Genomic DNA, 72,089 nt, shown 5'->3' with positions numbered 1-72,089 from the left:
TATCAAATTGCATCCCATTTCCACTATTTCCTAAATGCTAGGATGGAGAGAAAATAGATGACTACGCATTTTATGACTCCAAAATGAGTAGTCCTCTCGTTGGGGACTTGTTCTCAAATGCTATGAATTAAGAACAAGGCAACATAAAATGTTAAATATCAATGCCTTCGTCCGCCGAAGCATTATCTCCACAAGGATTTAATGAACTTCGGACGAAGGTCACGAACATAATATTACGAAGGTTTCACCTTCGTAATTAAACTTATAAGGATAATACAAAGTAAAATAAAACATGGAACATTAATGATAAATACATTGAAAATAAATGGCATCATTCACATATCTTATTATATGAATTTAAGATATTTGAATACAACGTTTAGGTACATTATACCTTTGCCTTGACAAACAATAATTCTCGAGTGATGCGTTAGCAATTACAGGAATGCGTGAACAGTAAAGGAATACTGTTCACTATTTATAGGCACAGGACACAGCTCATGAGGAATTACGATTATGCCCCTCATAAAAGTTTACAACAATGACTCAGACCCTTAAAGACTAAAAAGGTCATTTTATCTTTAAGTCGGTTTGACCCTTCGTCTTCGGATATGCTGTAGTTCCGAAGCTTCGTGAACGGTGTCTTCGGCAGCATGTTCAAGCAGCTTCAGCCGAAGCTGTTTCTTTTTGCAGGACCTTCGGCGACGAAGCATGGTCCCAACAGTAGCCCCTTCGCGGTGCTAGATCGTTTTTCGTAACGAGCTTGATCCGTGAAAAAAGTATCTTAGGCTTCAGGAAGCCGAAGGTCCGAAAAACACCTTCCCTGAGCTCGTTGTCGAGAAACGATACATCTTTCGAGCGTGTAGCGGTCCCACCATGCAGGTTCACTGTTCTGGTTTTTGCGGCCCACCGTTCAGCGGTGCAAGCAACTGTTTGCCTGGGGTAAAAATTCTGGCAATTTACCTTCTACCTGCAGCACTATATAAATAGACGGGTAGGTGTGAAGTTATCACAGCATTCATTGCTATTGCACTGTTTTGCTGCCAAAATTTTTAACCATAGCCGAAGCTTGACTTTCGCATTCAAACGAAGCTCCAATTTGGTGTTTGCTTCGTCAGAAGAAGAGCTTCGGAAGAGAAGGTTATTATTTTCCAAGACATTTTTCACAAAATTCAAAATTAAATGGCCAGAGTGCGCTCTACTGCTAGAGTTGAGCGCGAGGGAGACGAAGCCGAAGGTGCGGAAACTGTTCCTATCTCTGAAGCAATGAAGCGATCTGGATTGATGACATCAGAAGACATCCCTGCTGCTGAAGCAGAACAAGCAGATATTGAGGAGGCTGGTACTGACGATGATTACAATATCGCAGTACCGAGCAAGCCTAGTCATCTGGACTTCGGGAAGTCGACTATCTCGAAGGCTGATTTCCCAAAGATGGTGAAGTCGGGCTACTTCAGCGAAGATGAGAAAAAGATGATTCGCTTTGGTGGGGAAGAGATTACCCCGAAGCCACAAAAAGATGAAATAGTGATTTTTAAGAGTTTCCTCAAAGCTGGTTTGAGATTTCCTTTGAATAGGATGATTGCCGATGTGCTGAAAAAATTTGGGATCTATTTTCACCAACTAACTCCTAACGCTATTGTTAGGCTTAGTGTTTATATTTGGGCTCTCCGAAGCCAAGCAGTGGAGCCATTTGCCGAAGGTTTCTGCCGAGTACACGAGCTACACTACCAAACTAAGGCCAGAAAGGATGGGCTACATGAAAATTTTGGTTGTTACAACTTTGCATATCGGAAAAATACAAAATTTCCTGTGATCAGCTATCGAAGCAAGTGGCCGGCAGGCTGGAAATCGGAATGGTTCTACGTCAAAGTTGATGACGACAAGGAGAAGCTTGTACATAGTCCACTTGAACTAATCTTCGGAGAAACCCGACCCCAATGCAATATAACACCAGAAGGTCCAACCCAAACGGCGTTGGCTGAATTCAGAATTATTGCAGAGCACATTGGCACTAGGGATTTGGTGCAGGAATTTCTGGCTTTCAAAGTATTTCCATCTATGAAGGAATGGGCTATGCCGAAGCTTAAAGGTGAGAAGAAAGAGGGGGAGCTTGTCCGACTACATTATCATTATAAATTCAAGAAATATTTTAAGGCACCCTGCCAAGAATGGCTCGATACAATCGAAATAACGAGTACTGAAATTCTTGGAAACTACTCTAAAAAAGAAGACCAATTGATGACAGCAGCCTTCGGCACCCGGCCGAAACGAAGGCTAAACAGAGTACTTGATGCTATAGGCTTTGAATATCCTGACTATGGGCGATTGGGCGGAGATGCTGGCGGCTCGAAGAGAAAAAGAATTGCCAGTGCCGTTGACGAAGAGAGCACCAAAGTGACCAAAAAGAAAAAGGAGATTTCTGACCTGAAAAGTTGAGCCCTAAGCCGAAGGTGGCCGCTGCAAGAAAAAGGAAAACTGTATCTCCAGAACCAAAAACGTTGGTTCGAGAAGAAGACACTCCTGCAACGCCTTCTGCTGCCGAAGTAGAAGAGATTATGAAGGTAATGACTGAACCCTTGCCTGTCAAGCTAAGTCCGCTGGCGCCGGAACTGACAAAGTTTTTTCAGAAGGACAAAACAGGTTCGGCAGAAGAAAGTCCTGCACTGCTGAAAAAACGAAAAATTATTCAAATAGCGGATGTGATTCATCAGACGCCGCCACCGGCGACAGTGTCAAAAATTGCTTTTGCCGAGACCGCTGAAGCCGAAGGCGCCGCAGCCGAAGCTTCCAGAGTGGAAACCACCGAAGCTAAAACCGGCGATGCCGAAGCTGCTGGGGCCGAAGCTGGGACCACGGAAGGTTCGAATCTGGAAACCACCCTTGAAGTTATTGACAATATTCTCCTGAAAATGGCTGAGGAAGAAGCTGCTGTGGCTGCGGTAACCACGGCAACTGGAAAGGGAAAGGAGCAGATCGATGACACTTTAGAAGAAGAAAGTTTTAACTTTCAAGATTTGCTTGGACAAGAGCTAACAGGCGCCGAAAAAGAAGAGTTGAAAAAATATGCCATATCTTGCGGGTATAAGCCAGGGGCTACGCTATTTGGTGGGGTCAACGAAGGGAAGCTAAGATGCCTTCGGAACCGCACCGAGGCCAAAGTTGTTAGAACCCTCTCCAAAAGCGTTGGGCTGCCAAAACTAGAAGCGGACCTCTGCAGGTATCAACGACACCATATCGCCGGAAGCCTGCTCTATGCTAATTTTAAGGTAACAAATTTTATTATTATTATTTTATTTATTTTTTAGGTCATTTACTGACGAAGATTGTTTTGGCAGAGTATACTATTGAGTAAGGTTCTAAAAATGCAACAAGATCTCGAAGAAGAGAAGAACAAAACTATCATCAAAGATTTGGAAGAAAGAGTTGAAAATTACGAAGCTATTCTGAAAAAGAAGGACTTCACCATCCAGGACCTTGAAATCATGACTAAAGAACACGAAGGTGCATTAGAAAAGAAAGACTTTGTTATTCAGTCTATGGAAGGCTCCTTGGCTGAGGTCCAAGCCAAGAATAACAGTTTAAAGAATGAATTGCTCAAACAACTAGAAAATCTGAGCAGGAGAAGAAACACCTTGAAGCAAGTCTTAAAACTGAGAGGGAAAAGAATTCAAATTTGCAAAAATCCTTGAAGGAGCTTCAAGAGAAATGCCTAAGCTTCGGCAGCCGATGCGTGCAGCGGCTGAAGGATGTGTTTCATTCTATTGGAGCCAGCTCTGTAAAATTTACACCTTCAGCTGAAAACTTGCCCAGCACATTAGAATATATTGAAGGCGAGGTTGATGCTCTTGATGAAGTTATGGGTGGCCATGCTGACTTCTGCGCCCTGGTAGCTTCTCGGGGCACATCTACCGCTTTTCTGAAGGCTGGCTGCACGCATGGAAAAATTGTTAATAGGCCCAACTTCAGCTTATCATCATCAGATCTGATAGATATTCCAAGCCTAGCCCGAAGTATCGGGAATAGATTTATGACCCAAATTTGGGTAAATGGTGGGCGGAAAATGGCGGGTGACGAAGCTCGAAGTCATCTTAAGCCGGTAAGAAGCTTATATTTATTACTTTTACCTTCTCCTTGAAATTTGCACCTTTCTTATTCTGTTCTTTAATATTCATAGGATGACGAAGCTGAAGTATAACAAAGCTGAAGTATGACAAAGCTGAAGTATGACGAAGCTGAAGCTTGACAGTTGCTACAATATTCTTTCCTGCAAAAATTCTGGAGAGACTTTTGTAATATTATTATGGAAAAACTCATGTAAATTTGTACATACCTTGTAATATATTTTGTTTCCGCTATCTATGTACAATCCGCTTTGTTGTGGACGAAACTTCTTTTTTGAGCCAAAGGCGAAAAACACCTTCCCTTCTTTTCGTACATAACGAAGCATAAAAAATTTTCCTTTTTCGAAGTCTTTCCTCATTGCCGAAGTGCCTATCTTTTTTGTGCGATATGATGATGATTCTATATATGTCTAAATGAATGTTTATGAATGCAAATGATATGATGAAATGTATTGTGGAGATGAATATTGGGAATGATTCAAATCTTTTCACTTTTCAGCTTCATCGTTTACTTTTCAGTGTATCAGCGTTGACTTTTCGCTGTAAGCCTCCCTTAGGAGCTTCTTCGCCTTTTACTTTCAGCGGAATCAGCGTTGACTTTTTGCTGTAAGCCTTCCTTAGGAGCTTCTTCGCCTTTTACTTTCAGCGGAATCAGCGTTGACTTTTCGCTGTAAGCCTCCCTTAGGAGCTTCTTCGCCTTTTACTTTCAGCGGAATCAACGTTGACTTTTCGCTGTAAGCTCTGCATTCCCTTAGGAACGACTTTTGAGCTTCTCCCTGTTTTCTTTTCTTTTCCCTTGGCATTTACATTTTTTGGGGGATACCACTTTTATAGAATCGAAATAAAGAAAGAAAAATTACATGTTGTGGCCCCATTGAAAACCTTTCTCCCCCTTTGGAAAGGAAAAGGGTGCCACAAAAAAGAATAGAAAAAATTACATCAAATTAAACATAATATCGCTGAAGCTCATCCGCATTCCATGACCTAGGGATGTCGTTGCCGTCCATATCCTTCAATCTATAGGAACCGGGTCTTGACGAAGATACTACCAAAAAAGGTCCTTCCCACTTCAGCTGTAATTTGCCCACTGTCTCAGGGTTAGCTACTCTTCGAAGCACCAGATGTCCTGGTTCAATGTTCTTCAGCTTAACCTTTCTGTCACGCCATTTTATTGTTTTGGCTTGATATTTATTGATGTTTTCCACAGCCTGAAGTCTGATCCCTTCTATAGCATCTTTTTCCACAGAGCAATCAGTTTCGTCTTCACCTTCTGCCGAAGCTACCGTTCTTATTGATCCTGCTTTGGCCTCTTCTGGGGTTATTGCTTCATCCCCAAACAATAGTTTGAAAGGCGTAAAGCCTGTTGATCTTGACATGGTTGTGTTATGGCTCCACACCACTTTGATTAACTCGTCTGGCCACTTTCCCCTGGGCTGATTGAAGATTGACTTCATTATTCCTGTCATTATGATCCCGTTAGCTCGTTCGACAAGTCCGTTTGACTCCGGATGTCGAACTGATGCAAAATGGATCTTTGTGCCAATTTGATCACAAAATTCTCTGAAAGCTTCATAATCAAACTGTGTCCCATTATCCACAGTAATGGCTTCGGCACTCCGAAGCGACAAACAATATTTTGCTAGAAAAACTTTTGAATAGTAACCAAAGTTATTGTGGCTAGCGGCTTTGCCTCAATCCACTTGGAAAAATATTCCACTGCCACTACAACATATCTTAAGTTTCCCTGTGCTGGTGGTAATGGACCTAGTAAATCAAGGCCCCACCTTTGCAACGGCCAAGTGGGTTGTATTAATTGAGTTAAAGACAAAGGTTGTTTTTGATCTCTTGCACATTTCTGACAACCTTCGCACTTTTGGACTAAATCCGCTGCATCCGAAGCTGCCTTTGGCCAATAAAATCCTTGACGAAAAACTTTCCCAAGCAAAGGCCTAGATCCAATGTGAGATCCACATAGGCCTGCGTGTATTTCCTTCATTAATTCTATACATTCGTATCTGGATAAACACTTGAGCAACGGGGAGCAGACCCCACGCTTGTACAACTCCCCTTCTATTATGACATATGGTCGAGCTCTTGCTTCTATTCTTTTGTTGTAAGCTTCGTCGTCTGAAAGAAAATTACCCTGAAGGAAAGAGATGATTTCAGTTCTCCAATCTTCACTATAGACAGGGGATATATTGAGGACCGCTCTTTCAAGAAGCTCGACCGAAGGTGCTTTTATTGTTTCGAAAAATACTTCCGAAGGTAAAGGCAGCCCCTGTGCTGCTGACTTGGCCAATAGATCAGCATATTCATTTTCTCCACGAGGAATATTTTTAACAGAGAATCCTTCAAAGGAAGCCTCGATCCTTCGGACTGTATCTAGATATTTTTCAAGCTTCAGATCTCTTGCTTTATAGCTCTTGTCAACATGACCAGAAATAACTTGGGAATCAGTTTTAAGAATGGCCCTTCTGATCCCCATTGCTTTTAACTTCCGAAGACCCAAGAGCAGAGCTTCGTATTCAGCGATATTGTTTGTACAACTGAAATCAAGTCTTGCCGCATAACAAGTTTTAACCTTGGAAGGTGAAACCAACACAGCAGCTGCTCCTGCTCCGAAGGTTCCCCAAGACCCATCGCAAAACACTATCCATGCTTCGACATCTTTATTCATTTCTTCCTCCTGAGCCCCTAGCGTCCAGTCAGCAATGAAGTCTGCCAACGCTTGGGACTGAATCGAAGATCTGTGGACATAATCGATACAAAATTCATTGAGCTCTGCAGCCCATTTTCCAATCCTTCCAGTAGCTTCTCGGTTTCTCATAATATCCTTCAAAGGTTGTGAAGAAGGAACAATTATGTTGTAAGCTTGAAAATAATGCTGAAGCTTCCTAGAGGCCATCAAAACAACATACAGTACTTTCTCCAATTCTGTATAATTTTTCTTTGATAAACTAAAAACTTCGGATACAAAATATATTGGGGCCTGCTTCTTGACTTGGCCTTCAAGTTTCTCCTGGACAAGTGCTGCACTTACCGCTGAGTGCGAAGCTGCCACATATAATAACAAAGGAGCCCCTGGCGTTGGTGGAGTTAGTGTTGTTAGATCTATCAAATATTGCTTTAGTTCTTCAAAGGCTCTCTGCTGGACTGGTCCCCATTAAAAAACTTCGGCTGACTTTAGCACTTCGAAAAATGGTAAATTTCTCTCTGCTGATCTAGATATGAATCTGTTGAGAGATGCCAGCCTTCCTGTCAATCTTTGAGCCCCCTTCTTTGTACTTGGTGGTTCCATTCGAAGTATAGCTTCGATTTTGCTTGGATTAGCCTCAATTCCCTTTGTTGAAACTAGACAACCAAGAAATTTCCCCTTCTTCACTCCGAAGACACATTTTTCTGGATTCAGCTTTAAACCAGCCTGTCTGAAATTAGCGAAGGTCTCCTGCAGATCAGCAATGTGATTATCTTGCTTCGTGCTTTTTACAATGATATCATCAACATAAGTTAGCACATTCCTACCTATCTGAGAATGGAGGACCTTCGCTGTCATTCTGCTGAAACTTCCTCCAGCATTCTTAAGCCCCTCGGGCATTCGAAGGTAACAATATGTTCCACTGGGGGTTATGAAGCTAGTTTTCGGTTCATCCTCCTTCTTCATCCAGATTTGGTGATAGCCTGAATAGCAATCCAGCAGACTCATAAGCTCTGATGAAGCTGCTGCATCGACTAAGGAATCTATCCTTGGCAATGGAAACTCGTCCTTCGGACAGGCCTTATTGAGATCAGTAAAATCGATACACATTCTCCATTTACCATTGGCCTTCTTTACCATAACAGTGTTAGCCAACCATTCTGGGTATTTTACCTCTCTGATAACTCCGGCACTGAGGAGTCTTTTCACTTCATTCCGAGCACCTTCGGCCTTGTCATCAGACATCTTCCGAAGCCTCTGTTTTCTGGGTCTGAAGGATGGATCAACATTGAGCGAGTGTTCAATAACATCCCTGTTGACTCCGCATAGATCATTAGCTGACCAAGCAAAAACATCTTTGTTGTTGAACAAAAACCTTATCAAGGTTTTCTCCTGCTCTTCGGACAGTTGAGATCCCAAGAGCACCTTCTGCTCTGCTATATCCTCACACAAGAGCATGGGCTTCGGCTGATCAGCCGAAGCAGCTTTTTCCCTTCTGAACTTGTATTGCTCACAAGCTTCAACTCCATCTATATTATGGATTGCTTTTGAATCTGTCCAATTTCCTTCGGCCCTTCTGGCAGCTTCCTGACTTCCATGAATAGCAATGGGCCCTTGGTCCGAAGGTATCTTCATGCAAAGATAAGCTGGATGAAGAATTGTTTCGAAGGCATTGAGAGTACCACGACCAATGATTGCATTGTAAGGGTATTCCATGTCAACAATATCAAATACAATTTGTTCAGTCCTTGTGTTGTTAATGAATCTGAAGGTTACTGGCATTGTGATTTTTCCAAGTGCTACGATCTGTCTTCCTCCGAAGCCACAAAGGGGATGTGTGGCATCATGGATTTTGTCCTCGGGCTCTTGCATCTGTCTGAAGGCCTTAGCAAATATGATATCAGTTGCGCTGCCTGTATCAACCAAAACATTATGGACCAGGAATCCTTTGATCACACAAGAGATAACCATAGCATCGTTGTGTGGGTAATCCTTGAGTTGAAGATCCTCTTGAGAAAAGGTAATTGGAATGTGAGACCATCTTGACTTGATGAAGGGTCCTTGCACCCCGACATGTTGTACCCTTCTCTGTGCCTCCTTCTTCTGCTTCTTGTTGGCTGGCTCTGAGCAAGAACCGCCTGTTACCGGGAGTACCAGCTTCGGAGCCGAAGCAGCTCCAGCTTGATTGTTGAACGAAGCCATCAGCTCAAAAAAGTGGAAGTGAGTTCACCGGAGGTGGGCGCCAATGTTGGGGACTTGTTCTCAAATGCTATGAATTAAGAACAAGGCAACATAAAATGTTAAATATCAATGCCCTTCGTCCGCCGAAGCATTATCTCCACAAGGATTTAATGAACTTCGGACGAAGGTCACGAACATAATATTACAAAGGTTTCACCTTCGTAATTAAACTTATAAGGATAATACAAAGTAAAATAAAACATGGAACATTAATGATAAATACATTGAAAATAAATGGCATCATTCACATATCTTATTATATGAATTTAAGATATTTGAATACAACGTTTAGGTACATTATACCTTTGCCTTGACAAACAATAATTCCCGAGTGATGCGTTAGCAATTACAGGAATGCGTGAACAGTAAAGGAATACTGTTCACTATTTATAGGCACAGGACACAGCTCATGAGGAATTACGATTATGCCCCTCATAAAAGTTTACAACAATGACTCAGACCCTTAAAGACTAAAAAGGTCATTTTATCTTTAAGTCGGTTCGACCCTTCGTCTTCGGATATGCTGTAGTTCCGAAGCTTCGTGAACGGTGTCTTCGGCAGCATGTTCAAGCAGCTTCAGCCGAAGCTGTTTCTTTTTGCAGGACCTTCGGCGACGAAGCATGGTCCCAACACCATCAAAGTGTGGAGGTTTTCCTAGTGGAATAGAAAGTAAATGTACATTCGAATTGTATGGCATGCGAGAATAGTCAATAGAGTAATTTTGATTAACCGTCTTTTTCTTTGAAGAAGGATCGTCATTGTCATCGTCTCTTGGTGAAGAAGAAGATTCATCACTGTCGTAGTAGACGATCTTCTTGATGCGCCTCTTCTTCTTCCCGTCCTTCTTCTTGTGACTTGAGCCAAAGTCCGTGGGATTGTCGTCTTTAGGCTTGTTGAGGAAGGACTCCTTTTCCTTGTCGTTGACCACCATCCCCTTTCCCTTAGGATCCATCTCTTTGGGCGATTAGTCCCTTACGTGAAGAGAACGGCTCTGATACCAGTTGAGAGCACCTAGAGGGGGGGTGAATAGGTGATTCTGTAAAATTCAACAACTAATAGCCACAAATCTTGGTTATACAAAAGTTAGTGCGACTAAGTAAGTGCGAAGCGAGCTCTTGTGGCCAAAACAATCACAAAGAGATCAACACAAGAGACACGTGATTTTATCCCGTGGTTCGGCCAAGTAACACTTGCCTACTTCCACATTGTGGCGTCCCAATGGACGAGGGTTGCACTCAACCCCTTTCAAGTGATCCAATGATCAACTTGAATACCACGGTATTCTTCCTTATTGTTTCTTTCCTGTTTGCGAGGAATCTCCACAAGTTGGAGCCTCTCGCCCTTACAAGATTGATCACAAAGAAAGCACGGAGTAAGGTTGGGAAGATCAACACACACTAGAATTAAATCCACATAGCAAACACGCACACAAGTGAGAAGATGAGCACACAAAACATGCGCGGGGAGTTTACAACTCGAAAAGTGCTCCAATCTCAAGAACGATGAACGATTGTGTGAAAGTGAGGACTAGAAGTCTTGGAATGCTTAGAGTGTGCTTGGGTGACTCCTCCATGCACCTAGGGGTCTCTTTTATAGCCCCCAGGCAGCTAGGAGCCGTGGAGGCAAACAACGAAGGCTATCCTTGCCTTCTGTTGGGTGGCGCACCAGAGAGTCCGGTGCACCACTGGACAGCCACTGTTCATGTCCGGTGCGCGATCTCCTTCCTTTTCTGGCGAAGTTGACCGTTGCAGAGATGTGGCAGTTGGCGCACCAGACACTGTCCGGTGCCTCCTGCCGACCGTTGGCGCGGGCCACGCGTCGCCCGCGGATTGCGCGGCCGACCGTTGCGCTGGCGACCCTTGGCTCACCGGACAGTCCGGTGCACCACCGGACAGTCCGGGGAATTATAGTCGTACGTCGCCAAACATTCCCGAGAGCGGCCTGTTCACCGGAGCCCAGCTTGGCGCATTGGACACTGTCCGGTGCACCACCGGACAGTCCGGTGTGCCCAACTGAGCTGGTCTTCGGCTGTAGGCAGCCAGACTTTTGCAATCCAATTCATTTCCTCTTTTCTCTGTTTCTAGCACTTAGATAACTTCGTTAGTATACAAAAACCAACTACTAAGTCTAGAAACATACCTTCTCTTTGATTTGCATTTCTTTCTTCATTTAGCACTTAAGAACTCAATTAAATGTGTTGGACACTTAATCACCAAAACATAATAGAAATTGCCCAAAGGCATATTTCCCTTTCAAAATGATACCGACAGAGTTGAGTGGAAGCCTTGCCTTCGCCTAATACTCCATTTCCCTTTCAATTGAAGACTAATCATAGAAATATACTTGAAAACACATTAGTCCTAGCCTTGGCACAAGAAGAATAAGAAATATGTATTTGTACCATATGAAAGAAACATGATCAAAGGTATACAAATGAACAATATGTGCAATGCTTCAATCAAAGTTCCGAGAATCAAGAATATTTAGCTCATTCCTAAGTTTGCTAAAAGTTTGTTCATCTAGTGGCTTGGTAAAGATATCGGCTAATTGGTTGTGGGTGCTAACATAAGCAATTTTGATATCTCCCTTTTGTTGGTGATCTCTCAAAAAGTGATACCGGATGTCTATGTGCTTAGTGCGGCTGTGTTCAACGGGATTATCTGCCATGTGGATTGCACTCTCATTATCACATAGGAGAGGGACTTTGCTCAACTTGTAGCCGTAGTCCCTGAGGTTTTGCCTCATCCAAAGTAAATGTGCACAACAGTGTCCTGCGGCAATATGCCCGGCTTCGGCGATAGAAAGAGCTACTGAGTTTTGTTTCTTTGAAGCCCAAGACACTAGGGATCTCCCTAGAAACTGACAAGTCCCTAATGTGCTCTTCCTATCAATTTTACATCTAACATAATCGGCATTGGAATACCCAATTAAATCAAAGGTAGATTCCTTGGGGTACCAAAGCTCAAACTTAGGAGTGTAAACTAAATATCTCATGATTCATTTCACGGCCCTAAGGTGAACTTCCTTAGGATTTACCTGGAACATTGCACACATGCATATAGAAAGCATAATGTCCGGTTGTGAAGCACATAAATAGAGTAAAGATCCTATCATCGATCGGTATACCTTTTGATCTACGGATTTACCTCCCGTGTCAAGGTCGAGATGCCCATTAGTTCCCATGGGAGTCTTGATGGGTTTGGCATTCTTCATTCCAAACTTCTTGAGTATATCTTGAATGTACTTAGTTTGGCTGATGAAGGTGCCCTCTTGGAGTTGCTTGATTTGAAATCTAAGGAAATAGTTCAACTCCCCCATCATATACATCTCGATTTTCTGTATCATTATCCTACTAAACTCTTCACAAGATGACTTGTTAGTAAACCCAAATATAATATCATCAACATAAATTTGGCATATAAACAAGTCTTTAGCAATAGTTTTGGTGAAGAGAGTAGGATCAGCTTTACCAACTCTGAAGCTATTAGTGATAAGGAAGTCTCTCAGGCATTCATACCATGCTCTTGTGGCTTGCTTGAGCCTATAAAGCTCCTTTGAGAGCTTATAAACATGGTTAGGGTACTCACTATCTTCAGAGCCGGGAGGTTGCTCAACATATACCTCTTCCTTGATAGGGCCATTGAGGAAGGCACTCTTCACATCCATTTGATATAGCTTAAAGCCATGGTAAGTAGCATAGGCAAGTAATATGCGAATTGACTCAAGCCTAGCTACAGGTGCATAGGTTTCATCAAAATCCAAACCTTTGACTTGTGAATAACCTTTAGCAACAAGTCGGGCTTTGTTCCTGGTCACCACACCTCATCACATTTGTTGCGGAATACCCACTTGGTACCAACAACATTTTGGTTAGGACGTGGAACTAAATGACATACCTCATTCCTTGTGAAATTGTTGAGCTCCTCTTGCATTGCCACCACCCAATCCGGATCTCTTAGGTCATGTTTGGTTGAAGAGCCAAGTAGAACGGAGTCGTTCTGTCCCAGTTTTGTTGCTGTTTGGTTACAAAGGAACTAGAACGGAATGACTCCAATTAGGGAATATTCTCCTCAGATCCGGAACCATTCCGCTCCAAAACATCAACCGGACGGAGCCGCTCCGTTCCCATCCCGCTCTCACAGTCACGCTCTGTTCCGTTCACTCTGCAACCAAACAAAAAACAGAGCCACTCCGTTCCAGATTACCAAACACAGAACATAGCGGCTCTGTTCCTAGAATCAGGAATGGAACGGCTCCGTTCTACTTGGCTCCTCAACCAAACACTACCTTAGTGCATCCTCTACCCTGTATGGCTCAATAGAAGACATAAAAGAGTAATGTTCACAAAAGTGAGCAACTCGAGATCTAGTGGTTAAACCTTGTGAATGTCACCAAGTATGGAGTTGAAGGGGTGATCTCTTTGAATTGCTTGGTGGACTCTTGGGTGTGTGAAAGGGAAATGTGCCCTTGGGCCATTTCTAAGTATTTTGGTGATTGAGTGCCAACACAAGTGCTTTTGTGTTAATCTATGCAAAGTGGTGGACAAAGTGCAAATCATGTCAAAAGGTATGTTTCTAGACTTAGTACATTGTTTTATGGACTAACGTATTGTGTCTAAGTGCTGGAAACAGGAAAAATCGAGTTGGAGAAGAGATGGCTCTGTTCAGCCAAAGTCAGCTCGGTCTGGGTGCACCGGAATGTCCGGTGGTGCACCGGACAGTGTCCGGTGCGCCAGGCTGGCTCAGGCGAACTTGCTGCTCTCGGGAAGAAACTAACGGCGTACGACTATAATTCACCGGACTGTTCGGTGTGCACCGGACAGTGTCCGGTGAGCCAACGGTCGACCGGGCCAACGGTCGGCCGCGCGATCTGCGCAGGACACGTTGCCAAGCCAACGGCTAGAAGGAGGCACCGGACTGTCCGGTGTGCACCGGACAGTGTTCGGTGCGCCAACGGCTCCAAGGCTGCCAACGGTCGGCTTCGCCAATTAAGGAAGGAAATCCGCACCGGACAGTGTCCGGTGGTGCACCGGACTGTCCGGTGGTGCACCGGACTGTCCGGTGCGCCAGGCGACAGAAGGCAAGAATTGCTTTCCCGTATTGCTCTCAATGGCTCCTAGCTGCCTTAGGGCTATAAAAGGGACCCCTAGGCGCATGGAGGAGTACACCAAGCATTCCTTGAGCACTCTTGATCACTCACACTCCATTCTTGCGCACTTGTTCAACATTCTAGTGATTCAAGCTCCGTTCTAGTGTGCTAGTCTTTTGAGCTTAAGTCTGGGTCTTGTGTGTGCGTACTTGTTGTGATCTTTGTGTCTTGTGTGAGTTGCTAATCCCTCCCTTACTCCGTGCTTCTTTGTGAACATCTTTGTAAGGGCAAGAGACTCCAAGTTGTGGAGATTCCTCGCGAACGGGATTAAGAAAAGCAAAGGAAAACACCGTGGTATTCAAGCGGGTCTTTGGACCGCTTGAGAGGGGTTGATTGCAACCCTCGTCCATTGGGACGCTACAACGTGGAGTAGGCAAGCGTTGGTCTTGGCCGAACCACGAGATAACCAATGTGCCATCTCTGTGATTGATATCTTCGTGGTTATTGTGTTTTGTTGAGACTCCTCTCTAGACACTTGGCGATTATTGTGCTAACGCCTAACCAAGTTTTTGTGGCTTAAGTTTAAAGTTTTACAGGATCACCTATTCACCCCCCCTCTAGGTGCTCTCAATTGGTATCAGAGCCGTTCTCTTCACAAAGGGACTAATCGCCCGAAGAGATGGATCCTAAGGGCAAGGGGATTGTGATCAATGACAAGGAGAAGGAGTCATTCGTCAATGAGCCCAAGGATGACAAGCCTACTGACTCGGGCTTGGGCCACAAACGCAAGGATGGGAAGAAGAAGAAGACAAGGCGCATCAAGGAGATCGTCTACTACGACGACAGCGACGAGTCCACTTCTTCCCAAAAGGACAACGACGACAACGACTACGAAAGAAGGAAACCAGTTAATTCGAACTTTTCTTTTGACTACTCTCGTATTCCGCAAAATACAAATGCTCATTTGCTCTCCATTCCACTTGGCAAACCTCCTCACTTTGATGGAGAGGACTACGGATTTTGGAGTCACAAAATGTGTAGTCACCTATTCTAACTCCATCCAAGCATATGGGAGATTGTGGAAAGTGGAATGAAATTTGATAGCTCGGATAGTCCTATGTTTATAAATGAACAGATTCATAGAAATGCACAAGCTACTACTGTGTTGTTAGCCTCTTTGTGCAGGGACGAGTACCATAAGGTGAGCGGCTTGGACAATGCCAAGCAGATCTGGGACACCCTCAAGATCTCTCATGAGGGGAACGACGTCACCTTACTCACCAAGATGGAGTTGGTGGAGGGTGAGCTTGGAAGATTCACGATGATAAGGGGCGAGGAGCCAACCCAAACATACAACCGGCTTAAGACCCTTATCAACAAAATAAGGAGCTACGGAAGCACGCGATGGACGGACCACGACGTCGTCCGCCTAATGCTAAGGTCCTTTACTGTACTTGATCCACATTTGGTGAACAATATCCGTGAAAATTCTAGGTACACCAAGATGTCGCCCGAAGAGGTCCTTGGAAAATTCGTAAGCGGGCGAATGATGATCAAGGAGGCGAGGTACGTGGACGACGCGTTGAACGGTCCAATCCATGAGCCTCAACCCATTGCTCTCAAGGCAACGAGGAGCAAGGAGGCGCTACCTAGCAAGGTGGCGCAAGTTGAGGCGGCCGGGCTCAATGATGAAGAGATGGCCCTCATCATCAAGCGCTTCAAGACGGCGCTAAAAGGTCGCAAGGGACAGCCAAGCAAGACTAAAACAAAGGGGAAGCGCTCATGCTTCAAATGTGGTAAGATTGGTCATTTTATTGCTAACTGTCCCGATAATGATAGTGACCAGGAACAAGGGAGCAAGAGGGAGAAGAAGAAGGCATACAAGAAGGCTAAGGGCGAGGCACACCTTGGAAAGGAATGGGACTCGGATTGTTCGTCATCTGACTCCGAAAATGAAGGACTCGCAGCCACCGCCTTCAACAAGTCATCCCTCTTCCCCAACGAGCGTCACACATGCCTCATGGCAAGGGAGAAGAAGGTATGTACTCGAGACAGTACTACTTATGATTCTTCTAGTGATGATGAGTCTAGTGATGAAGAAATAGATTACTCTAGTTTGTTCAAGGGATTGGATAGAACTAAAATAGATAAGATTAATGAATTGATTGATGCCTTGAATGAAAAGGATAGACTCTTAGAGAAACAAGAAGACCTTTTATATGAAGAGCATGATAAATTTATTAGTGCACAAAATTCACTCGCTCTAGAAGTAAAAAGGAATGAAATGCTTTCTTGTGAACTATCCACTTGTCATGAAACCATTTCTACTTTAAAAGGTGTAAATGATGATTTAATTGCTAAACTAGAAGTAGCAAGTAAATCTAACTCTTGTGTAGAACATGTTAGGATTTGCAATAAGTGTAAAGATTTTGACATTGATGCTTGTAGTGAACACCTAGTTTGAATTTCTAAATTAAATGATGAAGTAGCTAGTCTTAATGCCCAACTTAAGACTAGCAAAAGTGAATTTGATAAGTTAAAATTTGCAAGGGATGCCTACACGATTGGTAGACACCCCTCAATTAAGGATGGACTTAGCTTCAAGAGGGAAGCCAAGAACTTGACAAGCCATAAGGCTCCCATCTCCGCCAAGGAGAAAGGAAAGGCCCCTATGGCTAGTAGTGCTAAAAGGAACCATGCTTTTATGTACCATGATAGGAGACAATCTAGAAATGCTTATAGGAGTTGTAATGCTTATGATGCTTTTGATTCTCATGCCATGTTTGCTTCTAGTTCTTCCTATATGCATGGTAGAAATATGCCTAGGAGAAAAGTTATTCATCATGTGCCTAGAAAGAATATTGTTCATGCTCCTAGGAAAGTAATGAATGAACCTTCTACAATTTATTATGCTTGCAATGCTTCTTTTGCTATTTGTAGAAAGGATAAGAAGGTAATTGCTAGGAAGTTAGGGGCAAGATGCAAGGGAGATAAAACTTGCATTTGGGTCCCTAAGACCATTGTGACTAACCTTGTAGGACCCAACAAGAGTTGGGTACCTAAGACCCAAGCCTAAATTTGCCTTGCAGGTTTATGCATCCGGAGGTACAAGCTGGATTATCGACAGCGGATGCACAAACCACATGACGGGGGAAAAGAGGATGTTCTCTTCCTACGTCAAGAACAAGGATCCCCAAGATTCAATAATATTCGGTGATGGGAACCAAGGCAAGGTAAAAGGGTTAGGTAAAATTGCTATTTCATCCGAGCACTCTATTTCTAATGTGTTTTTAGTTGAGTCGCTTGGATATAATTTGTTACCTGTTAGCCAATTATGCAATATGGGATATAATTGTCTATTCACAAATGTAGATGTGTCTGTCTTTAGAAGGTGTGATGGTTCACTAGCTTTTAAGGGTGTACTAGACGGCAAACTTTATTTGGTTGATTTTGCAAAAGAAGAGGTCGGTCTAGATGCATGCTTAATTGCTAAGACTTGCATGGGCTGACTGTGGCATCGCCGCTTAGCACATGTGGGGATGAAGAACCTCCACAAGCTTCTAAAGGGAGAACACGTGATAGGTCTAACTAACGTACATTTCGAAAAAGATAGACCTTGTGCAGCTTGTCAAGCAGGGAAACAGGTGGGAGGCTCTCATCACACCAAAAATGTGATGACCACATCAAGACCCTTGGAGATGCTTCATATGGACCTCTTCGGACCCGTCACCTATCTAAGTATAGGAGGAAGTAAGTATGGTCTTGTTATAGTTGATGATTTTTCCCGCTTCACTTGGGTATTCTTTTTGCAGGATAAATCTGAAACCCAAGGGACCCTCAAGCGCTTCCTCAGGAGAGCTCAAAATGAGTTTGAGCTCAAGGTGAAGAAGATAAGGAGCGACAACGGGTTCGAGTTCAAGAACCTTCAAGTGGAGGAGTTCCTTGAGGAGGATGGGATCAAGCACGAGTTCTCCGCTCCCTACACACCACAACAAAATGGTGTGGTAGAGAGGAAGAACAGGACGCTCATCGACATGGCGAGGATGATGCTTGGAGAGTTCAAGACCCCCGAGCGGTTTTGGTCGGAAGCCGTGAACACGGCTTGCCACGCCATCAACTGGGTCTACCTTCACCGCCTCCTCAAGAAGACTTCGTATGAGCTGCTAACTGGTAACAAACCCAATGTGTCTTATTTTCGTGTATTTGGGAGCAAGTGTTATATTCTTGCAAAGAAAGGTAGAACCTCTAAATTTGCTCCCAAAGCTGTAGAAGGGTTTTTATTAGGTTATGACTCAAATACAAAGGCGTATAGGGTCTTCAACAAATCATCGAGTTTGGTTGAAGTCTCTAGCGACGTTGTATTTGATGAGACTAATAGCTCTCCAAGAGAGCAAGTTGTTGATCTTGATGATGTAGATGAAGAAGACGTTCCAACGGCCGCTATGCGCACCATGGCGATTGGCGATGTGCGACCACAGGAACATTTGGAGCAAGACCAACCTTCTTCCTCAACAATGGTGCATCCCCCAACCCAAGATAACGAAGAGGTACCTCAAGTGGAGGCGCATGATCAAGGGGGAGCACAGGATATTCAAGTTGAAGAGGAAGAAGCACCTCAGGCACCTCCAACCCAAGTTCGAGCGACGATTCAAAGGAATCATCCCGTCGACCAAATTTTGGGTGATATTAGCAAGGGAGTAACTACTCGCTCTAGATTGGTGAATTTTTGTGAGCATTACTCTTTTGTCTCTTCTATTGAGCCTTTCAGGGTAGAAGAGGCCTTACTAGATCCGGACTGGGTGTTGGCCATGCAGGAAGAGCTCAACAACTTCAAGCGCAATGAAGTTTGGACACTGGTGCCTCGTCCCAAGCAAAACGTTGTGGGAACCAAGTGGGTGTTCCGCAACAAACAGGACGAGCACGGGGTGGTGACGAGGAACAAGGCTCGACTTGTGGCAAAAGGTTATGCCCAAGTCACAGGTTTGGACTTTGAGGAGACTTTTGCTCCTGTGGCTAGGCTAGAATCTATTCGTATTTTGCTAGCATATGCCGCTCACCATTCTTTCAGGTTGTACCAAATGGATGTTAAGAGCGCTTTCCTCAACGGGCCGATCAAGGAGGAGGTGTACGTGGAGCAACCCCCTGGCTTCGAGGAAGAACGGTACCCCGACCACGTGTTTAAGCTCTCTAAGGCGCTCTATGGACTTAAGCAAGCCCCAAGAGCATGGTATGAATGCCTTAGAAACTTTTTAATTGCTAATGCTTTCAAGGTTGGGAAAGCCGATCCAACTCTCTTCACTAAGACTTGCGATGGTGGTCTTTTTGTGTGCCAAATTTATGTCGATGACATAATATTTGGTTCTACTAACCAAAAGTCTTGTGAAGAATTTAGCAGGGTGATGACGCAGAAATTCGAGATGTCGATGATGGGCGAGTTGAACTACTTCCTTGGGTTCCAAGTGAAGCAACTCAAGGATGGCACCTTCATCTCCCAAACGAAGTACACGCAAGACTTGCTAAAGCGGTTTGGGATGAAGGATGCCAAGCCCGCAAAGACGCCGATGGGAACCGACGGACACACCGACCTCAACAAAGGAGGTAAGTCCGTTGATCAAAAAGCATACCGATCAATGATAGGGTCTTTACTTTATTTATGTGCTAGTAGACCGGATATTATGCTTAGCGTATGCATGTGTGCTACATTTCAATCTGATCCAAGGGAGTGTCACTTGGTGGCCGTGAAGCGAATTCTTAGATATTTAGTCGCTACGCCTTGCTTCGGGATCTGGTATCCAAAGGGGTCTCACTTTGACTTGATTGGATATTCAGATTCCGACTATGCTGGATGTAAGGTCGATAAGAAGAGTACATCGGGGACGTGCCAATTCTTAGGAAGGTCCCTGGTGTCATGGAACTCTAAGAAACAAACTTCCGTTGCCCTATCCACCGCCGAGGCCGAGTACATTGCCGCAGGACAGTGTTGCGCGCAACTACTTTGGATGAGGCAAACCCTCTGGGACTTTGGCTACAATCTGAGCAAAGTCCCACTCCTATGTGATAATGAGAGTGCTATCCGAATAGCGGAAAATCCTGTTGAGCACAGCCGCACAAAGCACATTGATATCCAGCATCACTTTTTGAGAGACCACCAGCAAAAGGGAGATATCGAAGTGTTTCATGTTAGCACCGAGAACCAGCTAGCCGATATCTTTACCAAGCCTTTAGATGAGAAGACCTTTTGCAGGCTGCGTAGTGAGCTAAATGTCCTAGATTCGCGGAACTTGGATTGATTTATAACATACATGTATTTATGCCTTTGATCATGTTCCTTATGCATTTTGTTGCTTACTTATGGTGCTCAAGTTGTACAAACACTCCCCGGACCTCACAAGTCCTTTTTGCAAGTGATGCACAAATTTAGGGGGAGCTGTGCTACAACTTGACCCTTTGAGACTAACCATGTGCTTGAGTTTGCTTGTTTTAGTCTCAAAGGAGGTTTGAAAGGGAAAAGGTGGACTTGGACCATGAAAGACTTCCACTGCACTCCGATGAGAGGGTAACTTATTCCAAGTTCATCTCACGTACTCTTATTGCCTTTGTATTCTTATTGAAGATTTTGGTGAGGCAATGGGGTTCTTGGGCCAAGATTGATCCCGTTTTGGTGCTTGATACCAAAGGGGGAGAAAATAAAGGCCAAAGCAATAAATGGATCAGCTACCACTTGAGAGTTTTTGAAAATAGTAGAATAGAGCTTTTGGTTTGTCAAAACTCTTTTATTGTCTCTCTTGTCAAAAGATGGCTTCTTGTGGGGAGAAGTGTTGATTATGGGAAAAAGGGGGGAGTTGTTGAAATCTTGAATCAATTTCTCTTGGAATGACTCTCTTTATGTTTTAACAAGTGTGCTTGACTTAGAGATAGAAATATGAGTTTGATGTGCAAAAATAAACCAAGTGGTGGCAAAGAGTGATCCATATATGCCAAATATGATTCAAAACAACCTTGAGTCTTCATTTGCATTGATATTGCACTTGTTCTAGTTGCTTTATGTTGTGTTGGCATAAATCCCCAAAAAGGGGGAGATTGAAAGGGAAATGTGCCCTTGGGCCATTTCTAAGTAATTTGGTGATTGAGTGCCAACACATGTGCTTTTGTGTTAATCTATGCAAAGTGGTGGACAAAGTGCAAATCATGTCAAAAGGTATGTTTCTAGACTTAGTACATTGTTTTATGGACTAATGTATTGTGTCTAAGTGCTGGAAACAGGAAAAATCGAGTTGGAGAAGAGATGGCTCTGTTCAGCCAAAGTCAGCTCGGTCTGGGTGCACCGGACTGTCCGGTGGTGCACCGGACAGTGTCCGGTGCGCCAGGCTGGCTCAGGCGAACTTGCTGCTCTCGGGAAGAAACTAACGGCGTACGACTATAATTCACCGGACTGTCCGGTGTGCACCGGACAGTGTCCGGTGAGCCAATGGTCGACCGAGCCAACGGTCGACCGCTCGATCTGCGCAGGACACGTGGCCGAGCCAACGGCTAGAAGGAGGCACCGGACTGTCCGGTGTGCACCGGACAGTGTCCGGTGCGCCAACGGCTCCAAGGCTGCCAACGGTCGGCTTCGCCAATTAAGGAAGGAAATCCGCACCGGACAGTGTCTGGTGGTGCACCGGACTGTCCGGTGCGCCAGGCGACAGAAGGCAAGAATTGCTTTCCCGGATTGCTCTCAACGGCTCCTAGCTGCCTTGGGGCTATAAAAGGGACCCCTAGGCGCATGGAGGAGTACACCAAGCATTCCTTGAGCACTCTTGATCACTCACACTCCATTCTTGCGCACTTGTTCAACATTCTAGTGATTCAAGCTCCGTTCTAGTGTGCTAGTCTTTTGAGCTTAAGTCTGGGTCTTGTGTGTGCGTACTTGCTGTGATCTTTGTGTCTTGTGTGAGTTGCTAATCCCTCCCTTACTCCGTGCTTCTTTGTGAACATCTTTGTAAGGGCGAGAGACTCCAAGTTGTGGAGATTCCTCGCGAACGGGATTAAGAAAAGCAAAGGAAAACACTATGGTATTCAAGCGGGTCTTTGGACCGCTTGAGAGGGGTTGATTGCAACCCTCGTCCATTGGGACGCCACAACGTGGAGTAGGCAAGCGTTGGTCTTGGTCGAACCACGGGATAACCACTGTGCCATCTCTGTGATTGATATCTTCGTGGTTATTGTGTTTTGTTGAGACTCCTCTCTAGACACTTGGCGATTATTGTGCTAACGCCTAACCAAGTTTTTGTGGCTTAAGTTTAAAGTTTTACAGGATCACCTATTCACCCCCCCCTCTAGGTGCTCTCAGTGTGGCGGTCTTTGATTTTGAATCTCTTGATCATCTTCCTTGTCTTGATCATTTTTATCTCCCCCTTGATCAATGTCTTCCTCCTGAGGTGGCTCATCATCTTGGTCTTCATCCTCTTCTTCTTGAGCTATTTCCTCTTCTTGAGTAGGTGGAGATGATGGTTGATCTTGTGCTTGTGTAGGCTCCTCAAATTCTTTTGGACGCACATCCCTAATGGACATGTTCCTTAGCATGCCACATGGAGCCTCTTCATCATCTAGTTCATCAAGATCAACTTGCTCCACTTGGGAGCCATTAGTCTCATCAAACACAATGTCACAAGAAACTTCAACTAATCCAGTGGACTTGTTGAAGACTCTATATGCCCTTATGTTTGAGTCATAACCAAGTAAAAAGCCTTCTACTGCTTTAGGAGAAAATTTAGAATTTCTATCTCTCTTAATAAGAATAAAGAATTTGCTCCCAAAAACTATAAAATAATAAACATTGGGCTTTTTACCAGTGAGTAGTTCATATGATGTTTTCTTAAGGATTCGATAAAGGTAGAGTCAGTTGATAGAGTAGTAGGCGGTGTTAATCACCTCCACCCAAAACCGATCTGGTGTCTTGTATTCATCAAGCATGGTTCTTGCCATATCCAAAAGAGTTCTATTCTTCCTCTCCACTACACCATTTTGTTGAGGTGTGTAGGGAAAAGAGAACTCATGCTTGATGCCCTCCTCCTCAACAAATCCTTTAATTTGAGAGTTCTTGAACTATGTTCCATTGTCGCTTCTAATCTTTTTGATTCTTAGTTCGAACTCGTTTTGAGCCCATATGAAGAATTTCTTTAAGGTCTCTTGGGTTTGAGATTTTTCTTGCAAAAAGAATACCCAAGTGAAGCGAGAATAGTCATCCACAACAACAAGACATTACTTACTCCCGCCGATGCTTATGTAAGCGATTGGGTCGAATAGATCCATGTGGAGTAACTCAAGCGGCATGTTGGTCGTCATGATGTTCTTGTGTGGATGATAAACTCCAACTTGCTTTCCTGCATGACATGCGCGGCAAATCTTGTCTTTCTCAAAATGAACATTTGTTAGTCCTAAAATGTGTTCTCCCTTTAGAAGCTTGTGAAGATTCTTCATTCCAACATGGGCAAGTCGCGATGCTAGAGCCAACCCATATTAGTCTTAGCAATTAAACAAGTGTCTAATTCAGCATTGTTATCATTAAAATCAACTAAATATAGCTGACCATCTAACACTCCTTTAAATTCTATTGAATCATCACTTCTTCTAAAGATAGTAACACTAATATCAGTGAAGAGACAGTTGTAGCCCATTTTGCATAATTGAGAAACAGAAAGCAAATTGTAGTCTAAGGAATCTACAATAAAAACATTAGAAATGGAATGGTCAGGGATATAGCAATTTTACCCAAACCTTGATTTCCATCCCCGAATGTGATTGCTCTTTGGGGATCTTCATTTTTCTCATATGAGGAGAACATCCTTTTCTCCCCTGTCATGTGGTTTGTGCACCCGCTATCGATTATTCAATTTGATCCACCGGATGCATAAACCTACAAAACAAATTTAGGTCTTGTTCTTAGGTATCCAAACGATCTTGGGTCCTTTGACATTAGAAACAAGCACCTTGGGTACCCAAACACAGGTCTTGGGACTCTTGTGTTTGCTCCCAACATATTTGGCAACCACTTTGACTAATTTGTTAGTAAGCACATAAGATGCATCAAAGGTCTTAAATGAAATATTATGCTCATTTGATGCATTCACAATTTTCTTTTCAGGCATTTTGATATTAGTTGAATGCCTAGAACTAGAAGCCTCATTTCTATACATAAAAGCATGATGAGAAACATTATGAGGTTTTCTAGCATGAATCTTTCTAATTTTATGCTCAGGATAGTTTTCAGGATATAAAATGTAACCCTCTCTATCCTGAACCATGGGAGCCTTACCCTTAACAAAATTAGACAGTCTGTTCTTGGGGGCATTAAGCTTGATGTTGCTTAGGTTTCCTTGTTGGAAGCCAATGCCATCCTTAATGCTAGGGCGTCTCCCATTATAAAGCATGCTATGAGCAAATTTAATTTTTTCATTCTCAAGCTCATGCTCGGCAACTTTAGCATTTAATTTTGCTATGTGATCATTTTGTTCTTTAATTATGGCAAGGTGATCATCTATAGCATCAATATTAACATCTCTACATCTAGTGCAAATGGTGACATGCTCAACAGTAGATGTAGAAATATTGCAAACATTCAATTCTTCTATCTTAGCAGTTAAACTAGCATTTTCATCTCTAAGACAGGAAATTGAATCATTGCAAATGTTAAGCTCTTTAGATAAATTCTCAATTTTTCTATCTCTAGAGCATAAGCATTCTTCAATTTAACAAATTTCTTATTTTCCTTAACGAGTAAGTCTTCTTGGCTTTCCAAGATATCATCCTTCTCGTTAATGGTTTCTATTAATTCATTTATTTTCTTCTTTTGATCCTTAGTAAGGTTAGCAAAAAGAAAAGTTAAATCATCATTATCATCACTAGAGCTACCTCATCATCGGATGTAGTATATTTGGGGGTATCTCTAGCCTGTACCTTCTTCTTCTTACCATCCTTAGCCATGAGGCATTTGTGGCCGACGTTTGGGAAGAGGAGACCTTTGTTGATGGCGATGTTGGTGGCGTCCTCGTCGGAGGAAGAGTCGGTGGAGCTCTCGTCGGTGTCGCAGAACCTCCCAAGTTATCGGGCCCACATGCACCTGTCCTTGTCTCAAAAACCTCAGACGGCTATGCATGTGCACCAAACAACTTAACAGGATCAGTTCGAGTGCCTCGAGGACCCTAGATAAACGACTTACCACCAAGATCGCAGGATTAAGTAAACACAATCCACATACAAACATTTGCAGCGGAAATAAATTCTTTATTGCAAAATGATTACATGTTATAATAAGTTACAAGTTATAATTGGGTTACAATATATATCACCGGAGTTGATTGCAAAAGAAAGTGTTTCAAAAGAATTACACTTTAAAATGTTATAGAACATTTGTAAGTTTTAAACTACATGCTAGCTTAAATGACAATCCTCAATAAAGAAGTTATAGATGGGATGTACTTATATGAGAAGGCCGAGCCCACTGGCACTTAACATCAATCACAAATCAAGCGACTCGTAACCTGCAGCAACAATGGGAATAAAACCCTGAGTACGCAATTACTCAATAAGACTTACCCGACTAAAGAAAAGACTCTTAAGGGTATGCTGGTTGGCTGGGAATCAAGGTAAAGCTTATCAAATTTCAAAGACTCATTTTGCAGAAGAGCTTACTAGTAAGTGAGTCCTTATGCCAAAGTTTTACTTCACAAGTTAAGTACTTTTCTTGGATCTAGATTTGCCTAATCTAGAGCATTCACTTGTCCTACACTAGCTTCATTTTATCAACTTTAATTTCACTTGTTATCTACGCTGAAGGTCGAAGATCCAGTCTTCATATCCGAGAAGTTCCGCGATCCGAATCAATACCCAGCTGGGGATATCCAACCACACGACATATGTAGCACTTAACCCTTGCATATGTAAACTCGCCACCAGGTTTCTCAAGACCAGAACGGGTTCACACGACCCGAGAGCACAGCACCCCACCATCCAATCACTTGCTAGGTGGGCACACGTTACTCTCGCCATGTCTCCACTCCCAGTGCGTGCGAGCTGTTCTGGTATTGGTCCGACCGAGGCTAAGCTTACCCATGATGAGGCATGTGGCCAGTTAAAGGGTCCTAGATCAGTAGGCCAACAATCGGAACGGTCCTTAATCGACACAGACGAGCGACCTTTCCTGCTCAACATCTTGTCTCATTTTATTTAAACCATTTCCTAATCTTTGGTACATGACAAAGGTACTTTTTTCTGGATGTTGAATCAATCATGGCCATATGGATTCACCATCCAATTTCTTTTTTTACAAAAATTTCCCATATCCCGTGAAACACATCATCTTTTTTTAAAAGAATAACTTTTAATTATCTAAGCAGGGATAAGAATCTTTAGTTCTCTTTTATAAACAGGAATCAAGGAATAGTAATCAAATTCCAAGGAATGGTAATGCATCAACTGTTTATTCACACAACTCCTATCACCTAATGCAACATATAAGTGATAAAAGCTTTTAAAATAGAAGGAGGTGGCAAATGCACCAGGGCTTGCCTGGGATAACACTAGATTAGTGTTGTTAGATGACGATCACTTAGTGACCATCCTTTGTCTTGGCACTCGTTCAGATTATCCATCTTCAGGTTCATTATCAGTATCTCCTTGCGAAGAAGCCCACGCTTAACAGCATCTCGTGGTCGACTCAGCTCGACTTCCGCATCACGTGATCAACTAGCGTACCTAATTGAAATGCATGATGCACATGTATAAACATAATGAAAAATAACACACCATATTACACACAATAAAGAATTAAGCACAATGACGAGGCGCTGCAACACTTGTGAGAAAATACTAGACGCCAACAAATGACTAAGTACAACAAGGACGACCACGGGTTCTAACCCAAACATCGAGAAATAGCAAACTATACATGCCCAGTTTAACACTCGAGTTCCTCCTGTTCAACTTAATTTACTTAAACCAGAAATCACAACAATGCATATGCTCTATATTCCCTAATCTAGAACATACCTCAAAAATTATCAAACTTGGGCTCAGTCTTTAGGGACACCTGAACACAGGCCTGAATAGTCACTAATTCAAATACGCTCACCAAAATATTTGCTTCCTTCTCCAAAATGCTACAGCATAAAGCAAGCATTAAGAAAAAAAGAAACAACCATTTGCAACTACAAGACTTCACCAATCAAGAACTAACTAAATTTACTTAGTCAAACAAGAATAACCTCAATCAATTAATTTCACACTTGCAGAATTTCTGGACAGCAGCATAGCAGTCAACGGTTTTGCTCACCTTAACCACCCGATAGTTGCATAACCCCTATGTTTTAACCTAACAGAGATTCTGATTTACCTACACCATATAATCAATCCTATCTCAAAAGATTCTAACATATCCTCATAATATATATCCTACCCTGGTGGATCCATCTAACCTAAACTAGTATAATCTACTTATATCCAATCTAACTTAGACCCTACCTAATCTGACATGATCTAATCTAAAGGAAGTTACTTAAACAAGTTATTTAATACTGGTAACATGGATTAGACCATATTCCGATAAATGGGATTTTAAAACCTAAAATTGGTATCTTAAACCAACTCGTTCGTGGAACCACGACCTAGCCTATGTTATAGGTTGCCCAACCCATTTATCTCAAAGGCAAAGTAAAACTCTGTTCAATCTACCTACCCTGTGTATCCGCAAATGTTAGTCTTAGCAATTAAGCAAGTGTCTAGTTCAGCTTGATTATCATTAAAATCAACTAAGTATAGCGCACCATGTAGCACTCCCTTAAAAGCTATTGAATCATCACTTCTTCTAAAAACAGTAACACCTATATCAGTGAATAGACAGTTGTAGCCCATTTTACACAATTGAGAAACAGAAAGCAAATTGTAATCTAAAGAACCTACAAGAAAAACATTGTAAATGGAATAGTCAAGAGATATAGCAATTTTACCCAAACCTTTGACCAAACCTTGATTTCCATCCCCGAATGTGATAGCTCGTTGGGGATCTTCATTTTTCTCATAGGAGGAGGACATCCTTTTCTCCCCTGTCATGTGGTTTGTGCACCCGCTATCAATTATCCAACTTGAACCGTCGGATGCATAAACCTACAAAACAATTTTAGGCCTTGTTGTTAGGTACCGAAACAGTCTTGGATCCTTTGACGTTAGAAACAAGCACCTTGGGTACCCAAACACAAGTTTTGGAGCTCTTGTGTTTGCCCCCAACATATTTGGCAACTACTTTGCCTGATTTGTTAGTTAAAACATAAGATGCATCAAAAGTCTTAAATGACACATTATGTTCATTTGATGCAGCAGGATTTTTCTTTCTAGGCATTTTAACATGTGTGGTATGCCTAGAGCTAGAAGCCTCATTTTTATACATAAATGCATGGTGAGAAACATTATGAGGTTTCCTAGCATGAATCTTCCTAATCTTATGTTCGGGATAGTTCGCAGGATATAAAATGTAACCCTCACTATCTTGAACCATGAAAGCCTTGCCCTTAACAAAATTAGACAATCTTTTAGGGGCATTAAGCTTGACATTGCTCCCCTATTGGAAACCAATGCCATCCTTAATGCTAGGGCGTCTCCCATTATAGAGCATGCTACGAGCAAATTTAAATTTTTCATTTTCGTGCTCATGCTCAGCAATTTTAGCAGTTAATTTAGCTATGTGATCATTTTATTGTTTAATCATGGCAAGGTGATCATCCATAGCTTCTACATTAACATCTCTACATCTAGTGCAAATGGAAACATGTTCAATAGTGGATGTAGAGGGTTTGCAAGCACTCAATTTCTCAATCTTAGCATTTAAATTATCATTCTCAATTCTAAGACTAGAAATTGTATCATTGCAAACATTCAATTCATTAATCTTAGCATTTAGACTAGCATTTTCATTTCTAAGACAGATAATTGAATCATTACAAATTCTAAGCTCTTTAGACAGATTATCACATTTTTCTACTTCTAGAGTATAAGCATTTTTCAACTTAACAAATTTCTTGTTCTCTTTAATGAGGAAGTCCTCTTAGCTAACCAAGAGTTCATCCTTCTCATTAATGGCTTCAATTAATTCATTTAATTTTTCCTTTTGATTCATGCTAAGGTTGGCAAAGAGAGACATTAAGTTATCTTCCTCACCACTAGAGTTACCCTCATCACTAGATGTTGTATATTTGGGGGTGGCTCTAGAGTGTACCTTATTCTTTTTGCCATCCTTAGCCATGAGACACTTGTGGTCGACGTTGGGGAAGAGGAGGCCCTTGTTGACGGCGATGTTGGCGGCGTCCTCGTCGGAGGAGTCAGTGGAGCTCTCGTCGGAGTCCCATTCCCGACATATGTGGGCATCATCGCCTTTCTTCTTGTAGTATCTCTTTTTCTCCTTCTTCTTCCCTTTCTTGTCGTCGTCCCTGTCACTTCCACTAGAAATTGGACATTTTGCTATGAAATGATCGGACTTACCACACTGGTAGCACACCTTCTTAGAGCGGGACTTGTAGTCTTTCCCTCTCCTTTGCTTGAGGATTTGGCGGAAGCTCTTGATGATGAGCTACATTTCCTCGTTGTCGAGCTTAGAGGCTTCGATTGGAAGCCTACTTGATGTAGACTCCTCCTTCTTCTCTTTCGTCGCTTTGAATGCGACGGGTTACACCTCGGGTGTAGAGGTGGCACCTTGCTCTAAGTTGACAATGTGTTTGGAGTCTTTGATCATTAGCTTAAAGCTCACAAACTTTCTAATAACTTGCACGGGAGACATTAGCTTGTATCTAGGATCCCCACGTATTAATTGTACTTGAGTAGGATTACGAAAAACAAGGGATCTTAGAATAACCTTGACCATTTCATGGTCATCCCATTTGGTGCTCCCGAGGTTGCGCACTTGATTGACCATCGTCTTGAGCCGGTTGTACATAGCTTGCGGCTCCTCCCCTTTGTTGAGGACGAATCGACCGAGCTCCCCCTCGATCGTCTCCCGCTTGGTGATCTTGGTCACCTCGTCCCCTTCGTGCGCGGTTTTGAGGATGCCCCAAATTTTTATGGCGCTTTTTAACCCTTGCACCTTGTTATACTCCTCTCGACACAAGGAGGCGAGGAGTATAGACGTGGCTTGGGAGTTAAAGTGCCAAATTTGGGCGGCCTCGTCCGAGTCATAGTCTTTGTTCCCCACCTTAGGTACCTGCACACCATACTCAACAATATCCCAAATACTTTCATGGAGTGAGGTTAGATGGTGCCTCATTTTATCGCTCCACATACAATGATCGTCACCATCAAAATATGGTGGTTTGCCTAGGGGTACGAAAAGTAATGGAGCGCGCTTTGAAATACGAGGATAGCGTAGGGGCATCTTACTATACTTCTTGTGCTCATGGCGCTTAGAAGCGATGGATGACTCAGAGCTTGATGTGGAGGGTGACGAAGAGTCGGTCTCGTAGTAGACGACCTTCTTCATCATCTTCTTCTTGTCACCTCTCCGATGCAACTTGATGGAGGAAGAGGATTCCTCCATGTTTTTGTTGCCGGACTCCCTTGAGAGAGTCTTCCCCGAGCTTGCGGCCTTATCGCCGGTCATGATCTCTCTCTTGGTGTGATCTCCAGACATCACTTCGAGTTGGTTAGACTCTTAATGAAGCACTGGCTTTGATACCAATTGAAAGTCGCCTAGAGGGGGGTGAATAGGCGAAACCTGAAATTTATAACTTTAAACACACAATACAAGTCGGGGGTTAGCGTTAGAATTAAATTCAAGTCAGAAAGAGAGGGGAAAACAAATCAACCAAGAATCAAGCGAGTAGACACGGGGATTTGTTTTGCCGAGGTTCGGTTCCAAAGAACCTAGTCCCCGTTGAGGAGGTCACAAAGACTGGGTCTATTTCAACCCTTTCCCTCTCTCAAACGGTCACTTAGACCGAGTGAGCCTTCTCCTTAATCTCATGGGTCACTTAGACCCCGCAAGGACCACCACACACTTGGTGTCTCTTGCTTCGATTACAAGTCACTTGAGAACAAGAATGAGAAAGAAGAAAGGCAATCCAAGAAACAAGAGCGCAAAAGAACACGAACACTCTCTTTGACAAGTCACTAAATGTTTGAGTTGAATCCTAGGCTTGGAGAGGGTTTGATCTTTGGAAATGTGTCTTGGAGTGAATGCACTAGCTCTTGTATTGAATGTGATCTCTGAAAAACTTGGATGCCAATGGTTGTGGTGGTTGGGGGGTATTTATAGCCCCCAACCACTTTGGTAGCCGTTGGGGAGGCTGCTGGCGATGGGCGCACCGGACAGTCCGGTGCACCACCGGACAGGCACTGTTCATTGTCCGGTGCGCTACCACGTCACCCAAATGTTAGGGTTCGGAGCTGGGTCGACCTTGGAGCTTTGTCCTCTTGCGGCACCGGATAGCCTGGTGCCACACCGGACAGTCCGGTGCCCCTCTGACTTTGCTGCTCTGACTTCTGCACGATACTGTGATGCACTGTTGCTGCTGTCAGAGTCGACCGTTGACGCTGGATAGTCGTTGCCCGCTGACTCACCGGACAGTCCGGTTGCACACCGGACAGTCCGGTGAATTATAGCGGAGCGCGCTCTGGAATTCATGAGAGTGGTTGGTTGGCATCTGTACGGTCATGGTGCACCGAACACTGTCTGGTGCGCCAAATTTCAGCACACTCAAGTTCTTTGCTCCGTTTTAAATTGAGTCCCTAACTTGAATCTTTTATTGTTTTGTGTTGAACTTTATGCACCTGTAATACATGAATTCTAGACAAACTAGTTAGTCCATGTGTTTGTGTTGTCTATCAACCACCAAAATTAATTATAGAAAATGGTTAACGTGATTTCCCATTCAAGATGCACCCGACTTTGTCCCTTAAACTCGAGTGTGACAACATGTTCATGCAGGGAATGGGAAGTGTCAGGCATACCATGCAAGCATGCCATAACATTCATCACATCAATAAGAAATGAGAATCTTGAAGACCATGTTAATCTATATTACTCAGTAGAAAAATTTAGAACTGCATATGAAGGCATAATCCCTGCTATACCGGATAAATCTATGTGGCCTAAGAGCGATGATGGATTTTTCATTCATCCACCCTTACTAAAATCAACTGCCGGCAGGAGGAAACAGTCTATGTATAAGGGTTGTTTTGAGGGTGGTAGGGGTAACAAGGGCAGACACCAATGGCCTATTTGTCATGGATATGGCCATCACTGGTACACTTGCAAGAATGGTGACCCAAGTGATATAGCTGTTATGCTTGCTGATAGGTACAAACTATTTTGAGCAGGTTTTTACTATGGACTTGAAACTAACTTTGTTCTTACTATTGACGTCTAATGTGCCATGCTTGTAGGGGTCCACCAAAGAAGAAGAAGAAGTAGGCAATTGAAACTACAACTGAAATGGCATTGTTCCTGCACCAAGAATGGTTTTCCCTAACATTAGAGTTGAGCCTTCTGTTGGGCAAAATAGGATGAAGAATAGGAAGGGCAAATCAACTTCTAGTTCAGGAGCTCCTAGTTCTATGCCTTATATTGTTTCCATAAGGTTTCTCATTTGTAAAATCTTTTGTTTGTCTTGTTATCAGTACTATACCATCCAGTGCTGACTCATAAGCTCTCTCTTGTCCTAGCAGATCTGAACAAGGTTCTAACCACCTAGAACCGGTCCCTTTGACTATTTTGAGGCCATTTGATGAAGTGCCAGTGGAGGGAGGAGTCGTATATCAATCATGGCCTGAACCGGAGGAGGGAGCACAGACGCCAAAATCAGCATATGTCTCTAGCAGTCCAGCTATGTGCATAAGAAGCAAGACCAATTACACCTCTAGTCCTTCCATGGGAACTGGGAGCAAAAGGAAGTTCAATGTCTGATGTGCTACAGATTGAAGCTCTAGAAACTGGAGATGTGCTAGCTCTTTTGTTTAAAACTGTGATGTGCTAGCTCTTTTGTAAGGCCCTTTTGTAATAGCCAAACTGGTGTGACCTAGATAGCTTAAAACTGAATGTTCTAATGTGGCCTAGATAACTCTTTTGCATGCCATATCAATGTGTAACTGATGTGTTATGGCAAGTAGTGTCACGTAAGTAAACTGAACTTTTATATCTCATCGAACATTCTGAGGGCAAAATCGTACTGTTGCCGTCCAGTTTGCATCCGTTACAAAGGAAATAGACGGCAGTTGTATTTAAGAATAAGAATAAAAAATTATTTTCTAATGACACCGAAGCCGTGACAACTTTTTGAGTAGTTCGTCTGCAATTCAGATCTTTTATAATGGCTTCCAAGGAATTGTCTGAAAAAATCGCAAATCCCTTCCCTCCACCATCGATCGGGCTTCCATGGCCGCCAAGCGCCGCGCCCGGCAGCCAAGAACCGAAGATTCCAAGGAGTTGGGCCTCAATGGGGGCAACGAAGGTTCCGACGAGGAGGAGGAGGAGAGCAGCAAGTCCGACGCGCTGAAGCGAGCCGAGCAACCCTCGCCGCCGTCGCCGGAGGATGCTGAGGCCGAGAGATCCGGCGAGGCCTCTCCGCAGAGGAGCAAGCCGCGCGGTTGGGTTGCTATGAAGACCAAGACGACGACCTCCAAGCGGGTCAAGAAACCCTCTCCGGCGTCGGAGAAGGAATATGAGGCGGGGGACTCGGGTGATTTGTCACCGGCGAGCGACCCGCTACCCGACAACATCGTTGACGCCGGCGACAACAAGATGCCCGCGACGCTGAAGCCGGGCAAGAAGAGCTCCCCGACGCCGCAGCAGGAGGAAGAGCGCCCGGAGAAGCGTGCTGCGGGATCTGATGGCGAGACCGTGGCCACGTCGTCCCCGCAGCGCAAGAAGAAAAGTAAGAGGTCCGTCGATAAGGACAGGCGCAAAAAGAACAGGAATCAGATTAGAAAGGCGTTGACCCAAGAAGACGAGGACCATGACACGGTGATGGCAGAGCAAGAGCAGAGCAACACCTCACTGCCACAGGACGAGCACGCCGCCCGTGAAGAGGAGCAAGAGGAGAAGATGGCACAGCAAGAGCATGCCGGTGACACTTCACACCCGCATGACAAGGACATGCGCAGCGCCCATGGAGAGGAGCAGCAGGATGCAAATCAAGAGCATGCGGATGACACCTCACCCGCAGAAGACAATCACAGTGTGGATGAAGAGGAGCAGCAAGTGGAGCCGATCCCACAGCAAGAGCAACCTAATGACACCTCACCCCCACAAGAGAAGAACCGAGCCCAGGAGGATGAGGAGACAGGAGCTCAAGTGAATGGCAAAGCCTTGGAGGGGAGGAATGCTCCATCAACCAAGTTGCGCAGTTTTGAGTCAGAGAAAAAGCCAGCGGTCGAGCGATCATGGTCCTACGATGACGAGCTCAAGATCCTCAATGCCTTGGTTGAGCACGCCCAGTCCCATAACGGTTCTTTGCCAGACTCGTCGCATGTTTTGGCCAATCTCACCTTTGACAAAATTGATGCCAATGAGGACAAGCTCACTGACAAGATCCGCAAGCTTAGGACACGGTACCGCAGGTGGCTTTTACAAGGCTACACATCTTCTGTTTCTGGTAGTCAGTTGTTTAAGCTGTCTGAAATTCTCTGGGGCCAAGCTGATGAAGATGAACAGGTTGAGCCAACATCTAGGGACTTCAGTGTAGTATCAAAACTGTATCCTCACCTGGCCAAAGAAGTCAAAGCATATGCCGAAACGCACAGCTCGGGTGACTTAATCATGGGAATGGTCATGACCATATGTGATAAGAAGGCCCGCGATCTTGACGCTAAGTGCAAGAAGCAACAGATTGAAACATTCAAGCTGGAGTTGGGCCAAGCAAACCTAACCAACGAATTGCTCTCTGCACTTTCAAGTCAGACCCATGTGAAATTCTAGTAAAGGTCTCTGCTATCTTTTGTTTTAGTGTAATGAGTAGACGTGCTGTCATTAGGTTAATGTGGGACCAAGAACCTTCTTTTGGGGTACTGGAAAACTCTTATCTGTTAACTAGTTAGTTGCTTAGCTTTGATGTCTGTTTCTGCATATGGAAGTAGCTGTTACAGCTCGATGGTGGAAAACAGTACTTTAACATTTAAGTATCATGAGCTTAGTGATCTAATCAGACTGCTTGTGTGATTTATTGGTTTTATGATCTGTTGTTGTGTTAGCTTGTGTATGGGATGAGAGTTTATACTCCATCAAAAGAACCAAAATTACTTGTTATTTACTATTACTTGGCAAGGACTTGGGAAAAAAATTCCAAAAGGTCTAATGGCCCTCAGCATATAAGAATTTATGGCTGCATTTCTGTTCGTATGGCATTCACTAGTGTTGTGAATTATCGTGGTTAATGTTGGGCTTGGACCTTTATGTTAATCCTTGTACTGCTAGACCAGAGCACACCTTTTATCTTGTTTGTTTTTACCTCACATTGAATTGATTTCTGTGTATGATGTATTTTGCTGAACTAAATTTGCACTTGGAAGTTCCATAGAGCCATAGATTAGTGATTAAACTGCTCTAGGGCCTTATTGTTGGTTCGGTTGCTGCTCACCTTCGTAAACATAACCTTTGCATTTGCTGATGTAGCTTACCTATTGCTTTTGTTGTGCCAATGACATCCTGGTCACAGCAGCATTTGCTGAAACCTCCATTTTTTTCCAGTTCCTCCATGGTGGTGGTTGTTAGTTATTTAAATTTATGTATCATTCTGAAATTTACAATTTGTTGATAAATATTTGACAAAAAAGCTAGTTGTTGATCATGTGCCACGCACTTGTTTCAGCAAATTCGGTCTGTCATCTAGATTTCTTCCTGGTGCTGGGAGAAATCTAGATTTCCTTGAGCTTCGTGCATTGATTTATCAAATGTGTTGATGCATATTATGTTTTATTTTTGAACTGTTTGGCCGCTCTTGCTAGTCACACCAGCCATGGTCAGGTCGCCCGCGCTACAGGCTGCAGCCGGTCGGACGTCGTGTCATTGGTGGTTAATTAATCCTAAACTCATCTAAAAACATGTTTTGTGGAGTACCCATTTGATCGCTTCACCAAAATGGTGGAGTTAATCCCAACTCCACATTATTTTGGGAGGAAAGCTGCTAGTGTTAGCAGTTCCAAACACCCTCTTACTCATCCTAAACCAAGAGTGCAGGTTACTAGCAGATCACAACGTACTTTAACCAGTTTACTCTGACAGTATCTTTCCTGAGACATACTTGTCTTGTTTAAATTTTATCTATGGCCAGCTTTCGTGCAAAGACTAAGCTAAGGTTGTATGATGGGAAAACATAAATTGTTTTGTAGGATTTCTGTGGACTATGGGATAAACACAAAAAATAATACAAAGAGAACAAAAAACCTCACGAGAAATCTGATATCTGAAACCACTTGATAGAAGGATTAGGTCCGATCTTCTAAAAGGTAAGTTGATTGAAATGTATATCTTGATGTTGATGATTTAGGGCTCTAATGAATGACTCGTCGCAATCGCTACACCACTGCTCCCTTGGTTAATATCCATGCCATATGGATGACCTTGCCAACAAGGCTTCATTACCAGAATTCGGCTATTTGCCGAGTGCCAAATGATTTGCCGAGTGTTTTCTTTTGGACACTGTACGTAAAATGGACCCCGAGTCATTTGGCTTAATAGATTTTGGTGTTTGATGATCAACATAACCCGTGGACTAATGTGTTTGCTAGTGTTTATGTTTATAGTTCACAGGATGCTAAAGTTACTTGGACTAAGGCATTGCGGAAAGCAACACCTCAAAAAAAGACATTATAAAGATCAAAAGTGAAGATCAACAAGTATCAAGCAAAGTCCAAGAAACGAAGAAAAGTGTTGCCACTGGAGGACTGTCCGGAAGAGAGCACCGGACTGTCCGGTGCCACACGCTGGACTGTCCAGTGCACCAGGGAATTGTAGCCCAACACCTAGTTCTAGGTGGCACTGGTGGAGAGAAGGCACTGGACTGTCCGGTGCGACGTCCGGACTGTCCGGTATGAAAGAGGGAGACTTGGATTTTGGTCGGCGTTGGTTTTTCCAAGGTCTTTTGAGAACATAAACATGAACGGAAGTAGCATAGGACACCCACACTCGAAGAAATGGATCGATAAGAACAAACCGAACCTACACAGACAGAGAGATATTTACTTTTTTCACATCTGTAACTAAAACTAAAGGGCTGCATTTTCACATTTCTTTAAATGTAAAGCGCCAACGGTCACCCGCGGTGTCAGATCCAACGGCTAGGCGCACCGGCCAAGGGCACCAGACTGTCTGGTGTGCTACAGAAAGCAGCGGCTTTTCTCCAATGGCTAGAATTGTATTGGGGCCTATAAATACCACCCCAACCAACCATTTCAATGTGTGGGAGACCAAGCAACATACCAAGACATAATATAGACATTTCCAGGTGCTCATACACCCAAGTGCTTAATAGAATCACTTGGTGATTAGCGTAGGTGCTTTGCGAAGTGCTTAGGTTAGTTAGACTACTTTAGCGCTTGCTCTAGGTGAATCCTAGTTAGTTGAGTGAGTTTAGAAAAACCATACAAGCCATCGACTCTTGTGTGAGCCGTTGTAATTGTACCGAGTGGGACGAGAGTCTTGCGAGACCGTGACAACCGCGTTTGTGTCACGACCGCCACCGTGTACCGGAGGGTACGAGTCCCGCGGTGTTTTCGGTCGGAAGCTCGATAGAGGAGACGGCGGGGAGCGTCCGAGAGGAACCGGAAGCGGAGCACCACTTGCGCGTGAAGAAGGTCTGTGGCTCTCTACGGAGTTACTCAATGGAGGTGCTTGGCCCTCGCGTGGGCTTCCCTTTGCGTAGGGGCACCAACGAGGATTAGTCGGAACCTTGCGTGGTTCTGGATACCTCGGTAAAAATACTGGTGTCATCCATGAGAGTTTGCATCTCTACCTTGCTCTTTAGCTTCTGCATTTACATTAAGCATTTAAGTTTCAATCTTGTCTTTAGACTTAGATTGTTTAGGATTGAAACTTACACATTGCGGTAGAGATAGCAACACTTAGACAAAACCTAGTTTGCACATTCTAGTTTGATTATTTGCATAAGTTTTGCTCTAGGGTTTTATTTGTGGCCTAATTTAGAGAAAGTTTTAGAAGTCCTAATTCACCCCCCTCTTAGGCGTCACTCGTTTCCTTCAATTGGTATCAGAGTCTGGTTTGGCTCATTTGAAACGCTTTAGCTTCACCGCTAAAACGCCAACACTTTTAAGAGAAAGGGAATGGATATCCATAGGCCACCACACTTCGACGACACTAACTTTCCATATTATAGTGCTAGAATGGCTTGTTACCTAGAGGTCGTTGATCTAGGTGTTTGTATAGTCACTCGTGACAGGAAGAAACCACCCAAGAATCCTGAGAAACCCACCACGAGTGAGGAAAAAAGAAATTTATTTAAATGCTAGAGTAAAAAATTGCTTATATGAATCTCTTAGCATGGATATTTTTAATCAAGTTTTTACTTTGAAAACTGCTAATGAGATTTTGCTAAAATTGCATGAGCTCCATGACGACACATCTGATGTCCGTGAGCGAAAACATTGCCTAGTATTAAATGAGTATAATTCTTTTTGCTATGAATGATAATGAGCTTGTTAGAGATATGTATTCTCGTTTGAATCTAATCATCAATGAGCTCAATTCCATTGGCATTAATAAGCTAGGTGATGTGGACATTATGAGGAAGATTATATCTCTACTACCACAACAAAGATATGGGAGCATCATCACTATTCTTCACAACATGGAGGACTTGAGTACAATGACCCCCGACCATTGTGATTGGGAAAATCGCGGCCTTTGAGATGTCGCGAAAAATGTGTTAGGGAGAGGAGCCAACTTCCTCAAGGACATATGCTTTTGCATGTGATGAAAGGAAGGGTAAAAAGAAGGCTCCCACTCCAAGTTCCTCAAGTGAAGAAGAGAAGGAAGAAGAAAGTGATGATGATGAAGATAATCAACCATCAACATCATCCTTCGAGGACGAAAAAACAATCTGACACGTCGGAAAGGTAATGGGGATGATCCGCAAGATTAATTTAATGGGTGTGCCTCTGCAAGTAGAGGATCTTCTCTTTAACATTGACATGAAAAAGCAAAGAAAGAGAGGATGCTTCACATGCGTCATCCACGAGAGTTTGCATCTCTACCTTGCTCTTTATCTTCCGCATTTACATTAAGCATTTAAGTTTCAATCTTGTCTTTATACTTAGATTGTTTAGGATTGAAACTTAGACATTGCGGTCAAAAATCTAGTTTGCACATTCTAGTTTGATTATTTGCATAGGTTTTGCTCTAGGGATTTATTTGTGGCCTAGTTTAGAGAAAGTTTTAGAAGTCCTAATTCACCCCCCTCTTAGGTGTCACCTATTTCCTTCAGGCACTCAACAAAGAAGCTCTTTGTCGAGTGCCAAGCAAAAAACCCTCAATAAAAAAACTAGGCAAAGAAACTCTTTGTCGAGTGTTTTATTTTTGACACTCGACAAAGAGTTTCTTTGTCGAGTGTTTTTTTCACACTCTTCTTTACCGAGTGTTTTTTTCAACACTAAGCAAAGACAATTTAAAAATCACATTTTGAAGCAGTAAATTAATTCAAATGAAAAAGTTTTCAACTACAATTTGTATAACCCATCAAGATGTACAATTTATATTTTGATTTCCGCATTTACATTAACCATTTAAGTTTCAATCTTGTCTTTATACTTAGATTGTTTAGGATTAAAACTTAGACATTGCGGTAGAGATATCAACACTTAGACAAAATCTAGTTTGCACATTCTAGTTTTATTATTTGCATAGGTTTTGCTCTAGGGATTTATTTGTGGCCTAGTTTAGAGAAAGTTTTAGAAGTCCTAATTCAACCCCTTCTTAGGCGTCACCCATTTCCTTCAGGCACTCAACAAAGAAGTTCTTTGTCGAGTGCCAAGCAAAAACCCCTCAGTAAAAAAACACTAGGCAAAGAAACTCTTTGCCGAGTGTTTTATTTTTGACACTCGACAAAGAGTTTCTTTGTCGAGTGTTTTTTTCACACTCTTCTTTGCCGAGTGTTTTTTTCAACACTAGGCAAAGACAATTTAAAAATCACATTTTGAAGCAGTAAATTAATTCAAACAAAAAAGTTTTTAACTACAAATTTGTATAACACATCAAGATGTATAATTTATATTTTGATCGTTTCTTCATATGACAAAATAAAAGTAAATTTGTTCATAAAACTTATATATCTCTCGTAGTTTATGAAACTACAAGAGAGATGTATAAGATTTTTTAATAATGTTAGAACCATCATGTGAGATGAACAAATGATCAAATAACTAAAATAAACTTTGTAGATCTTGAGAAGTTATAGAATTTTATAGTTGGCAACTTTTTTCGTTTGAAGTCATCTTGTCAATGAAAACTATGTCTGAATTTAAAAAAAATAAATTTTAAAAACGACCTCGAATGAAAAAACCACCAACATGAAAGTTGTAGGTCTTGAAAAGTTATGAAACTTTATAGTTGACAATGTTTTGGTTTGAAATCATTTTGTCATGCAAAACTATGTTTGAATTTTAAAATTTTGAATTTTTCAAACTACCTCGGATGGAAAAACCACCAAAATAAAAGTTGTAGGTCTTGAAATTTAATGAAACTTTGTAATTGACAATTTTTTTATTTGAAATCATCTTATCATAGAAAAATTCGTGTGAAGTTTTTAAATTTGAAATTCAAATTTTGTAAACGGCCTCGGATGTAGAAACTATCAAAATAAAACTTGTAGATCTTGAAAAGTTATGCAACTTTATAGTTGGCAACATTTTTAATTGAATTCATTTAATACCTCCAATAATCAAATTGCTCTCGGTTTGTTATAATACACGAGGAATGAAAACGTAATATACACATAATTGATGTAGTAGTGTAGTGGTAGACTAGGTTATGCGTGAGAGGGAGGTTGTGAATTCAAATCTCACCATTCACAAAACATGTAAATTTGAGTCAAAAAATAGTGAAAATGATAGGGTAATGGTAGTGGTTGGGGAGTTGTTCCCATAATTTTAAAAAATGTTTTGCTATTTTTGGGGTTTTTTTGTGATTCTTAATTTGTCGAGCGCTTTTCTTTGCCGAGTGTTTTTTGACACTCGGCATGTCCGAAAAAAGTACTCAGCAAAAAACCCTTTGCCAATAAAATGTTTGTCGAGTATTCTTTGCCGAGTGTAACATGGTGTGTGTGTGGGGCGGTTGTGCATTGACGGGCGGCGGACACGTGACACAGCAGCGCTGCTCCGGCTCCGGCGATGGACGATGGGGACGGACACGCGACAGTTTTGGGCATGAGCAAGAGATGAGAGTGAGGTGAGGAGAGACGACATGGGGGTGGCAATGTGGTCGCGCGGTCTCTAGGCGGTTGGAGAAGACACTGGGCTGGGCGCGACTCTAGCGTGCGGGCCCCACTCCCATAGTTTTAAAAAAAGTTCTGCTGTTTTTTTGGGTTTTTTGTGATTCTTAATTTATCGAGTGCTTTGCTTTGTCGAGTGTTTCTTGACACTCGGCAAAGTCATTGCTGAGTGTCTGAAAAAAGTACTCAGCAAAGAACCCTCTGCCAATAAAATATTTGTTGAGTATTCTTTGCCGAGTGTAACACGACGTGTGTGGGGCGGTTGCGCATCGACGGGTGGTGGACACGCGACACGGCAGTGCTGCCCCGGCTCCGGCGATGGACGATGGTGGCGAACACACGACCATTTTGGGCATGAGCAAGATATGATAGTGAGGTGAGGAGAGACAGCATGGGGGTGGCAATGTGGTCGCGCGGTCTCTGGGCGGTTGGAGAAGACACCGGGCTAGGCGCGGCTCTAGCGCGCGGGCCCCACTAGGCAGACGCGGTGGCGGCCAAACGCGCGAGTGCGGCAACGATGGGGGTTGGCGCTCCGCGAGCTACGGGGCAGGCCACGGGCGAGCCGCCTCAACTTGGAGGAGGGGGGCACGGCAGGCCGGGGCAAACCGCGGGGGGTGTGTGGCAGGCCACAGGAGCTGAGCGTGGGACGGGCCGCGGGAGGGATGGGGAGAAGAAGGGCTAGGCTAGCTCGGAGGTATTGGGGTTTCTTTCTCTTTTTTCTATTTTGTTTCTATTCTTCATTCATTTTATTTTTATCTTAATCAAATTTATTCACAAGAAAGAGTCAAAAATTAAATGGATGCACACCCAAGAAAAACATGAAACAAAAATAAATATACTCTAGCATGATGCAACAACCATTATTCACTTAGGGTTTTATTTTTTACCCCTAAAACTTAATGTCGGCGTTTGGTATCCACCGCACACCCGGAGGTACCCTCGTGGTGCTTTTGGGTAGGACAGTGTCGTAGATTGTAACTCAATGGTTCGTGCTGGGAGCACGAGAAAAGAAAGAGTCGAGCGAGTTTCAGCAGGTTCGGGCCGCTTGAGGAGCGTAATACCCTACTTCCTGGGATGACTTGGTATGTGGGAGGTGTTTACAAGTGATGTAAACCCGGTGGTGAGGTGCTAATGAGATGAAAATGATGGGGACCCCCTTGGCCTTATATACACGACTGTAAGGTACTTCCCGCGTACATGCTGATCACACTCTTCCAGCTTATCTCCTAGATAATAGTGAACAGACTTCACTTATCTCGAGGAAAAGCTGGCGGAATCGTTCCAAGCTATCCTCGATGCTCATGGATGTCGGGCGCGGGAAAAGCGAACAACCTCCACGGGATCACGCCCAAGCCACGAATAATCCAGACGTGAGCCCATCGCCTTCCTGGGTCGGCCCATTTCCACCATTATCCTTGTCTAGCCCAAGGCATGGCGTCCTTGCGCGGTGACTGGCATGTGGCCCCAAGCAGAGTTTTTTCCTGCTAGTGGACCCGGGAGATATCTGTCCCCCACAAGCCCCCAATCTTTGAGTTGATTTTGAAATAATCGATTCAAAGGTTACTGGTCCTTGCTTATGGACTCGTAGTATGACTTGAAATATTTATACCTCTATTGGGTGTAGCCCCCGAGCTTTGAGTTGATTTTGAAATAATCAATTCATAGGTCTTCATCTTATGCTTTTGAAATCAGCATTTGGCTTCAAAGTATTGTGAATCTGTTGGGTGCACCGAAGGTGCACCCAATGGGTGTAGCTCCCGAGTTTTGAGTTGATTTTGAAATAATCAATTCAAAGGTCTTCATCTTATGCTTTTGAAATCAACATTTGGCTTCAAAGTATTGTGAATTGTTGGGTGCACCCAATGGGTGTAGCCCCCAAGCTTTGAGTTAATTTTGAAATAATCAATTCAAAGGACTTCATCTTGTGCTGCTTTCAAAATGATTTCTCGAAATATCCTGGTGATGACATCTATTCGTATCTTGTTAGGTCTGGAATTAATTTGATCGGTGACGAGTTAGAAATCCAGCTGGTTGAAACAGGGAACCCTTGGCTGGACACCACTTAGTCCCATACTTTAATGCTTCTGCTGATTGGACTTGTGCTTTGGTAACCACATTTGGACTTCCTCCCATTTCAGCCGATCTTCTCATTTTGTTTGTGCCCAAAGGGTGTCTGCCCCACAAAAGGTGTCTATCGCGTTGTCCTGAAGTAGTAACTTGACATGACGGAGAGGTGTAATCATTTGCTTGAGCGGTTTACTTGAATCCAACCGGTACCGTGTTACGCGAAACGGCGCCAGATGCCTGACTCATTTTCTGGCAGTTTGAATTGCCTATTGAATTCTTGTGACTGATCGGTGAGTGGGGTAGGAAGTGGACGGTCACCCCTAGGCATCTTTAAATAGCCCGCTTGCCTCGGCTGTTTTCTTCACTCACCCTTGATCACTTGCCTTCTTCTTCCCCTTCGCTTCTTCTCCTTCCACACGACCATGGGCAGAGGCAAGAGAGGCAGGGGATGGCCTCACCGTGCTGACCGGAAGCGCAAGCGTCCTCTGAGTCCTCCCTCGGAGGACTTTGGGGACTCGGAGTACTCGGAGGAGGTTTCCTCCAAGTATGATCGGTTGCCTGCTTGTGACACTATGAAAAACATAAAATAAAAATAATACATTTAGTTAACAATGATATTTATGGTAATAAATTTTTTTTAAGTGTTTGTTATTTACGTGCATTTGGAATGATTTTTGATTGCTCATTATTGATTTTAGATATGGAATAGCATTTTCTCTTAAATAAAAATTTACATAACTAATATAATAATTATTAGTCCAAAAATAAATACTTTATTTATAAATAATTTTGGTTTGATTCTTACAAATTTTATGATTATTTAAATATGTATTTCGAAATTTGCAAAGAAAAAAAAGAAAACCTAATCTAACCTAGCTGGCCGAATTGGCCCACTTGGCCCAACAAGCAGCCGCCCCTACCCCCTTGACCTAGCCGCCACTTTGATGGAGCCGGCCACTCCGCTCCCTGCTCCCTCAAGCCGCCGTCGCCCCACCTTCCTCCCTCTCCCCTCGCATCTCTCTCTCAGGAACTCGGCCGCCCGACACACCGCCCCACCGAGCAGCGCCCGCGACCCCGGCGCCCAGACCCGCGCAGCACCGCGCCCTTGAAGCCGATCGCGCGCCCCGTGCAGCCCGACCGCCCCTGCCTCCATGCCACTCGCCGAGCATGACCGCGCAGCCGTCAGGAGCCGAGACGCGCCCAGGTCACCGAGCCCCGCACCCGACCCCGAAGATGAGCAGCCACGCCAGCCGCCAAGCGCGACGCCCTGCCTCCGGCACCGAAGATTCCGCGACCGTTCCTCTGCGTTAATGGAGTTTTATTGTAGTCGTTACTTCTTCATTGAACAGACGCCATCAATGGCACCTTGAAGCCTTGAAACCGACGGCCATGTCTCTCTCCCTTCCTCGGCGTCTCTCTCCCTCCCATCCTCTATAAATTGGCGCCGAGCTCCTCTCTTCTTCCTCCCACAGCCGAGCTCGCCCTTCTCTCACTCCCTCCTAGTTCTCTTCCTCGCCACTGAAGCCCAAAGTCGTCGCCGTCGTGCCTCGCCGGAGTTCGTCTACGCTGTCGCTGTCCGCCCTGCCGTTCGTGGAGCCTCACCGGAGCAGTCGTGCCCGTCGCCGTCGAATGCCCTCACCGGAGCCCCGCACGACATCAAGAACCCCTGCCACGTACCTCTGCTGCTTGCCACCATGTCGCGCAACCCCTCGCCGAACACCTTCCCTGCACGTGATTAATCCAAGGTTGAGGATAAACCACTGATTTATTTTCTATATCATATTTTGAATCTTGTGATTTATTGGTTGTAATATTGATGCGATTTAGCGATTTACGTGTATGATTTTAGAGATTCGATATATATGTGTAAACAAAATTGAACCCGCGACAATACTTTGAAAATGCGTATGATTTTATAATTCCAAAATTGAGCACGATCACTATTCACTACTTTAGTGATTTTCATACTCGAATTTGTTTATAATTGATTTCGCTTTAGTATGTGGAGCGATAACCAAATAGTATTGATATAAGTCTAATAGGAAGTATGTCACGTATTCCTAGTCAAATAAAAATATAGATTTTTCTAGTCATGATAAATATAAGCATAACACTTAATTACTTAGAATTAGTAAAATACTTGTTTATGTCATAATAATCTTGAATATGTTATTAAAAGTCTAATTAGTAATTTACAATTAATTCTTAGAATATAAATGTTAAAAGAATTATAAATAAACAATTTTTAGTATAAGTATAAATTCTATTTAGAAAAGAAAGGAGAAAAACCGGAATAGTAGAATTTATAATAAGGTTAAAATTGACTTAACTATGCGCTTATATTTTTAAGAAATTGATAGTATGTTGTTAAATATAGGTTTAATGGGATAGATAATTTGTTCTAATTTAAAAATGACCTTTTTAATAGATCATATTTAACAAGATTCATTATAGATGTGTAAGTATAGCCTTCTTAAATAGAAATTTAAAAGAAAATGTAGATCATATGTTTTCAATAACATTAAAAGATAAGAATACATATCTTTTTCCATAAAAGTTAATTTAGATTATCGTCAAGTATTTCATAGTTAAATGTGTATGCCAGATAGGAATTTCAATAATATTGATATAGCTTAATTCAGTGCACACATAACTAAAATGATAGATATAGTTTCCCTCTTTAATGAATTAGATCTTTTGTTCCTAATTTAGAACTAAAGAGAATTAATAGATTAATTATCATTTCTCATAATTTATTAATCAAATCTATAGTCAATTTGTTCATAACTAGGTTTATGGCATGATTAATGATTTTATAGAATTTAGTGCATAGTATATACGAACCACTTAGTTTTTCCTAAAGGAATAAAATAAAGTAATAAGAGTTTAAGTTCTTTTATAACTTAAAATGTTACTTTATATATTGACTTCAAATATAATAGGCTATGTGTTTTCAAATGAAATTAAAAGATAGTTGTTTGTTCATTGTCTTTTACATAAAAGTTCATTTAAGGCATATACCATAACTTTCCATAAATAGGTGTTTAATAATAATAATGATCTTTTCACATAAAACCTATTTAGACTTATATCTTAATTTATCATAAGTGGTAGGTGTTTAACAATGAATTATATGCTCCATAATGCTTCTAAAATTAATAACGTGATTAGTAACACATTAACCTTAGATATATAACATATATCTTTTCTAAAATATTAAAAAGGTTTAATATTGTTATAACGTGTTTTATCATCCTATAAACCATTAATCTTAGACATATGGCATATGACGTTTTGTAAAAGATTAAATTGGTGAACCTAATATTTGTATATTTTAATTATGATATTTTAAGCTCATGTCTTATTTTATAAAGAATAGATCACATGTTTGAAAAGAATACCTTTTTATTATAACCCTTGCGTGTAATGTTTTGAAAAGCGAACGCTCTTTTCGTTAGGCTTTCTTTTAGCTTTACGTATGGTGAATATGGTATGTTATTGAGTGGTGTTTGTTCTTCTTGTTTGTTTGTGTGATATTCAGTGGTTGATCTAGTAGTTGAGAATCAAGATATATTTCGTGGAAGAACCTCAAGTTTTCAATAAGCAAGGCAAGTGGACTTCTCCCTCTGCATACTCTGTTTGATCCCAAACAATACATTTAATAAAGTTTATTCTTTTGGATATATATGCATAATTTGACGGGTTACCTATTTAGATAACCTTTCCAACCTTATTCCTTGATCAAACCTGGGAATTATACTTTACATTCGTAGCTATGCTATTGCTACAACTTAACTTTATGCAGTCACTCCTGTTTATGATATTAATGTTCCAAATGGTAAGTTTACTTTATTGTTGTTAACCCGATGGTTAAACAAGATTATTGCATATTAATTGGAACATGGAGTGACCACCCGGGAAAACAGTGCTACCATGAGAACTATCATGGCTCTGGTCTTGGCTAAATAACTAGGGAAGTCTTATGTTGGGTGCTGGTCGTGGTCGACAGGAACGGGGGCATCTGGCATGCTCTTATAGTTCCGGCTCAGGCAGATTGGATACGGGCATAGTTCCCAAAGCTTTACCCTGTAGTCTGGACTATAAGTTGGTTACGGTAGGTGTGCCTTATGCAGTTTGACCATTTCCAGCATTTGCGTAATGAGGACTCTAGGGAGAAGCCTCGTAGTGAGACCCTGGCCATTCACCTCGGAAGTGAATAAGGGTCTAGCTAACCCGGGCTAGAAGGGAATCGCGACTCATGGGTAAAGATGCGCCACCTCTGCAGAGTGTAAAACTGATATATCAGCCGTGCTCACGGTTATGAGCAGCCTGGACTCCTCACATGATAATTGAACTTGAAGATGGAAATAAATCGAGATCCGATGATCTGCCGATGGTTTGCTTAAGTGGTTTCACTTAAGTGTTTTTGATATACTCTTATACCTTTGTTTAATGGGAGTACTTGGGATTCACACCTTATTAGTAAGACAGGTGTTGTTAATAAAATGTTGACCAACTAAAATGCTTACTGCTCAACCTCAGCCTCACCTTGTTACCTTGCATTAGTTTTTCCCCCACTTGCTGAGCCCCGACCATAAGTGAGCTCACCCTTGCTTAATTTTGATCAGAAGTTGCAGATGAAGATATGATGCTGAACTCCATGGATGCTAGTCTAGTGATACCCCCGGTCATCTTCCTGTGGATGGATGTCCATGTTTCGCTGTACTTTGATGAATAAAGGTTAAGACATTATGTCTGTTCGAAGTGTAATATGTTAATATAATCGTTATTTACGCTTTTATGCATTGTTTTTTGATATATTACACTTGTGACGTCAACATATGTGTGGAAATAGATCCTGGCACACATATGCTATGCGCTCGGTTCTACCCCCTGGAACCGGGTGTGACACTGCTCCAGCGTCTCCCGTGGCGTCGTTCGAAGACTCGGACGACTTTGTGGGGCTGTTTGTTGCGGTGCGGGCGTACTAGCGATCCATCGAGCGTGCCAGGCTCGGTGGGTAGGACGACTCGGAGGAGGCCTCCTCGGAGATGGTGGAGGACTCCTCCGACTCAACGATGAGGGCGACAGTGGCGAGGGCGACGGTAGTAGCGGCGACGACGACGGCAAGGGCAGCGGTGACGACGACGGTGAGGGCAGCGGCGACGGCGCCGGCAAAGGCGACGACAGCAAAGGCAATGGTGACGACGACGATGATGGCAGCGGCGACGACGGCGATGGCGGCGACGGCAATGCCAGCGGCATAATTCTACCGGCATAAATTTAGTATAGTGTAGTAGTAGTAGTTAGTAGTAGAATAATGTAGTTTAGTTAGTAGTGTATTGTAGTCTAAGTCGGCCTCAATTTTGTAATGTTCTCCCCCTGTGAATGAAGACGTGCTTTCCTGATAATCTATTGTTGCACACTCTGTTTTTGCATCTGACGGTTCACTTAACATTTTAGAGGTAATGCCCGAGTGATGCTTGCTTTTCTGCGATCCAAACTTCTCCCGAGCTATTGGCCTGCCACTTTGCGCCCGACTTAACATGCCAACCCATACTTCTGCTGACGTCCCCTTGAGCTCTGAACCCTAGTTCTTGCTTTTTCCTCCACCGCTCTCTAGCTTTCTGAGTTTCTGAATCTATTCGCGTCGTCTGAGGAATCATGATGGCGCCCAAGAAAAGAAAACATAGTGTTGTTGTCCCAGTCATCCCTCCAATCGATCACAACAGTCAACTCCCTGTTGGAACTTGCTCTCCTGGGCAAGTTGATCCAACGAAGGAGTGAAACAGTGTAAACAGGGTTTTTGCTCGAGATGGCAATAGCTCTGTTAATCTAGCCTCTCAAGGGCACTGTGCGGGGGTATTTATAGGTATCTGAGTGCCCAGCGTCCAGTGTTAAGGACGCATGTGCCCTCAGGGGCCTAGGTTTTCCCCGGAATATTCCAATAAAGCGGGGTTACAGACTGTAATTACAAGGAGACCTTTACAACCTAGGCCCGTAATGCGCAGTGGCCACGCAGGGCCTGTTACAATGGGCCGGATCACACGTGGGCCTCCATGTTGGACGAGGCCGCAAGATGAGACGACCTCGTCACAGGTCTTCGCTCGGCGACGCGTAGGCTGAAGGGTAAATCTGCCAGTCGTCTTGTCTCCGTTGGTGCAGCGAGGTCGGCGAAGGCATCGAGCAAAGGGTGGCGTCTTTGCCTTCGACCCAACATTTGCCCTCCGAGGGACCAGTTCGACTAAGTCATCTGGTGCCGAAGACGTCGCTAGATGGTGGAGACGCTGCCCTCGCTCGAAGTGGTTCCGTGGGGGTTTTTGACATGACCGTTGATTGACGCCGTACTGTAGAACTACGGGTTTCCCGAAGCACCGCGCCCTGTGTATAAAAGGGGACGGGGGGCGGCGCGTTTTGAACTTTATCTTTCCACGCTCCGCAAAAACCCTAATTTCCTTCTCAAACCGCCCGCTGCTCGTCTGTCCTCCTTGCTCTTGCTCGTCGGAGATCTGGCCCGTGTGAAGCAGACCGCCCGCCACCGCCGATGGTACGTAGCGATGCCGTCCTCTTCCTCTTCTGTTGCCGATACACCGCCGGCCGGCGCGTCGTCCGAGGAGACGCTGAGCAATGTGGCGGCGGAGGAGTTGCGCGCCGGCGACACAGTGGAGTTCGGCGTGTCACGGATGTCCTCGGTCCGTGTGCAAGACATGCAACAGCTTGGGTATTTCGGTGGCGGAGTGGCACGTGTCTCGGGGACAGAGGAGGTTCCCGAGCCGGAAGGCGAGTTGGTCGTCTTCGAGGCTTTTTTCGCCGCTGGCCTTCGTCTGCCCGCGCATCGATTTGTGGGAGAAGTTCTGCGTAGATTCGACGTCCAGGTCCACCAGCTGACGCCGAATGCCATGGTGGCCTTGGCAAAATACGTCTGGGCAACGACTTCATACGGCGGGCAGCCCTCGGTCGAAGTCTTCGCGAAGCATTATTGTCTGCATTGGCAGAAAAGGAAAATCGGAAATAAGGTTGCACAATTTGGGTCATGCACATTTACATCGAAGACCGGCAAGACTTTGATGGAAGTTGTTGAGTTGGTTCCCTGCGCCCGCAATAAATGGGGCAACTGGTGGGAATTTTGGTTCTACGTTGCCGAAGGCACAATCGAAGACCATCCGGGGCTCCCTGTGGCCGAGATGTGTTCGCATTGTTACTCAGCGTACCCGCAGTTTGAGGTAGCAGAGGAGGATGAAAATGAGGAGGCCCTTCGGTGCGCGGCCCGCATGAGTAGCGGACGCGATCTGGTGGAGGAGTTTGTCGGGTATGGAGTGTGGCCTTTGGCGCGTGGCTGGGCGTTGGGCGAAGTATGCCCTCGCCAGATGCCTTCCCGTGGTGGGATGCTAGTGCGGAGTCCTGCCTTCGCACTGGATTTGCATGGCCGGGATCCCGCCGCATTTGTGCGTGAGGCGGAGGATGGGGCGGTGCGGATTGTTGGTCGCTACGTGCCAAAGACGGAGGCCCAGCGGAGTTGGGATATACGCGGATCCAACGACCGCTTGAATAGGGTCTTCGAGTTGAACCGTTTGCCGTATGGCGGTTATCCCGGGCAAGACGTTGTCGACCGCCGCGGGAAAAAGCCGGCGGCTGAGACTGAAGACGACCCCGCGCCGGCGGCCGCCCCATCCACTAAGAAGAGGAAGCTAGGTACTGCGATGGGAGGACTGGGGGTCTCCGATAATTTTGCTATGGAGTTGATGGGGACATGCGCGGCCCCCGGGGGAAGGATGTCTTCGCTCGAGCTCCGGGAGTCTTCGGCGTGGATGCTGGAGGTTACCGGGGGTCGGTGGCCTAAGAACGTTCCTATCCCCCATGCGGCCGGCGAAGACTCTTTTACATCTCGCATGGCTCGTGACCTGAGAGTATTTCCTTACGGACGGAATATTGCTGCTGTTGTGTCGGCAGTGATGAACAAGGATCGCCAGGAAGCTGCGCAGAAGCGCCGAGCGGTCATCAGGCTTCCCGAGGCTAGGCCAAAGAGGGCTCGGGGGACTGCAAAGGCTACCGCCCCCGGCGGTAGCCAACCGACGCTAGCGGCGAGGCCAGCCGCCCCTGGGTCCAGCAAGGTGCCGGAGGGCGCGAAGGCGGCCGGAGCCGGCGACACCAAGTCTTCCTCGGCCGGAACTGCGAAGGTCCGGGAATTGCCTTCGCCGGGGAAGCGTGTTCCCGACTTCGGCACCAATATTAGTGTGGACGATTATCTCGTTGGTAAGTTTTTTTAACTGGTGATACGCTGCAGGATCGGGCGAGGGGCAACTTGTTGTTGTTCCGCCTGTGGTGGCGACCACGGTGTCTGCCGCGGTGCCTGGGGCGAAGGGTGGTGCCTTCAGCGCTGGTGGTGAGATTTCGGCGGTCACTGCCGTCAAGGACGAAGCGGGTGATAGTCGCCTAGAGGGGGGTGAATAGGGCGAAACTGAAATTTACAAATATAAACACAACTACAAGCCGGGTTAGCGTTAGAAATATAAACGAGTCCGCGAGAGAGGGCGCAAAACAAATCGCAAGCGAATAATGAAGTGTGACACGCGGATTTGTTTTACCGAGGTTCGGTTCTTTCAAACCTACTCCCCGTTGAGGAGGCCACAAAGGCCGGGTCTCTTTCAACCCTTCCCTCTCTCAAACGGTCCCTCGGACCGAGTGAGCTTCTCTTCTCAAATCAAAGCCGGGAACAAAACTTCCCCGCAAGGGCCACCACACAATTGGTGCCTCTTGCCTTGATTACAATGGAGTTTTGATCACAAGAACAAGTGAGAAAGAAAAGAAGCAATCCAAGCGCAAGAGCTCGAAAGAACACAAGCAAATCACTCTCTCTAGTCACTATGGCGTATGTGGAATTTGGAGAGGATTTGATCTCTTTGGTGTGTCTAGAATTGAATGCTAGAGCTCTTGTAGTAGTTGGGAAGTGGAAAACTTGGATGCAATGAATGGTGGGGTGGTTGGGGTATTTATAGCCCCAACCACCAAATGTGGCCGTTAGGAGGCTGTCTGTTCGATGGCGCACCGGACAGTCCGGTGCACACCGGACAGTCCGGTGCCCCCTGCCACGTCATCACTGCCGTTGGATTCTGACCGTTGGAGCTTCTGACTTGTGGGCCCGCCTGGATGTCCGGTGCACACCGGACAGGTACTGTTTGATGTCCGGTGTGCCAGCATGGGCGCGCCTGACATCTGCGCGCGCTGCGCGCGCATTTATTGCACCGCAGAGAGCCGTTGGCGCGGACATAGCCGTTGCTCCGGAGACGCACCGGACAGTCCGGTGCACACCGGACAGTCCGGTGAATTATAGTGGACTAGCCGTTGGAGTTTCCCGAAGCTGGCGAGTTCCTGAGGCCGACCTCCCTTGGCGCACCGGACACTGTCCGGTGTACACCGGACAGTCCGGTGAATTATAGCCGAGTCGCCTCTGGAAATTCCCGAAGGTGGCGAGTTTGAGTTTGAGTCCCCCTGGTGCACCGGACAGTCCGGTGCGCCAGACCAGGGGTGCCTTCGGTTGCCCCCTTTGCTCCTTTGTTGAATCCAAAACTTGGTCTTTTTATTGGCTGAGTGTGAACCTTTTACACCTGTATAATCTATACACTTGGGCAAACTAGTTAGTCCAATTATTTGTGTTGGGCAATTCAACCACCAAAATTAATTAGGGACTAGGTGTAAGCCTAATTCCCTTTCAATCTCCCCCTTTTTGGTGATTGATGCCAACACAAACCAAAGCAAATATAGAAGTGCATAATTGAACTAGTTTACATAACGTAAGTGTAAAGGTTGCTTGGAATTGAGCCAATATTAAATACTTACAAGATATGCATGGATTGTTTCTTTTATTTTTAACATTTTGGACCACTTTTACACCACATGTTTTGTTTTTGCAAATTCTTTTGTAAATCCATTTCAAAGATCTTTTGCAAATAGTCAAAGGTAAATGAATAAGAGTTTGCAAAGCATTTTCAAGATTTGAAATTTTCTCCCCCTGTTTCAAATGCTTTTCCTTTGACTAAACAAAACTCCCCCTAAAGGAGATCCACCTCTTAGTGTTCAAGAGGGTTTTGATATATTATTTTGAAATACTACTTTCTCCCCCTTTTTGAACACAATAGGAAAGTCAATTGATAAATATTCAACACTAAGTTTTTGAAATTGGTGGTGGTGCGGTCCTTTTGCTTTGGGCTCATTTCTCCCCCTTTTTGGCATGAATCGCCAAAAACGGAATCATTAGAGCCCTTGAAATAATTTTTTTTTCTTTTGGTCATAAACAAATGAGTTAAGATTATACCAAAGATGAAGTCCTTTTGCTCGCTCCCCCAAAGATGGAGAGTGGCTTGGAGCGACGGCGAAGGATGAGTTACGGAGTGGAAGCCTTTTGTCTTCGCCGAAGACTCCAATTTCCTTTCAATACACCTATGACTTGGTTTGAAATAGACTTGAAAACGCATTAGTCATAGCATACGAAAGAGACATGATCAAAGGTATATTTATGAGCTATGTGTGCAAGCTAGCAAAAGAAATTTCTAGAATCAAGAATATTGAGCTCATGCCTATGTCTGGTAAAAGATTGTTCATCAAGTGGCTTGGTAAAGATATCGGCTAATTGATCTTTAGTGTTAATGTAAGAAATCTCGATATCTCCCTTTTGTTGGTGATCCCTAAGAAAATGATACCGAATGGCTATGTGCTTAGTGCGGCTATGCTCGACAGGATTGTCGGCCATTTTGATTGCACTCTCATTATCACATAGCAAAGGAACTTTGGTTAATTTGTAACCATAGTCCCGCAGGGTCTGCCTCATTCAAAGTAATTGCGCGCAACAATGGCCTGCGGCAATATACTCGGCTTCGGCGGTAGAAAGAGCGACCGAATTTTGCTTCTTTGAAGCCCATGACACCAAGGATCTTCCCAAGAACTGGCAAGTCCCCGATGTGCTCTTCCTATTAATCTTACACCCCGCCCAATCAGCATCGGAATAACCAATCAAATCAAAAGTGGATCCCCGAGGGTACCAAAGCCCAAACTTAGGTGTATAAGCCAAGTATCTCAAGATTCGTTTTACGGCCGTAAGGTGGGATTCCTTAGGGTCGGATTGGAATCTTGCACACATGCAAACGGAAAGCATAATGTCCGGTCGAGATGCACATAAATAAAGCAATGAACCAATCATCGACCGGTATACCTTTTGATTCACGGACTTACCTCCCGTGTCGAGGTCGAGATGCCCATTGGTTCCCATGGGTGTCTTGATGGGCTTGGCATCCTTCATTCCAAACTTGGTTAGAATGTCTTGAGTGTACTTCGTTTGGCTAATGAAGGTGCCCTCTTGGAGTTGCTTGACTTGGAATCCTAGAAAATACTTCAACTCCCCCATCATAGACATCTCGAATTTCTTTGTCATGATCCTACTAAATTCTTCACATGTAGATTCGTTAGTAGACCCAAATATAATATCATCAACATAAATTTGGCATACGAACAAATCATTGTCAAGAGTTTTAGTGAACAAAGTAGGATCGGCCTTGCCGACTTTGAAGCCATTAGCAATAAGGAAATCTCTTAGGCATTCATACCATGCTCTTGGGGCTTGCTTGAGCCCATAAAGCGCCTTAGAGAGCCTATAGACATGGTTAGGGTACTCACTGTCTTCAAAGCCGGGAGGTTGCTCAACATAGACCTCTTCCTTGATTGGTCCATTGAGGAAGGCACTTTTCACGTCCATTTGATAAAGCTTAAAGCCATGGTAAGTAGCATAGGCTAATAATATGCGAATTGACTCAAGCCTAGCTACGGGTGCATAGGTTTCACCGAAATCCAAACCTTCGACTTGGGAATATCCCTTGGCCACAAGTCGTGCTTTGTTCCTTGTCACCACACCATGCTCATCTTGCTTGTTGCGGAAGACCCATTTGGTTCCTACAACATTTTGGTTAGGACGTGGAACTAAATGCCATACCTCATTCCTAGTGAAGTTGTTGAGCTCCTCTTGCATCGCCACCACCCAATCCGAATCTTGAAGTGCTTCCTCCACCCTGTGTGGCTCATAAGAGGAAACAAAAGAGTAATGCTCACAGAAATGTGCAACCCGAGATCGAGTAGTTACCCCCTTATGAATGTCGCCGAGGATGGTGTCGACGGGGTGATCTCTTTGTATTGCTTGGTGGACTCTTGGGTGTGGCGGCCTTTGCTCTTCATCCTCCTTGTCTTGATCATTTGCATCTCCCCCTTGATCATTGCCATCATCTTGAGGTGGCTCATCTTCTTGATTTTGCCCTTCATCAACTTGAGCTTCATCCTCATTTTGAGTTGGTGGAGATGCTTGCATGGAGGAGGACGGTTGATCTTGTGCACTTGGAGGCTCTTCGGATTCCCTAGGACATACATCCCCAATGGACATGTTCCTTAGCGCGATGCACGGAGCCTCTTCATTACCTATTTCATCAAGATCAACTTGCTCTACTTGAGAGCCGTTAGTTTCATCAAACACAACGTCACATGAGACTTCAACTAGTCCAGTGGACTTGTTAAAGACCCTATATGCCCTTGTGTTTGAGTCATAACCAAGTAAAAAGCCTTCTACAGTTTTAGGAGCAAATTTAGATTTTCTACCTCTTTTAACAAGAATAAAGCATTTGCTACCAAAAACTCTAAAGTATGAAATGTTGGGCTTTTTACCGGTTAGGAGTTCATAGGATGTCTTCTTTAGGATTTGGTGAAGATACAACCGGTTGATGGCGTAGCAAGCGGTGTTGACCGCCTCCGCCCAAAACCGATCCGAAGTCTTGTACTCATCAAGCATGGTTCTTGCCATGTCCAATAGAGTTCGATTCTTCCTCTCCACTACACCATTTTGTTGTGGCGTGTAGGGAGAGGAGAACTCATGCTTGATGCCCTCCTCCTCAAGGAAGCCTTCAATTTGAGAGTTCTTGAACTCCGTCCCGTTGTCGCTTCTTATTTTCTTGATCCTTAAGCCGAACTCATTTTGAGCTCGTCTCAAGAATCCCTTTAAGGTCTCTTGGGTTTGTGATTTTTCCTGTAAAAAGAATACCCAAGTGAAGCGAGAATAATCATCCACTATTACAAGACAATACTTACTCCCGCCGATGCTTAAGTAAGCAATCGGTCCGAATAGATCCATGTGGAGTAGCTCAAGCGGCCTGTCGGTCGTCATGATGTTCTTGTGTGGATGATGGACTCCAACTTGCTTCCCCGCCTGGCATGCGCTACAAATCCTGTCTTTCTCAAAATGAACATTTGTTAATCCTAAAATGTGCTCTCCCTTTAGAAGCTTATGAAGATTCTTCATCCCAACATGGGCTAGTCGGCGGTGCCAGAGCCAACCCATGTTAGTCTTAGCAATTAAGCAAGTGTCGAGTTCAGCTCTATCAAAATCTACCAAGTATAGCTGACCCTCTAACACTCCCTTAAATGCTATTGAATCATCACTTCTTCTAAAGACAGTGACACCTACATCAGTGAATAGACAGTTGTAGCCCATTTGACATAATTGGGAAACAGAAAGCAAGTTGTAATCTAAAGAATCTACAAGAAAAACATTGGAAATAGAATGGTCAGGAGATATAGCAATTTTACTCAATCCTTTGACCAAACCTTGATTTCCATCCCCGAATGTGATAGCTCGTTGGGGATCTTGGTTTTTCTCATATGAGGAGAACATCCTTTTCTCCCCTGTCATGTGGTTTGTGCACCCGCTGTCGAGTATCCAACTTGAGCCCCCGGATGCATAAACCTACAAAACAATTTTAGTTCTTGACTTTAGGTACCCAAATGGTTTTGGGTCCTTTGGCATTAGACACAAGAACTTTGGGTACCCAAACACAAGTCCTTGACCCCTTGTGCTTGCCCCCAACATATTTGGCGACTACTTTGCCGGATTTGTTAGTCAACACATAAGAAGCATCAAAAGTTTTAAATGAAATAGCATGATCATTTGATGCATTAGGAGTTTTCTTTCTAGGCAACTTGGCACGGGTTGGTTGCCTAGAGCTAGATGTCTCACCCCTATACATAAAAGCATGGTTAGGGCCAGAGTGAGACTTCCTAGAGTGAATTCTCCTAATTTTGCTCTCGGGATAACCGGCAGGGTACAAAATGTAGCCCTCGTTATCCTGAGGCATGGGAGCCTTGCCCTTAACAAAGTTAGACAAATTTTTAGGAGGGGCATTAAGTTTGACATTGTCTCCCCTTTGGAAGCCAATGCCATCCTTAATGCCAGGGCGTCTCCCATTATAAAGCATGCTACGAGCAAATTTAAATTTCTCATTCTCTAGGTTGTGCTCGGCAATTTTAGCATCTAGTTTTGCTATATGATCATTTTGTTGTCTAATTAAAGCCATATGATCATGAATAGCATCAATATCAACATTTCTACATCTAGTACAAATAGATACATGCTCAACAATAGATGTAGAGGGTTTGCAAGATTTTAATTCTACAACCTTAGCTTGTAATATGTCATTTTTAGTCCTAAGGTCGGAAATAGTAGCATTGCAAACATCAAGATCTTTAGCCTTAACAAGCAATTTCTCATTTTCAATTTTAAGGCTAGCTAGGGAAGCATTCAACTCACTAATCCTAGCAAGTAAATCAACATTATCATCTCTAGGATTTGAAGTTGAAACATTGCAAACATGTGAATCAACCTTAGCATTTAAACTAACATTTTCATTCCTAAGGTTGTCAATCATCTCACGGCAAGTGCTTAGCTCACTAGATAATTTTTCACATTTTTCAATTTCTAGAGCATAAGCATTTTTAACCTTAACATGTTTCTTGTTTTCCTTAATAAGGAGGTCCTCTTGGGAATCCAAAAGGTCATCCTTTTCATGAATAGCACTAACCAATTCATTCAATTTTTCCTTTTGAGCTATGTTAAGGTTGGCAAAAAGGGAACGCAAATTATCTTCCTCATCACTAGCATTGTCATCACTAGAGGATTCATATTTAGTGGAGGATTTAGATTTAACCTTCTTTTTGCCGTCCTTTGCCATGAGGCACTTGTGGCCGACGTTGGGGAAGAGGAGTCCTTTGGTGACGGCGATGTTGGCGGCGTCCTCGTCGTCGGAGGAGTCGCTTGAGCTTTCGTCGGAATCCCACTCCCGACAAACATGGGCATCACCGCCCTTCTTCTTGTAGTATCTCTTCTTCTCCTTCCGCCTCCCCTTCTTGTCGTCACCTCGGTCACTGTCACTAGATATAGGACATTTGGCAATAAAATGACCGGGCTTACCACACTTGTAGCAAACCTTCTTGGAGCGGGACTTGTAATCCTTCCCCCTCCTTTGCTTGAGGATTTGGCGGAAGCTCTTGATGACGAGCGCCATTTCCTCATTGTCGAGCTTGGAGGCGTCTATGGGTTGTCGACTTAGTGTAGACTCCTCCTTCTTCTCCTCCGTTGCCTTGAATGCAACGGGTTGAGCTTCGGATGTGGTGGCATCATCAAGCTCGTTGATCTTCCTCGAGCCTTCGATCATGCACTCAAAACTTACAAAATTTCCGATAACTTCCTCGGGGGTCATTTTAGTATATCTAGGATTACCACGAATTAATTGAACTTGAGTAGGGTTAAGGAAAATAAGTGATCTTAGAATAACCTTAACCACCTCGTGGTCATCCCACTTTACGCTCCCGAGGTTGCGCGCTTGGTTCACCAAGGTCTTGAGCCGATTGTACATGTGTTGTGGCTCCTCTCCTTTGCGAAGCCGGAACCGACCGAGCTCCCCCTCAATCGTTTCCCGCTTGGTGATCTTGGTGAGCTCATCACCTTCATGCGCGGTCTTGAGTAAATCCCAAATCTCTTTTGCGCTCTTCAACCCTTGTACTTTGTTATACTCCTCTCTACTTAGAGAGGCGAGGAGTATTGTTGTTGCTTGAGAGTTGAAGTGCTCGATTTGGGCCACCTCATCCTCATCATATTCCTCATCCCCTACGGATGGTACCTGCGCGCCAAACTCAACAACATCCCATATGCTTTTGTGGAGCGAGGTTAGATGAAATCGCATTAAATCGCTCCACCTAGCGTAATCTTCACCATCAAAAGTTGGTGGTTTGCCTAATGGGACGGAAAGTAAAGGTGTATGTTTGGAAATGCGAGGGTAGCGTAGGGGGATCTTACTATACTTCTTGCGCTCTTGGCGCTTAGAAGTGACGGAGGGCGCATCGGAGTCGGAGGTCGATGTTGATGAAGTGTCGGTCTCGTAGTAGACCACCTTCCTCATCCTCTTGTGCTTGTCGCCTTTCCGATGCGGCTTGTGGGAAGAAGATTTTTCCTTCTTCTCTTTGTGGTGAGAAGAAGATTTCTTCTCCTTCCCTTTGTTGGAGGAGCTCTTCTTCTTCTCCCTCCTTTTGGTGCGGGACTCTTCCGATGAAGTGCTCCCGTGGCTTGTAGTGGGCTTTTCGCCGGTCTCCATCTCCTTCTTGGCGTGATCTCCCGACATCACTTCGAGCGGTTAGGCTCTAATGAAGCACCGGGCTCTGATACCAATTGATAGTCGCCTAGAGGGGGGGTGAATAGGGCGAAACTGAAATTTACAAATATAAACACAACTACAAGCCGGGTTAGCGTTAGAAATATAAACGAGTCCGCGAGAGAGGGCGCAAAACAAATCGCGAGCAAAGAATGAAGTGTGACACACGGATTTGTTTTACCGAGGTTCGGTTCTCTCAAACCTACTCCCCGTTGAGGAGGCCACAAAGGCCGGGTCTCTTTCAACCCTTCCCTCTCTCAAACGGTCCCTCGGACCGAGTGAGCTTCTCTTCTCAAATCAAAGCCGGGAACAAAACTTCCCCGCAAGGGCCACCACACAATTGGTGCCTCTTGCCTTGATTACAATGGAGTTTTGATCACAAGAACAAGTGAGAAAGAAAAGAAGCAATCCAAGTGCAAGAGCTCAAATGAACACGGCAAATCACTCTCACTAGTCACTAGGGCTTTGTGTGGAATTGGAGAGGATTTGATCTCTTTAGTGTGTCTAGAATTGAATGCTAGAGCTCTTGTAGTAGTTGAGAAGTGGAAAACTTGGATGCAATGAATGGTGGGGTGGTTGGGGTATTTATAGCCCCAACCACCAAACTTGACCGTTGGCTGGAGGCGTCTGCTCGATGGCGCACCGGACAGTCCGGTGCACACCGGACAGTCCGGTGCCCCTGCCACGTCATCACTGCCGTTGGATTCTGACCGTTGGAGCTTCTGACTTGTGGGCCCTCCTGGATGTCCGGTGCACACCGGACATGTACTGTTTGATGTCCGGTGCACCGGTATGGGCATGTCTGACGTCTGCGCGCGCTGCGCGCGCATTAAATGCACCGCAGGGAGCCGTTGGCGCCGTAAAGAGCCGTTGCTCCGCTGGTACACCGGACAGTCCGGTGCACACCGGACAGTCCGGTGAATTTTAGCGGAGCGGCTGCCATGCGAACCCGAGGCTGGTGAGTTCCTGAGGCCGACCTCCCTTGGCGCACCGGACACTGTCCGATGTACACCGGACAGTCCGGTGAATTATAGCCGAGTCGCCCTGGAAATTCCCGAAGGTGGCGAGTTTGAGTCTGAGTCCCCTGGTGCACCGGACAGGTACTGTTCACTGTCCGGTGGCACACCGGACAGTCCGGTGCGCCAGACCAGGGGTGCCTTCGGTTGCCCCTTTGCTCCTTTATTGAATCCAAAACTTGGTCTTTTTATTGGCTGAGGGTGAACCTTTTACACCTGTATAATCTACACACTTGGGCAAACTAGTTAGTCCAATTATTTGTGTTGGGCAATTCAACCACCAAAATTATTTAGGAACTAGGTGTGAGCCTAATTCCCTTTCAAGGGCGCATCGGAGTCGGAGGTTGATGTTGATGAAGTGTCGGTCTCGTAGTAGACCACTTTTCTCATCCTCTTGTGCTTGTCGCCTTTCCGATGCGGCTTGTGGGAAGAAGATTTTTCCTTCTTCTCTTTGTGGTGAGAAGAGGAAGACTTTTTCTCCTTCCGTTTGGAGGAGTCCTTCTTCTTCTCCTTCCTCTTGGTGCGGGACTCTTCCGATGAAGTGCTCTCGTGGCTTGTAGTGGGCTTTTCGCCGGTCTCCATCTCCTTCTTGGCGTGATCTCCCGACATCACTTCGAGCGGTTAGGCTCTAATGAAGCACCGGGCTCTGATACCAATTGATAGTCGCCTAGAGGGGGGGTGAATAGGGCGAAACTGAAATTTACAAATATAAACACAACTACAAGCCGGGTTAGCGTTAGAAATATAAACGAGTCCGCGAGAGAGGGCGCAAAACAAATCGCAAGCGAATAATGAAGTGTGACACGCGGATTTGTTTTACCGAGGTTCGGTTCTTTCAAACCTACTCCCCGTTGAGGAGGCCACAAAGGCCGGGTCTCTTTCAACCCTTCCCTCTCTCAAACGGTCCCTCGGACCGAGTGAGCTTCTCTTCTCAAATCAAAGCCGGGAACAAAACTTCCCCGCAAGGGCCACCACACAATTGGTGCCTCTTGCCTTGATTACAATGGAGTTTTGATCACAAGAACAAGTGAGAAAGAAAAGAAGCAATCCAAGCGCAAGAGCTCGAAAGAACACAAGCAAATCACTCTCTCTAGTCACTATGGCGTATGTGGAATTTGGAGAGGATTTGATCTCTTTGGTGTGTCTAGAATTGAATGCTAGAGCTCTTGTAGTAGTTGGGAAGTGGAAAACTTGGATGCAATGAATGGTGGGGTGGTTGGGGTATTTATAGCCCCAACCACCAAATGTGGCCGTTAGGAGGCTGTCTGTTCGATGGCGCACCGGACAGTCCGGTGCACACCGGACAGTCCGGTGCCCCCTGCCACGTCATCACTGCCGTTGGATTCTGACCGTTGGAGCTTCTGACTTGTGGGCCCGCCTGGATGTCCGGTGCACACCGGACAGGTACTGTTTGATGTCCGGTGTGCCAGCATGGGCGTGCCTGACATCTGCGCGCGCTGCGCGCGCATTTATAGCACCGCAGAGAGCCGTTGGCGCGGACATAGCCGTTGCTCCGGAGACGCACCGGACTGTCCAGTGCACACCGGACAGTCCGGTGAATTATAGTGGACTAGCCGTTGGAGTTTCCCGAAGCTGGCGAGTTCCTGAGGCCGACCTCCCTTGGCGCACCGGACACTGTCCGGTGTACACCGGACAGTCCGGTGAATTATAGCCGAGTCGCCTCTGGAAATTCCCGAAGGTGGCGAGTTTGAGTTTGAGTCCCCCTGGTGCACCGGACATGTCCGGTGGCACACCGGACAGTCCGGTGCGCCAGACCAGGGGTGCCTTCGGTTGCCCCCTTTGCTCCTTTGTTGAATCCAAAACTTGGTCTTTTTATTGGCTGAGTGTGAACCTTTTACACCTGTATAATCTATACACTTGGGCAAACTAGTTAGTCCAATTATTTGTGTTGGGCAATTCAACCACCAAAATTAATTAGGGACTAGGTGTAAGCCTAATTCCCTTTCAGCGGGCACTGTGTCCCGCCGGCTGAGGGAAGCGTCCCAGCGGCGGAGTCAAGTAAGTTGAGCTGGATTTCGTTTTTTACCGCTTCCACGTATATTGTGGTCTCATGTGTGTCTGTTAGGCGGCCGACTTCGCCGACCGTGTGGCGTCGAGGGCCCTTACGGCAGATGTGTCTGCCGAAGTCGAGAGACTTCAGGCGCAGCATGCTGACGCCGTCCAGGAAAAGTCGGCCGCAGACAGCAAGTGCCGCAAGCTAGCAGAGAAGGTGACCGCCCTGGAGGGCGAGAGGACGGACCTCCGGCGCCAGCTGCTGGAGGAGAGGAGGGAGGCTAACCAGGCCATCACCAAGGCGCAGGCGGAGGCCAATCTGGTGCGGGTGGAGGGTAGTCTCGCCAACCAGCGCGCCGAGGAATGGGAGGAGCGGTTCAATGCTCTGCAGGCCCGCATGGAGAGGGCTGAGGCCTCTACGTGCTCGGAAGTTGAGTGGACGCGCAAACAGCTCGTGGACTCATACCGGGAGCTCGGCGCGCGGACTGCTGACTTCGAAGTGCCCGACCGGAAGGTGGGCCTTCGCTTCCTCGAGTGGCTGTAGGAGGAACTTTTGGCGCTCCTGACCATTGTGGAGGGATTTATGTCCTTTGCCTCCCTCGTCACCTGCGAAGGGGCGATGAACACGCTGTCCCGTGAGGGGTGCAGTCACTATGAGGTCTTCGACCGATGTGATGAAGATTTCGGGCGCGAGATTTTCAAGGTCGAAGACCCTGTGGTGAAGGACTCCACGGGTGCCCTCTTTGACCGGATGTGGGGCCCCCACGGTCGGGAGGTGGTGAGGGAGCGGTCCGACCGGGCGAGGGATCAGGTAAAGTTTGTCTTTTGTTTAGTGTTTGTTGAATGTGGGGTATGTGTGGGCTTGCTGAATCGGTGTGCTGTGTTGTAGGCGACGCGTGCCGAGGTCGTGGAGGACTTCGGACCCCTGAACAGTGTGCGGCCCGAAGCGGAGGCCAACCCGGTGGTGGCCGAGGCTGAGGTCGACCCGGCACCGCCCCCGGAAACTGGTGAAGGCTCCCTCGCTGCTCCTGCGGCTGCCATGTCCGGCGGAGGCTCGTCGCCAACCGCTGTGCCGAGGGTGGAAGATCCCCCGAAGACGGCGACGGAGCCGGCGGCGGAGGATCCCACGGTGGCGGCTGGGTCTTCGCAGGTGGCTTAGTGGGTGTGGGGTAGTTAGAGAATTTTGTCTATGTTGCTGAACCTTGGTTGCTGCGCAGGTTCAAGATTTTGGGCCTGCGCACGCAACCGCTACTGCTAATTTTGTGGCGGCTTCGTCCGTGGATGCTGGGAATAAATCGGATGAGTGTGCTTCTAAGTTTTCTGATTTTGGTGACTCTGGGAGTTCGGTTGAGTGGACGGAGGAGTCCTCGGATGAGGACTTGGATTACTTTGCGGCCTTGGATGTGGCAGCGGTGAAGGCTTCTCCGCGTGTTGCGGATGCTGAAGTTGTGCCTGTTCCGAGTGCTGGGCGTAGGCGGCGAAGGGCGGTGGCGAAGCGTAGAGTGGGTGAGGTGGATGGCGGTCGGCTTCGTGTGGGTAGGGCTGGCAAGCAAGAATTGTTGTCCTCGCCGGCTGGGGCGAGTGTAGGTGAGGGGGAGTTGCGAAGTCTTTTTGAGGGTGAGGAGCTTAGGATAATGCTATTTAACTATAGGGAGATGGGAATCATTCCGAAGGTTGAACCGATGTAAGGTGTGATGCCCTCGCTGTAAGTATGTTACTATAGTTTGTATGATGAAGTCGTGTGCCTTCGCGCATCCGGCTATGTCTAAAGGGGCGTTGCGCGCTTGGTCTAGTGCATTTATTATGTTGGTCTGGTTGCGCCTGTGGTTGGTCTGTGCACGGATAGTTTCTTGGTGTAGAGTTGTGCATGAATGTAATGCGCTTGCGTTTTGGCGCGCTTGTTGAATTAGTCCGGCTGCACCCTTAGGCGACTTTTGCATGGATAGCCTTTTGAAGAAGACTTCGGTTTTGCGCACATGTTGTGCTAGTCCGGCTGCACCCTTAGGCGACTTTTGCACGGATAGTCTTTCGGAGAAGACTTCGATTTTGCGCACGTGTTGTGCTAGTCCGGCTGCACCCTTAGGCGACTTTTGCACGGATAGTCTTTCGGAGAAGACTTCGATTTTGCGCACGTGTTGTGCTAGTCCGGCTGCACCCTTAGGCGACTTTTGCACGGATAGTCTTTCGGAGAAGACTTCGATTTTGCGCACTTATTGTGCTAGTCCGGCTGCACCCTTAGGTGACTTTTGCGCGGAGTGTCGCACGCGAGGGTAGCTAGCACTGCCCCTCGCGGTGACTTTGTATTGGTCGAATGTCGAAGACCGTCGACGCGGTCTTGTTTCGACGTAGATTTTTGCGGGGGATTTTTCGCTTGTATATTACATGGCTCCGCCTCGTTAAAAATCTCACCCCCCAGGAGGAAAAGAGTGCGGGCCAGAATAAAATTGTTTTGCGAATTACAAGGGCGAGCTGGCCCTGAGGAGTCAAACAAAAAATTTGCGGAGATTATCAATGTTCCAAGAATGCTCCATGTCCTCGCCATCTGGCGTTGCGAGCCTGTACGCGCTGGGGGACGCCTTCGTCTTGACGATAAAAGGGCCCTCCCACTTGGGCTCCAGCTTGCCCCGGGACTCTGTTCGAGCTGTCCGGACGAGTACGAGGTCTCCTTCGCTGAATTCCCTCGGGATGACTGCGTGGTCATGCCATGCTTTAGTTTGGGCTTGGTATTTGTTTAGAGCCTGTAGGGCAAAGAAGCGGTCTCCATCGATGAGGTCCTTCGAAGTGGGCTCGTCCACGTCGGGGACAGCTGACGGGACTGTCCGTGGGGACCCGTGTTTTATTTCTTGCGGGGTCATGGCCTCCGATCCGTAGAGAAGGTGGAAAGGGGTGAACCCAGTCGCCCTGCACTCGGTCGTGTTCAATGCCCAGACCGCTTCAGGTAACAAATCGGCCCACTTGCCCTTTTTATCGTCGAGGAGCATCTTCTTGACAGCTGTGAAATTTTTTCCATTTGCACGTTCCACAACTCCGTTGGATTGCGGGTGGTATACTGAGGCGAAGGCAAGCTTGGTGCCAATGGAGAAGCAGAAATCCTTGAAGTCTTGGCTGTCAAATTGCTTGCCATTGTCAACTGTGAGTTCGGACGGGACTCCGAAGCGGCAAACAATATTTTGCCAGAAGAATTTCTGGGCAGTCTTCGATGTTATTGTGGATACAACCCTCGCCTCGATCCATTTGGTAAAATATTCGACAGAGACGAAGGTGAACTTGAGGTTCCCCTGGGCTGTGGGTAAGGGCCCGACGATGTCCAGGCCCCAGCGCTGAAGAGGCCATGTGTGGGCGATTAGCTTCGTGAACTGCGAAGGGCTTCCCGATCGTGGAGAAAATTTCTGGCAGGCTTCACAGGACCTTGTGACCCGATTTGCGGCGCAGATCATGGCGGGCCAGTAGAAACCCTGTTGGATTACCTTTGCGGCTAGTGCCCTGGGCCCAGCATGAGAGCCGCAAGTCCCGCTGTGGACTTCACGCAAAATTTGGACGCCTTCGGTCTCGGTGACACATTTAAGCATGGGTTGATTGATCCCCTTCTTGTAAAGCTGTCCTTCAATTAGTGCGAAGTCCCGGCTTCGGTGTTTGAGGCGCTTGGCCTCATTGATGTCGGTTGGATGATAGTACCCCTGCAGGAACAGGGTTATTGGTGCCCGCCAGTCTTCGGTCATGATAAGGTTGACTATGCGGTGGCCCTCGCTGTCATTTGTTATTTGGAGCCCTTCTGGGTTGCGGACGGCTGGCGTGCCGATGACATGGTAGAATACGTCGGAGGGCAGGGCCTCGCCTCGGGCGGCTGCCTTGGCCAATGCGTCAGCCTCCTCATTCTTGGCATGGTCCACGTGCTGTAAGGTGAAACCTTTGAATTGCCTCTCGAGGCTGCGGATAGCTGCGAGGTACTGCATAAGTGCGGGGTCCTTTGCTGCGTAGTCTTTCTCGACTTGGCCGACGACTACCTTGGAGTCCGTTCTGATGATGCAGGTGGTGACACCAAGGGCCCTTAACTTGCGAAGGCCGAGGATGACAGCTTCATATTCTGCGATGTTGTTAGTGCATCTGTCGGACTCCAAAGCAAAGCTGAGGCATGCTGCGTATCTGTGCTTGACCCCTATGGGTGAAGTAATGACTGCAGCGACGCCTGCCCCCGCATGGCACCATGCGCCGTCGCAATGGATTGTCCATACTTTTTCTGTCGACGGGTCCGGCTGTGTTGTTGGCCCAGTCCAGTCGACAATGAAGTCTGCCAGGACTTGTGACTTGATGGCTGTCCTGGGTTCAAATGTGATGTGGTAGCCGGAAAGTTCGGCTGCCCATTTGGCGATCCGGACTGATGCCTCCGGGTTTCTAAACAGTTCGCCGAGTCCCCTATCTGAGGTGACCCGGACCTTGAATGCCTCGAAATAGTGGCGCAAATTGCGCGAAGCCATAACAACTGCATAGGCAATCTTTTCCAGTTCCGTCATATTACATTTTGATGGTGTGAGCACTTCGGAGACGTAATAAACTGGACACTGCCTGATCATGCCCTCTACGGTTTGCTCTTGAACCAGTGTTGCGCTGACCGCATGTGGTGAAGCCGCAACATAGAGCAACAGGGGTAGCGAAGAGTCGGGGCTTGTAAGAATCGCCAATTCCGACAGGTACTGTTTCAATGAGGCGAAGGCCGCCGCCTGCTCTAGTCCCCAAGCGAAGTCTTTTGCGCCGCAGAGAGTTTTGAGGAAGGGGAGACTTCGCTCTGCGGATTTGGAGATGAATCTGTTGAGGGCGGCCAATCTGCCTGTCAGGCGTTGGACGTCTCTGGCTGACTGCGGGGGCGTCATGTTGATGATGGCCTGAATTTTGGTTGGGTTAGCCTCGATTCCGCGGTGTGACACCAGGTAGCCCAATATTTTCCCCTGGCGAACGCCGAAGACACACTTTTCGGGGTTTAGGCGAAGTCGTGCGTCCCGCATATTCGCAAACGTTTCGGCAAGGTCAGCAAGATGGTCCTCCTTGCTTCTGCTGGCGACGACGATGTCGTCCACGTACGTGAATATATTTCTACCGACTTGCCCCTCGAGTACCGTTTTGGTAAGCCGGGAGAAAGTGGACCCGGCGTTCTTGAGTCCCTCCGGCATTCTGATGAAGCAATACGTGCCGAAGGGTGTTATAAAGCCGGTGCTGGCCTTGTCCTCCTCCTTCATATATATTTGATGGTAGCCGGAAAAGCAATCGAGGAGTGACATAACCTCGCACCCGGCCGCACTATCGACGATTTTGTCGATCCGAGGCAGCGGGAAGTTGTCCTTGGGGCAGACCTTGTTTAGACTGGTGAAGTCGATGCACATTCGACACTTGCCGCTCTTCTTCTGCACCATTACTACGTTGGCGAGCCATGTGGGGTAGGCGATTGGCTCGATAAATTTGGCCTCAAGTAGGCGATGCACCTCGGCCTTGGCGGCTTCTGTCTTCTCGTCTGACATCTTACGCAGCCTCTGTTTCTTCGGCCTCACCGAAGGGTCGATTCCTAAACTGTGCTCGATGATGGAACGACTGACTCCGACTAGGTCGAGGGCGGACCAGGCGAAGACGTCTTTATTCTTGGACAGGCAGCAGAGGAGTCTCTCCTCATCGTGCGAAGTGAGGTCTTCGCTGATGGTGACCGTCTGCTTGGGCGTGGCCTGGTCGAGGGGGACAGTCTTGGTCCCGTCGTTGCTCTGTAGTTGTGCTTTGTCATGTTCTTTGTTAGTTGGGCTGGCAGACGCGGGGAACTCGCGCTGGGCCGTGAGGCAGTGCATGTTTCTTTGTCCGGGGACGAAGTCTCGTTCTATGTTACGCGCAGCCTGCTGGTTGTCGTAGACCGTGATGGCGCCTTGCAGACCTGGTATCTTCATGCACAGATAAAGTCCGTGAATGGATGCCTCAAACTTGTTGATGGAGCCCCGGCCCATTATGGCGTTGTACGGATACACCATGTCGACGATGTCGAATGTGATTTACTCACTTTGGGCATTGGGTGCTACACCGAAGGAGAGAGGTAACTCTATTTTGCCGACAGGAAAGGTGCCCTTGCCGTCGAAACCGTACAGCGGGTTGTCCGAAGGCTTGAGCAGGATGTGGCTTATGCCCATGCGATCGAAGGCGTGGAGGAAGATGATATCCGCCTGGCTGCCATTGTCGACTAAGACTTTATGCAGGTCCTAGCCTGCCACGCTGCAGTTGATAACCATGGCGTCGATGTGGGGCGCGCTGCGCAGATCGACGTCTCGGGCGTCGAAGGTTAGTGGCACATGGGACCACTTTGTCTGCACGACTGGGCCTATGACGGCGACGTGGTTGACGCTGCGGTAATGGTCCCTCTTCTGCTGCTTTGTGTCGAAGTCAGCGCTGGACCCCCTAGTGATCATATGAATGACTCCGCGATACGGCTGATCGACGAAGTCCTCTTGCTTTGGGGCGTGGGGGTGGTGGATGTTTTGTTGTTGCTGGTGTGGAGGCGGGGGTGGGGGAGGTACAATTTGTACCTCCTGGTGGTGCTGGTATGCGTGGTGCGGTGGATGCGGAGCGAGGCCATGGATGTATGGCGGAGGGGGTTGCTGATATGTGTGCGCGACAACTCTAGGGTTGTCGGCTGGCTGCGCCCGTGCCATCCTGTCTCTGGTGGCCTTTGTCTCTAGGCAGTCTTTGGTAGGGTGGGCGCAGTCTTCGCCGTGGAACAGGCAGTAAAATCTGCGTGGCTGCTGCGCGCGCCCCCGGCCTCGACCACGAGTTCCGCTCCCGCGGCCCTGGGGGGATACTCCTGGCGGCGAGGGGCCTCGCCAGCGGGGTGCTGGTTGGCGATGTTGTGCACCCGCTGCTGATTGCGGCCGTCCCAACTAGAGTCTGGCGGCGAAGGCCTCGTCCACGTGCGGCTGGACTATGGAGTGTCTTTGGGCTTCCTCTGAGACTCGACTTTGCGCTGGTGGAGCTCTTCGGATCTGGCATATTTTTCAAATAGCTGATACAACTCCTGGAGGTTCTTAGGCGGATCCTTGATGTAGTGGCTGTAAAGGACGCCGGCCCGAAGGCCACTGATGGCGTAGTGGATGGCGATTTAGTCATCGACCGAAGGCAGTTGTGACTTGAGGGTCAGAAACTTGCGGTAGTACTCCCGCAGAGTCTCTTTTTCCAGCTACCTGCAGAGTGAAAGTTCGGCCAAGGCGTCAGTGTCTGGGCGGTACCCTTGGAAGTTGAGCAAGAATTTGTCCCGGAGACTTCTCCAGGAGTCGATGGACAACGACGGCAACCTGGTGTACCAGGTGAGGGCTGGGCCTTCGAGGGCAATGATAAATGACTTGGCCATCATGGCGTCGTCCCCTCCGGATGATGCAACGGCAACCTGATAGCTCATGATGTACTGTGCGGGGTCAGTGCTGCCGTTGTACTTGGGATAGGTCCCTGCCTTGAAGTTGGCGGGCCATGGTGACACCTGCAGGTGGGGCGCCAGGGGACTTCGCTCGTCAAGATAGTTGACGCCTTGGAATGCCGCGACGTGTGGGATGGCGTGTCCGCGCTGAGGGATGAACATGTCTTCGAATTGTGCGTGCTGCTGGAGGGGTGGGCCGTGTTGCAGACCGAGTTGGCCTTCGCTCTGCATGAGGGCGATCTCTTGTTCAAGTTCCTGAGCCTTCTGCTCTTCATCGCGTATCATCTGTCGCACCTTGGCTTGTGCGGACACGCGTTGGCGCTTGGCCTCGAGGATCTCTTTTTGCTTCTGGAGGTTGCGGTTCTTGATGCGAATGCACGCAGTTGTAGCTGTTCTTCTGCCGAAACGCCGATGACTTCGCCGTCCTCGGTGGCGTCCGCGCCCTCTGGTAGAGCGAAGCCTGGGGGGAAGTTGTGGTTGTCCTCCAGAGCTGCAGGTGCGGAGACTACCTTCGGGAGTGGGTTGCTCATTGCGCTGCCTCTTGCTGAGTGCATCGTCTTCGCAGGCCTCTTGGTGGGTGGTGTCGACGAGGGCCTTGCCCTTTTTCTCGGCCAGCAGTGCTACCTTCGCAGCCTCGTCAGCCTTCGAGGTAGCTCTCTTGGGTGCCATCGCGGGTGGTTTTTTCGTAGCCCGAACGGTGGGCGCCAAATGTTGGAACTTGCTCTCCTGGGCAAGTTGATCCAACGGGGGACTGAAACAGTGTAAACAGGGTTTTTGCTCGAGATGGCAATAGCTCTGTTAATCTAGCCTCTCAAGGGCACTGTGCGGGGGTATTTATAGGTATCTGAGTGCCCAGCGTCCAGTGTTAAGGACGCATGTGCCCTCAGGGGCCTAGGTTTTCCCCGGAATATTCCCATAAAGCGGGGTTACAGACTGTAATTGCAGGGAGACCTTTACAACCTAGGCCCGTAATGCGCAGCGGCCACGCAGGGCCTGTTACAATGGGCCGGATCACACGTGGGCCTCCATGTTGGACGAGGCCGCAAGATGAGACGACCTCGTCACACGTCTTTGCCCGGCGACGCGTAGGCCGAAGGGTAAATCTGCCAGTCGTCTTGTCTCCGTTGGTGCAGCGAGGTCGGCGAAGGCATCGAGCGAAGGGTGGCGTCTTTGCCTTCGCCCCAACACTCCCCTTTGCTAGTAACCATGTTTCCGTTGTTTCTGAAGCTGACCATCTGCACCTCATTGAGATTGGTGTTCTTCCGCCGAAAGAATTATGTTCCTGGTGGATCTAGCGTGGAGTTACTGTCCCGACAGAGGATACTCATGAGGCGGTTATCTTCATGCCTTTTCTCATCCGGGGACTGACCCTGCCAGTTTCTCCCTTCTTTTGTGGTCTTCTCGATTTTTATTCTTTGAACCTCACTCATCTAAACCCCAATTCTGT

At 45.8% G+C, this 72,089-nt stretch overlaps 1 protein-coding gene across 1 annotated transcript; it reads left to right on the top strand.

Moving 5' to 3' along the window:
• The first annotated feature begins 33,497 nt into the window (after positions 1–33,497).
• On the top strand, positions 33,498–35,304 carry LOC100275794 (uncharacterized). The gene has a single exon (NM_001149793.2). The coding sequence runs from the start codon at positions 33,542–33,544 to the stop codon at positions 35,081–35,083; it is 1,542 nt and encodes a 513-aa protein (NP_001143265.2). The 5' UTR covers positions 33,498–33,541; the 3' UTR covers positions 35,084–35,304.
• The last annotated feature ends 36,785 nt before the right edge of the window (positions 35,305–72,089 follow it).

Source organism: Zea mays, chromosome 6, assembly GCF_902167145.1.
Source record: "Zea mays cultivar B73 chromosome 6, Zm-B73-REFERENCE-NAM-5.0, whole genome shotgun sequence".
Classification (NCBI taxonomy): Eukaryota; Viridiplantae; Streptophyta; class Magnoliopsida; order Poales; family Poaceae; genus Zea; species Zea mays.
The sequence above is the reverse complement of the archived record's forward strand: the minus strand, read 5'-3'. Positions and strand labels throughout refer to the sequence as shown.

Excerpts from the sequence above, each read along its gene's own strand:
- LOC100275794 (NM_001149793.2), top strand. The coding sequence starts at position 33,542 with ATGGCCGCCAAGCGCCGCGCCCGGCAGCCAAGAACCGAAGATTCCAAG.